We start from the raw sequence: 59979 nt of genomic DNA, 5'->3' as shown, positions 1-59979 counted from the left end.
TCCACTTTAAAACTAACCAGGAGAGGAATGGACATAAGAGAGAAAATTAGATACTTAGTATTTGTCATTTCTGCTTGTAATTCTACACAAGTTAACTAGAAGAGAACACAAACTTGACACATCAGACGTATAAGCTGAAATAAAAGTTTACTGAATAATACAGTTGTGTTTAGTTCACAGTAACAATCCACTTGGAACAAACCATCATGGGGTATTTGCAAAATAAAGTACAGGCAGTAGTGTTTTTCTTTTGTTTTCATAATAAAAGCCCTCATTCGGGGGAATATCAAGTTCACAAGCAACATCAGATGTTTACTCTAGTTTTGAAAAGATTGCGTGATAGATCTGCTGAAGTGGCAAATCACTAAAACATATTTTGGAGTGCAGCAAATACCAAAACACTTAAGGAATAACTCTGTATGAATGTAGCCTATTGATTGTCATGTCTGGCAGTGTTACATCTAAGGCAGGAAGAATGTTTAGTCCACACATAAATATCCCACGGTTCTTCCTCTACAAGACAGACAGACACCACAGTAGCTGCACCAGAATATAATCTAAACAGCTCCAGAGGCAGGGGTGGCCTGCTGAGGCTATCTGAGAGATCACACACTGATCTCCATCACACTCACTGACCTTCTCTCTTTAAGGGAAAGACACAGATTACTACTCGCTCTACGGGAAATGGCTTTATAACATGTCCGTGTACAGTTTGTGTGTCTCACAGATACATAAAGAAAATTGATTGCGTGACGTGAGTGCTTCAAAATTCAATTTCCTTTTTTTTACATTTTTAAAAACAAATTTGGCATCTCAAACATATCCTCACATGTGTGAGCCAAATGTAGTGGCACCAAAATGTAAACTTATCAAATGGGAACATCTCACATCATTGTTACTTCTATTGACTCGTTTCTATTGAAGATTGACCCTTTACATGTATGGACATTACGTTGTTAACAGGTAAATATTACCCTTGTGACTTTGGGAATGGCTACATCAAGTGTGAGGACATTTTAAATATGCAAATTACATCAGAATCAAACATGTAAGTTGACTGGCCATAGCACCAAACAAAGCACGTTGTTTTGTATAAAGGAACCAAAGCAACAATTAAAAATGATATTCATTTTGCTCACTATACAGGCAACTTTATACTGTGGCATGTGCACCAGCATTTCATAAACTCGTGATGGTATGACCTATAATGTTAATGTCACTGCTACATTGCGACCATGGTGATAAATTGCCTCATAAAATACAAAACGTTGATAAAAGCAATATCAAAACACCTTACATTCAGGTACTGTAGATTACATTACAACAAGCCTTTTGCATAAAAATGTGGGACCGAGGTCCTGTACAGTATCTCAAAATATAAAAGCTTCTTTTCACATTTCACAACAAGTGGACGCGGGCCATGCAAGGGATTGCTTGTTATCTACATAAAAAATATCAAGTCAGATCACGCTTCAAAGTCCCTCGGCCCCCTTTATCGTCAAGTATCATAATCTCTTCCCGGCGCTGTTGAAGTCGGTGGCACTCAGAGAATACAAAATATTCAAAGTGGCAGAACTCCCTCTGCTCTTTACGGCAGGAAATGTACTAAAAGGCTGGAAGGCCACTTTTTTTCTCCCTGACAATCAAGAGAGTGAATATCTGATGCTCACTCGTGTTGGTGCAGGATACCGGGGCCCCCCCTTTCAGGCATTAGTGGGTCCCGGTCTATGTCGAGTCTAGGGATTCAGAATGACACTGGTGGCGTCCTCCTTTTCTCTGCGCTGGAAGGTGGCGTGAGCCTGCTCCAGATCCTCTATCACCGCCAACAGGCGAGCGGCAGCGCTCTGACCTGGCTTCATTAGCTGAACATTGCATTCTGCGCCATCTATGGGACAGAAAGTTTACTATCAAACAGAAATAGATAATCATGACGACATACGGCCATACACAAAATAGGAACTCTTCTGCCGAGGCAGAAAATGTACAGTTTGGATGCAGCAGCTGCCGCCTCACCTGGGTGAATGTCAGAGTTGATCTTGACTTTATTGCTGGGCGTCTGATCAGCTTCTGGCATCTCCAGATATTTTTTCCTGCAGTGTCAGTCAGCAACATTAATCACATGATCACTGACTGTTTTGTCTTCTCACAGAGTGACAGTTAAACATGTGATTGTAATGTCAAGAAGCATCAGCAGAAACAGCAGAGCAGTGTACTCCTGTGTTGCAACATAGACCTCTAGTGTCCAGTAAATTAACTGCATCCCGGCTTAGGCTCTTCACAGATCATTCTCTCCACTGACCTGAGTTTGTCTCTGCCCTGAAGAAGCTGCTTGTAAATGGTCTGCGTCTCTACGTCGGGGTCCAGTGGGTCACTCCAGTCACCCAGAGTCACAGCTGAGTGGGTTCTACTGCAGCCTGTGACTGAAAACCAGCCTTTTATTGAACAGTGGTGCTCTACACACAAGCTTCACACAGGTAAACATAACATGTCCTTCAAATTGAAATTTGATGGATGTCTGACCGTACTACAAGTCTGTACATCTTTAGAGCGAATAGCCCCAGTGGCAATCAAACCCCGAATCCTGGCATCACCCAGGGTTTAACCTACTACTCATGTCATATACACAATAACTGACAAAGTGATTTCTGTTGTTCAGGACTGTGAAAAACCACACAAGGAATTTAATGGAGCTTTCAGACAGCGACTTAATGTAATTGGTCAGAGAAAATTACATTAGGAATCTCAGCTCGTTCTCCACTGAGGCAACAAAAACATGGCAGCTACAAATTGAGGGTTTAGTCATTAAATATGGATCGCCAGGAGCTCATTCGCTCTTTGATGCCAGCGAGAAGTTAGTCGACCAGGACTGAAGCATGAAAGTGTAATGCAACTAAACCTGCGTGTTGATGGACAACACTGCTTGTGCTCCGGGATGCTGTTAATTCCTGAGGATCTTTCTGAGGGCGTCTTGGGTGTGATTCAACACATTTGAACTGTAAATCTCAGCTACATTTTTTTCATATGTGCTCACAATCAAAATAAAAATGGGTTAAATAGCTACACCCCATCCTGAGTCCTCGTAGAAGGATCTTCAAAGTTTGTGCAGCATCAGAAGTAATAAAAGCAGGATTACCAGCACGGTCCGCCTGCAGGCAGCAGGTCCACTTGCCACTGCGATGAGCCCCTGGGTGGAAAGAGGGCAGCATGCGCTCATTGTAGATGCTGACTTTCCTGATCGCCGACAGCCACTGGTTCAGCTCATTCACGTTCTGTTCAGACACAAAAACAACGTGAGTTCAGTGGTCTCTTACAGACATCGTGAAGTCAAAGAAGGTGAAAATTCAATCAACTAATCAATTAATAAGCCTTCATTGATAAAGATAAGTGGTAAATCAAATCTTATTTCTTTATGACTGAAGTGAAAACTCCCTCTTAAACTTTCTTTTTTTTTTTTTATCTTAACTCTAATCTAAGAACATTGCAAACTGTCAATAAAATAATGGATCAAAGAAATAATGCTTTGAATGTGCCAAAACCAAGAACAAAAAGGATTTCTGAAAAAGGTAATGAACTTTGTTGGTGACTGGCTGGTGTCAGTACCAATGCACCTTGCACTGGATGTACATGGTGTGCAGCTGCCCGTCGTTGTCCTGGGTGATGACCTGCATTACATTCTGCTGCTGAAAGGCATTTTCATCCACCCTCTCCACGGCACACACACACTGAATAGGGATTGAGGAGCGCACCTGCAACAATTCAGCCACAAACCACAACACCAATTAACACAAGTATGCACGGGCCAGTAACGGTGGATCATGCTTTTTGCCTTAGGCGGTTTAGACTAAGGTTTAAGTGAAATAAAAGTGACATTGGATCACAGAGCAAATTAATGGAGCAGCATCTAACACTGAAATATTTAGGCGAGGAGGAACGGAGTGAGGCAAGGAGGACGCGAAGATGAGATCAGCAAAGGCCACTTTAAAGTGTAAATCAGCCACTTCCAATGGGAGCTCGCTTCACTGAGACTGGAGTGCTCCAACATGGAGGAAAGGGGCCGGGACATTGTCTGCAATCTGATTTGCAATGTTAGCATGAATATCCACAGCCTTCAATTACCCCTCGCCTTTATTCCAGTCACACAAAGCGGAGACTGGCTCAAAGAGAGGGCTTTTTATTGGGCTAGAGAGCTCCCCTCTCCCATCTCTCTCTCTCTCCCTCTCTCTCTCTCTCTCTCGCCCTCTCTCTCTCAGTCACTGGTGAATGAGAGGGGATCATTATCACAAGCTTAGGCACCACATGGTAATAACACTAATGATGTTCTCACAAGGAGATCAACACAAACACAATAAAGCGAGCCGGGGCCGACTAAAATGCTTCCTCTTTTTATGAGCCAAGTTGATAAACATCATTCAAAGGGTGGACACGGTGGCTAATTCACCATCGGGAGGCATATCAGCTTCTAATAATGGATGAGTCACTTTCACATGACTTTGATTCAAAGTTTACTCCTCTATTTTGGTCTTTTATATTTGACAAAGAGGATGAATAAGCAGAGATCTGGCTGACATATTTAAGATCACTACCTAGCTCCTTAGCCAAATGATAAAAACCTGGTAGTAAAGTAGATAAACAATAACATTTTTCGGTGAACTATAAAGCTCTAGCCTACTGGTTCAGTACCAACCTGCCAATCAGGGGTCTTCGCGTAGGACAGCGTCTCACTGGTCAACCAGAAGTAGCGTTTCTTGAAGGCAAAGCGGGACAGCAGCTGGGGTCCCTCTGCCTTGTGTTTATGGAGGTACCCCTCTTTAACTGTGACTGAGGGCATGAATACAGCCCTCTGTGGCACCTCGGACACTGTGGGATCAAGTTGAAAAGAGTTTTAAACGCAGAATGTGGAGACACACTATAATGGCATGTTCATCCATACAGACACAAGGTGGTGCTGTGACAATAAACAAACAGTGAGTGTGTGTGTTTTATTGTTAAACTACGGTGCAAGTCTTCATTTTTCAGCACTTTGCTATTGATGGCACCTCAGCCTCCTTCATCACCACATGAAGGACAGCTTCAAAGAGGCATAACAAGCGTCCACTTCTGTCCAACAAATCCACCTGAAGAGCATTAAATGTCAAACTGGCCTTTAAGAGAAAGGAGTGGGTGTGATGTGCAGAAGGAGGCTGAAACATGATACATCAGAGAGGGAAGAATGTTTCACAACAACAGCCTCACTGACACATGACGGTAAGAAAGCAGCCAAGACATGCTGGGTAACCAGTGTGGCGTGTACAAGCCCCTACAGCTTCTCACCCCAGCTCCCCGCCAGCTCATTAACCATGTCATCTCTTTTCTGGGGTTCCAGCTAGTTATGAATATTTCATCATGGAGCTACAATATTGTTTCGCTTAATCCTGATATCAGCTGGGAGCTGCTACGCTAGCAGCTGTCCTGTGGCTGATTAGCTCAACAGCATGACCTCCTTTCCTTTTGATTGCAAGAGCAGTGGTGCGTTCACTATTTTCAGCCTTACCAATGTCATGATCTATGTCGATCAACTTGTCCAGGAAGTCTTTGACAGAGGCCACACTGCGTAGGATGATGGGATGAAGAGGCGCCATCCACTGCTCCTTTCCGTGACCCAGCTGAAGGCCCAAGTTCCCGACACTTTGCAGCGCCTGGCGATCATAAAGACACAATGTCCGCTCGACACTCACATCTCCAGCACATCAAGTCTCCAGTTACTGACAGAACTCAGTGTGAGTGACTGCATATCTCAAAGTCGGAGATCAAAAGGGTCCCTGAGGCCAAGCATGCTGTGAGGCCCTTTGTCCGGCCCACACCTGGCCTAGGGCGAGGAGGAAGTCCCTCTCTACACCCCTCTCTGATGCTCGGCTTTGAACCACAGTCTGGTCGCAGCACACACAGAGGTAAAAATAGCCTGTTCCCTTTCTCTGTAGAGGACCCATGGCAACAGCGCTTCAGCACCATAGACAGCAACCAGAAGCCACACGTGGGAGAGCAACGAGGTTTCACTTTTCTTCTAATATATGACAGTTACACCCCTATTTTTAATTACTTCGAGGGTGTTCATTTTAGTGACGGTTCGGGGTCACTTCCATTCAAAAGCACAGTGAGCTCTGAGTTATAACCCACTAGACTGCCTTTCTTGTCAGTCACAAGGAAATAGTCTGTCTATGGAGTCTCTCTTTGGTAATTTGATCTATTTCCACTTGAAACAGGATGTTTGAGCAGGGCATAATGTAAGAAGGTATTGTTTTAAGTTTTATGGCAAACAATGGCACTGAAAACCACTACATACCTGTAGTACACCAACTGGTGTAGTTGGTCAAGCAAACCATTGTGTGATCTTGAGTCGTCACAAATTTCTACTTCTACAAAAATAAATGACTTCCAGACTCTAGAACGCCAACAGTGTTTTAAGAAAAAGAATATTATATTTTGAGGGTATTATTGATTGAAATGTTTACATGTTTGTTGTTTACATGTTTATAGTTTACTAATTCAATTTCCAGGAAGTACAGTTTTCATATTGTCATAAAGATAGAAGTTACTCTAAACAGATATTGCTTAACAGCACTATGTAATTACCTAACGAGGTAGAAAAGCAAGGAACAGCTCAGTGCTGTATCTGCTGTTATTGGCTATCACTGCATACGAAAGCGCTGCTGCTTGCACACATAGTATAAACATTGTATGTTGTATTCCTGCTTCATATTTATTTGTTTCACACTTGCAAATTAAATTAAAGCATGTCGCCTCACATCCGGTGCATCCACCTCTGTGCCGTTTGTTTTTTCCACGGTCAAGTGTGACGTCCGGACATGAATCAATTACTCATAGCAGTCTGCATGCATGTCTGTGTTGTGGATCGTACCTTGGCCAGTAGTAGCAGTGTCCTGCTTGTGCGTGTATCGGCGTGCTGATCCCTCAGCTGGAACAGTTTAGGTGTGAGGATTGCAGGAGCGAAAAAACGCAGGAAAAAGAATCCACTGATGGCCAGATACTTCACATCCTGCAAAAAGGGCATTTCAATTTGACGGGAAAGTTAATGAACCCGAGGACCGTCTCTCGGGACAACAGCTGTAGTTGAATATATAATATGTAATTGTAAAGTATAGTGATCAAATCTCAAATACACAAATAAGCCCCACAGATACATTACAATGCATTGAAATGGTGTTTCTGGCTGTTTTTCTTTTCTCCAGACTGACCTCATTCTCAGGTTCAGCAAATTGCTCCTCTACTCTCTTGTGTAGCTGTTTGAAGGCCACTCTCATGACAGGAGGACACTGATCCACTGAGCCCACGATTGATTCAATGATGCTCGTTAAGTAGCTCTGCAGCATCTCCACACTGCTGTCCCGCACCTCTGCCTCTGACACTGCACCCTTAAATGAAATTCGTCTTTGGAGAAAAAGAAAGATATTGTAAATGACCTTGAGACAAAATAGCAGCCGCTTTGTATGTAGATTTGGCTGAATCGTGTTAAGACCATTCTCAATGAAGCAATATACTCAAATTTACAATGCCTCTTATAATATGACTGATAACCTCTCTGTTCCCTGGTTATGTCATTATATGTGAGAGCATGCTGTTTCAGAGATTGGACAGATGAACACAGATATTGATTTCTGAATTGAAGAATGTCCGCAGAGATATATAGACAGGGAGTGGAGACAACAAATTAGGCGGTGGCAGGCAGATCTACTGCAGACGAAGAGCATGTTAGATCCTGGATCTCCCTCCATGTCAGAGATAGACATCTCAGGGGGCTCATAGCAGTTGCCAAGCAACAGCCTTCCCCCTTTTTTTACAGCCATTTTTTTCATTTTCTCATATTGATGTCTTCCTCTCAGAGGTGAATTGTAAAGGAAGTGGGCAGTCTCCTGTGGCAGCTTTTCACCATTTTAACACATAGATTGTGAACTGCACACATGAACCTACAACCCACAATCTCCACTTGTCATTTGTGGCTTAAGACAAGCACCTGTGAAGCAGATGGGGACTATTTTTAGGTCTGAATGATCATGGTTTTGTGAGATCCAGCAGGATATGTTTTACCTTGTGCGGTTCAGGTCGATCTTACAAGGGTCCAGTTCAATATACTTCTTGTCATCGAAGATGCGGTTGATCATGGGCTTCAGCACCTCATGCAGATACAGCATGCCAACAGCCTGGCGGCAAAACAATACTATATGTTGTGAGACACCTCATTTGCATCTATGCTACAGGGATTCTTTTCTAAATATGTAAATCTGCATAGTACAAAGAGTAAACAAGGTACAGTGTGATGCAGCAGGGGACCACAAGGCATATGTCTAATTCAGTGTGCATGTAATAGAGATAAAGAACATACAGGGAGATTATAGCAAAGATTGACCAAAACAGTCACACCGTATTTTCACTCACAGTAGAGACAGAAACAACAATTACAATTCCTGATAAAATAAAACAACAGATATGTCAACGCACCTTCATGAACTGTTCCATGGCTTTAGAGGAAAGTGAGTTGGAGCGAAATAAAGTGTTTGGATCAGCTATGAGAGCAAAACATAAAAGAGATTGATAAGGTTTAAGCAAATAATTAAATAATTTAACATAAAATAAAACATACAATACAGTATTCTAAATTATAACAGGGATGCAGCAGCTTAGATTTTAGCAAACTCTTGTCATGCAACATCTATCACGTCTGTCTGCTCATCATGACGTTTACTCCAACCTTTTTTCGAGTAAGGTAAAGTTTTTCCTCATCTGAATCAAGGAAAAAAAGATAGAGGGAGACATTTCCTGTGCAGATTACAAACTTGTGTTTTACTTGACTAAGTGCTCTCAGTCAGCTTTCTCCCCATAGTTTTAAATTAAAAAAAATGAAGACACTAGCGCTGACCATGAACCACAACATCCCTGGTTTGCCTTTGGCCAGGGACCTTCATTGCATGTCATTCTCCATCTCTCTCTCATCTCTCTACTTTTATCTGTCTAATAAAGGCATGCAATGCCCAGAAAATTAAAAAAAGACACTGAGTTTGATGTAGAAAAAGGAAAAGGATCCCATCACTGTATTAATAGCTCCCAGTGAATGTAATGAAGCAACCTTTAAGCTTTCATGGAGACCCCCATCAGGCACATAATCATGCTTGATGAAAATCTCTGAGACTGAAACATTGCTTCATTAAATGAATTAAAAGCTATTAATACAGAGTGCCGGGTCCTGTTTCTTTCTCAGATCAGGCTTTTGGTCTGGCACAAGTTTTTTGGATGCGCATGCTTTCTATGAGATCTAAAAATGGATCTGCTTTAGAAACGCAGAGCAACATCACTTTAATCCTTCAAGGTGGCGATACTAAAATATCCATGGAAACGGGACTGGGTTGCCAGGTCAGGATATATGGGGAAATGCTGCTCATTAAGAGTACAGTACATTTTCCTTTTCTTTACCCCGTGCCCAACTTTAATGTTTGGCTGCTCGCGCCATCTATTCCTGATCAAGCAGTTACCGTTCAGATCCTGTGGAGTTGCTATGGAAACGTAGGCACTATGCTTATTATCTCAAACTACACCGACAGAACTCAAAGACCAGATCACAAGTCTGTGTGAATTAGCAATGGGGATGTGGAGCGGAGGCAAAAACATGACTAATGGAGACCACAGAGAAGCCATGAAAAGACTGTTGGCTGAGTAAATAATTGGCATTGGGGTAGTAAATATAGTGCTGGGAGACTTACACTGCCCACACACGACCATGAGTTCGGAGACTTAATGTCAATTCAGAGTTAAATACAAGCAGCTCTGAGAAGGTCTCTGGAGAGCAATAACAGCAAACCTGCATGTCCCAAACTCTGACTAATACAAATAGTGACCAGTAGAGATAAATGTCGGTCTTGCGCACGCTGTGTATTATGTAATCACAGTTATAATATGTAAAATGTTTCAAGCTAATATCTGTGGGCATTAATTGTGCAGAAATGTAAATAATACTAGCCATGAAATGCAGACTGTTAAATTCATCTTTGTTTACACAAATTATGAGTCGGCTATCTAAACTACAAGCTAAAGAAAATCCAAATTTTCTGCATATCCGACTGACTAATGGCTCTGACTGACAATGATCTGACATTTGAAACAGTTCTGGTGTTGTTCTGTTAATCCTACTGGTGTGGTTGACCTCCCGGGTGTTAAGGTAATCTAGGAATGGCACCACCAGGCCCTGGCCCAGGTAGATCTTCACCAGGGTCATTGCCACATCCTGCCGGCTCTCAACCGTGGTCACCTCCTCCAGCATGGTCAGAGCACTACTATCCTCCACCTGGAGAGAAGAAGGGCTCAGGTCATGACACGCCGCTGACATGGGCAAAGAGTTTTTCTTAGTGAGTTAATGAACCAGGTGGAGTCTAGATATCTAGTCTAGATTACGTCACAAACATAGAAAACACTGCAGAGAGAGAAGCTGCTTCTTGCCATGATAAAACATCATTTATCAGACAGGTGAGCTAATGAATATCAGCACTGAAGAAAAGTTGTGATGCTGACCTCTGCAGGGGAGATGACTGACTCCACCAGAAGGTGAATGAGGGGCTGATAGCACACAGAAGGCAAGATCCGATCCTCCACCAAACGCACCTTCAGACGCAGCGCTCCCAGCTTGCCACTGACAACAGAGGAAAAAAGAGGAGATATTCTGCACACCTCGATCTTATAGTGAGGTAAGCCCCAATTACAAATATCCTGGAAAAGAAGCAAAAAAAGAGTCCAACAAAACATGAGCTCGAAAGTGAGGACGACCAAAGACACTTGATTTTCTGTGGCTTAATTTAACAATTCCAATAGTTTTTGTGTAGGACTTTGGAAGTGTTTGAAATCCACAGAGAGAAAGAAACTGATTAGACTGTTTTAGCATAACTGCATAATAATTCTAAAATGATCTTACAAGATGTTCTTATATTCTTGTAAGGTGAAACTGATAATGATAATATGATAATATCAAATCAATAAATAGTGACACTGATGGTTTGGTAAATGTCTGGTGTAATATTACACCAGACGTACCAATGGGGGAATGACGTTGGTAAGGAGTTCACACTGTTTTCACACACCAACAGTTGTCCCTGAGGGAATATCTTTTGCAATGACATTACTTCTCTTTTTTTTTACTGTGGTGAAAGTAGGTCTCTAACCAGCTTCTAGCTCGGCAGCGTGCTCCCCTCAATAAAAACCCTTTCACTGTGAGATTCACTTCACTTAGACACTATTCCTTTAGCGGTTCACTCAGTTTCTTTGTTCTAAATTTATCTCGAGGAACAGATGCTGTCAGAGACCTGGCTGTACACCTGTGAATGCTCATATAAATGCATGAAAGGAAAGCACGGAGGGGAACAAACACTTTCCTTGAGTGCATTTTAAAACACTGGATTCTGCTGAGTTTGAGTCCAAGAATTCCAAAACGCAAAATGCTTGTCTCAGTTACACAAACTCACCACATTGTACAAACAAGCACACCCATAATCCTCACCCTGCATCAACCTCATTGTTTCCCAAGGGCAGCAAACGAAACCAGCTCTCTAACAGAGGTGTCTTGTGCAAACAAGCAAAAGGGATTTCCACCTGTGGAAAGAAAGAAAGGATACAACATCAGACAGGAAAAATGATTTATTAATGGTTGGAAATACTGTATTGTACTTTGTAGAACGTGAAATCTATGAAATATGAAATATTATTATGATCATGACATCCTCACCTTTCCCAGAAAGTCATTCTTGCCCACCATGTCCCAGTCCCAGACCTCCACAGTGACAGTTCCCTCCTCACTCAGCTCCTCTGGATCCAACTCCAGCTCCAGAGTCTCTCCCCAGTGAGGGAAACGGGTCTTCTTGATAATCTAAATCACAGCAGGCTGGGGTGTTAGGAAATCCTAAAAACAGATCTCTCTTCACTACACTTCGTCGTCATCTTAGCTCTCTCGTGCGTACAGTAATGCGAAACAAAATGACAGACAATGAGACAAGCAAACAACAATCAATTACAATGAAAGAACATGTACTTCTGGGTCCACTGAAACCAATATGTACTCTTACATGCACGCACATAGAGCTCACCGAGGTCTCTGCACTGTGGTTGTTGAAAATAACTCTTGCAAACGGATCAGAGGTCCCAGAAATGTCTCTTGGAGCCAAGTCTCTGTGGGTATCACCAGACCAAAGACAAGAGAACTGATCAATACACTAAAATGCTTGACAAACTCCTATTACCTGTTAAAACAGCAAAACCACTTATTTTCCACTTGACCTTCGTTCTTCCAAACCTAATTCACATTCACCCGAGCGTGTCGTGAGTAACAGTGTCAAGCCCTGATTGGCATGCTCATTAGTGCCCAGCCTGAGAGGGGGAGACAGTAGCCTGGGATGCACAGATGGGGCAGTGAGTGGTGTGATAGTGGCAGTATGACTCAGGAGGGGAGTGTGGAGGCCTGCGGGGTGATGGTGATAAGACTTCAGCACAGAAACAGTGATGGCACTGCTACAGAAACTCAACTTGTGACTGACGACCAGTTTAATCATCTTAAAACGACATATAAGATTTATACGAGTTTCACCACTTGCAGCTACATTTACTGACTATGCTTTTAGAGTCTACCTTCCCTTCGGGTCACAAGCCGTCTCTAAATGAGCTCATTTTCCTCACATTCTCACACCAGTTGCAGGATTACCTGGCCTCAATGACTTGACATCGCAGGTTGATCTTCTCTGTATCTTTCAGTAGCTCCAGACTCAGATGGATCTCTCCCTGGACTTCATCATCAGGGTCGACCCTCGTCAGGTTCACCCAGCTATCCAGTCCTGACCATACCACACAGAGAGATATTATTTATTAAAACAACACTCCTGTCAACTCTAAAGCGTTAAGCATTAAGGAAGGATAATAAACACCGAAACTAAGCATGCAGATCATAATTTTTCAATTAACTGTTCTCCGTCGATCGACAAATCAATTAATCAACTAATGGTTTCAGCACTAATGTCAAAGTCATATTGTTCTAAACTTAATGAAAAGAGTTGAACAAGAACAATTAGAGATGGGGGAATGGGGGAAAACAACCAAGATGACATCACCCTGGGCTTTGGGCAGTTCTCTACTACATTTTATGGTCTAATTAATTAACTGATAATCTAATTTGTGCAAAAATGTCTATAATGCTGGCAAGTACAAGACAAGGTGAAGGCATGCACAGTCAAAAACAAAACTACAATGTAGTCCTTGATAGTCTGAGCAACGTGTAAATGGTGTGAAATGATTTACATTTCAGTCATGTCAAATAAATTCAATGAATTCTGTTTTATTATTTCAGAAATATCATAAGAACTGTGAGAAGATTCCTGTGAGGGAGTAACTGACTCAGTACCACCACGTAGCAATGAATCACAGGAGTGAAGGCCATGCCAAGTGGCTCTCAAGAGAGAGGCATCGGTATGCAGCAAACATACCCTGTAAACACTTTCAGCAATTTAATAATAAAACTACAACATCATCACGACATACCATATTTTAAATGCCGTATGTCTGGCCAAGACGGTGCAGAAAGTGCGAGCGTTCATGCTGGGGTAAACACTGTGACTAATTTCTTGAATGTGAAAGCGTCTGTAAGAGAGCCAGGCATTAAATGGTTTGAGGCCATTTGAAATGCTTTGGTTGCTCTCCTCATTTTACAGCGCTGTGGGCTTCCACACAAAAGGACGGTTTATAATGCACAATGAAAAACAACCCAGAGTTCATGCAGACAAGCACCAGGAGAGTCATCAGTGTGAATGCTGATTTCAATGCCTGTGTGTTAGAATTAACACAAGAGACTCTCAAAAAAAGCGATTGATTGAATCCAAATCAAATGAAATGTGTGAGAGAACTCTAAGAAACATTCCCAGAGTCTAAAAAAGGAACATCTCCTCAATCAAACTCAGACCTTTGACTCGCTCATGTGAAGCCATGTATGTTTAACCTCTGAGCTTTGGTCCTGTTACAGACTGATGCAGATTTATTCAGTCATACCTTTAGCTTGAGATCCAATGGCATCTTTGCTCAGAGTTATCTTTCCAATAACATCATCGTGGCTGTAGAAAAAGATAAAAGAAGACATTATCAGATAGAAGCCATTGGAAATACTATCAATGTTGTTTGATCGCGCTGGAGTTGACTGAGGTGAATTTGACAGACTGATTAGATTACTGGTGGTCACGATAAGAGGAGGAAGAAAACAACCTTTAACCACTCAATCTGGGCGACCATCTGCCTGATGATGTTTGTTTATTCAAAGCTTGGAGTTTCTTTTCCCAAAACATTTAAACTGTACATGAGGCTTTAACCCAAATATATCAATTCATGAGCCAAGTTAAGCAAACACTCATGGCTTACAGCACTATGAATCAACTGCCGAGCTCCATCAGTCAAGAGTAATGGCTGTATATGGTGTGTTACCCAATCGTGTCCTCGTCTATGACATGAAAGGACAGTGAATGGAACCCCATCGGTAGGTGCAGCGTGTACTCTTCACCCCAGAAAGGATTCAGGTTCTTCCACACTGTGGCAGTCCTGGAAACAGAGGTTTAACACGCTTGCTAACCAGACCTTAACACAGAAACATATCACATGAATGTATGCAACAACAGAAACCAGTAGAGTCAGAAAGCACTGTAAATGTGGCAGCAGTGTAAAGCCTTACTTATCTACTTTGTAAGTGTACCTGAGGGTAGACAGATCACAGGCTTTTTGAGTAATATGCAAAAAATACTAGGGGTTTGGAATCCAATCCAAAGGGGTCACATGATTACCAGCATGGAAAAAAACAATCTGAGAAATCCCTCTGTTCACAAGGTAGTGACATGCGCATGTCACAGGCATTGCTTCATATCATATGATTAAAAAGGTTAGAATTCACTGCTCCACACTAAATTAAAATGTCCTGCTTATATATAGCAGGCTCCAGGTGGGATTTAATAAGCTTTCTGCATATATCATTTTATAAGGGCTCTTAAGGGTTCTGTTAAAGCCGTTCATAACCCACAGTATTGAAAAATGTCAAGTACTGAACGTTGGCACTGAATGCCTGGTCAGATTTGTAGTCTTGCATACTTTGTATTCTTTGATCAGTAGTCCCTGATTTAAATAATTGTTTTGCCAATCTTAGACTTTTATTTATGCAAGTTCTACAATACAATACAATTTTGGTGTCAAAAGATTTCGAAAAATACCCTAGGGACATTTTTTAGAACTCTGTATCGTTATAATAAACAATTCTGTTTCTAAGAGTGTACTGTACCCATTATTTCTCACGACAATCCACCAGCCACATCCATGAACATCACACTCGAGGAGTCAGTTGGCCAGGAACACTACAGATAATTAGTGTGAGTGTCTGCAGTGAGTCATTGTGCCGTTTTCCCTCATGATGCCAAATGGAACAATAGCCAATGAATTCACCCCATGTTCTTGTTGAATCCCACAACAAACCGTTTTTCTAAAGAAATCTGGATTGCTGTCAAACAGCCCCACTTGGAAATAAAATGCTGTGCTGTAAAGATGCTCTTCCTTTTGAATACTTTGGAGGATGAAATCGTCTGTGCTTTTACACTCAAACACCTCTGAACTAGTGTATTCTGCTCCCAGCATTGTCCTTGCTTCCACCAGGAGCTCCCTGTAATAATTGATGCACCCTCTCCATGGTTACCTGCTGGGTGTTTTAAAGGCCAGACCAGTATCAGGTTCTCTGTGTCGGAGAGGACACGCTGTGGGCACCGCCGACCTGATCACACACAAGTCCACCCTGGTTTACATGTGAAGAGTAGCGGGAGCACAGCCAGAAAATAACGTGATGCAAATATCTCAGCGGTGATGACGGACATTCAGATCTGAGCACTTAAGACGAGAGGCAACAGATGTTCTCCAGCTGCAGCTCCACATAAAACAAGATCCCTTTCATGCAGATCTCCATTCATAATCAGAAAGAACTCACCTGGCCACAACTTCATTGTCAACTTTTACAATGCAGTAGGGATCACTGGTTCCGGAGCTTAAGATGACAAGAAAAAGATGACAGCACGAGACACAATAGCATAGTCAATTTGACTGATGGCAGGCTTCATTTCATTTTCGGTCTTCTTTATTTATGCTGAGGTCCATGTGCGTAGATAGACCTGACAATCTCACCTCTAATTCCTTCAATTAACTTACACGAGACAACGTACGAGGAATTGGCGTTTAAAATGTAGGCTAAACTTTTTTCCCCCCCCTGTCTTACTAACCTGATAAGTAGCCTAACTATTAAACAATGTTGAGGCTGCATATATTCCAAGAGCTAAGACTTGAACACAGAAGCTCGTGCCATTTAGAAATTACTTACACGTCTTTGGCCGGGAGGTTCCTGCCCTCGACAATTCTAAAATAAAGAGATGTGTTTTTGGCCATTTTAAGTCGAGGGAGCTATTAATCCGAATTCCTCCTATGTTCCCATACGCGCTCTTATAAATAGTGCCGTTCCCCTCCGCAAGTGAGTTTTCTTCATGTCATGGCACCTTCGGCGCGTGACGGCGCGCAGCCCACCAGTAGCGCGCGACACAGGCGCGCATCCAGCCCAGTCAGTCCAGCGGGTTCAACGCCGTGGGCCACGGCGTGGGGAGCTGAACTGGGTTTTTGGCGTTGTCTTACACCAGCTCTTCTCTCTTTTAAACCGGCCAAATGTATGAACCATCAGATATGTCCATTCTGAAATAAACGTGATCGAACAAGCAACATTGACGACAGCACTAGAGATGATTTGTTTTCATGTCACACATCGTTCACAATCTGTTTGTAATTGACGTTATTGCATTTTTTAGATACGATGTCGTAATAATTTGTATTACCCGAAAATGTATATGGTCATACCTGGTAGGTATCTGGTCCTCAGGAGCGTCCCTACAACAATATGCGCCATCTGGCGAACATATTGAGCTACTGCACGCGCAATTACAGACAGGCATCTTGACAAGCCAGCTACTTGGGGTCCTCTTCGGAGTCAATGGAAGCTAATAAACAATGGACAAAACCCACAGCTAAAAATCACTTTCTTCATGTCAAATTGGTTTAGAAACTTAAACCGCGTTTTGTTGACTTACAGACATCAGTAGATACAGGCTAACCCCCAAGAGATAACCTAGTTATCTTGTTTCGGAGAACTTTAAACTATAAAATAGTTAAATTAGCTCGTACTTTTAGCTAGCTGGATGTGTTGACCAGCGTCCTGTTGCTGTGTTCATCTTTCCAGCAAAGGAGATGGATGGTTATCCCGGAGTCATTGGCGGTGATTCTACAAAACAACAAGAAAGACATTATTACTTGTTATCTGAATTGCAAACCTTAGTCAAAGATTTACCAAGGTAATGTTGCCTTACCTTCAGGGAAGTCCAGTAAAAGTCGGTTTTGGCTGTATGGGCGATTTATGACTGCAACTTGATGATTATTGTTTGTTTGTTTTGTTTTTCTCCGTGGTTAGCTCCTTCCAGCAGCGCCTGTCCTACAACACGCTGAGTGACCTGGCTCTAGCACTCATAGATGGGACGGTGTATGAGATTGTGCAGGGGCTCCTGGATATTCAGCATCTGACAGAGAAAAATCTGTACAATCAGAGGCAAAAGCTGCACGGTGAACACCAAGGTTGGTTCTCTGCTGAACAGAAAACATCGGGGGGGGGGGGGGGGTCTGTTCCAAGGAGCAAGCCCAGGTTTGTTAACATACCTGATAATTGCTTAAAAACCAGGATTCCCCTCAGATCAAGAACGTCATCAGGTACCAAACCTGCTCTTGGAACAGGCCCTCGGTGTGAGGTTGTCATTGCAAGTATCAGTGTGATGCTTGACTGGTTATTCCTTTTATGTGTAGCACTCAAACAAGATCTTGTACGGAAACATAAAGACGCCCTGCAGTCATGCAAGTCTCACAACCTTGCCCTTCTCAAATCAAACCAACAAGCAGAACTAGAGGTAAGGCATTAAAGTCCCAATACCTCTGATTACCAAAAGGGTTATGATTGTTTCCATATGCTTTTTGATGCCTAATTGTTGTGTGCTTTGTTTTCAGGCTCTGGAAATTCGTGTGCGAGAGGAACAAAAAATGATGGATAAGAAGATTGTAGCGGAAATGGATCAGAAAGTGATAGACCAGCAGAACACCCTGGAGAAGGCAGGAGTCCCTGGGTTTTATATCACCACTAATCCTCAGGTTAACATCTACCTGTTTGATCACTGTAGTTAAAATACATACTTAACACCACAAATGGTAGGGTAACATGCACTTTGTGATGCAGACAAATGTCCAGCAGGTGGCAATGTATGTCCTAACTAATTGCTCTTCAACTGGTGTGTGTTATTTCAGGAGCTGACGATGCAGATGAACCTACTTGAATTGATCCTCAAGCTTCAACAGAAGGAGTCACAATCTGGAATCCTTTGATAAAAAGAGGCCTAATTGTGCCAAAGATGGAAAATAAATCATACAATGGCCACAGACAGCATATGCTCACATTCCAGGAACTGTGAGATTCAACATGTGGTATTGTTCTCTTTAACAACATGTTCAGGAAATGTTTATCACTTGTTGTTATGAGTATAATATTATCCATCAAAACCTGCAGGAGATGGCTGGTTCTCAAGTGTACAAGACATTTCCGGTCTTTGAAGAGAGCAGTAGCAGGTTGTGTTGCAAAACCTTTGAAGACACATTATATACATATTAAAGGAGAGTACTGAGACAGCAGGCTCTGCCAGAAATGAAATAGTAGAGGGTCAACATGTTGCTTAAGGACACAGAGAAGGTTGCAACTGGGATTAATGTCCTGACCTTCCTGCAGTGAGATGGTCTCTCCATAAGGGCTTCCTGGTGCCTTTGGAGAAGTCAGCACCATTTTAGGGGGAAAAGGAATATTTTGTTGCTGCATGTGTACACAGAGACCCAACTCTGAGCAGCAATAGTGTACTGCCTTTAAAATTAAAGCTGAAATCTGTAACTTTCCACATATGCCTTCTGCAGTGGTGAAAGTTGCTTTTGAAAGGTTGTGTGAAAGCCTGCTGTTTGTTTAAATTAGCCTCTGACGAGCCACTACCGACCTCAGGATGCTGATTTACAATGTGTAAAATAGAAACAATGTGTGAAATGTCTGTTTTGAATAAACTTAGTTTATTTATTTGAGCAGTATTGTGATACGTTTCCTACACTTTTTCCCCTCATATTTTTCTACTATTGTATATGATGTTTTTTTTTATCTATTTGTTTTAGTTGCATTGGTACTAGAGGTTCAAATTAAGTGTTGCGCTAACCCCTTCACATTTACATTGATCTTTGTAAAATGTCACTGTTGGTTAGTGTTTACTATTCACATAAATAAACAACAATGAACAATTGAATTAATGATATGATGTACATTGTGAACAAAACCAGTGTGGACGGTAGCGTTAAATATTACTATGTCCACTACATGAATATCTGTTTTCATAAAACAAATGTTTTGAAAGTCTCTCAAAATGTCTTTGTGTTTTGTGAAGAATTTTAACAGAATTGAGTTCTGTTAATGTTGATGTAAATCTTCAAATCTCAAAGACATGTTCATTTTATCCCTACCAGACTCTAATGTCCTTTAGTCATACATACACCATAAGTGGTGCAGAATGCTACTGCTAGGCCTCTGACCAGGTCCAACAGCAGGTCTCATATCACATCAATCTTCTTTACACTCGTTACTGAACAAATGTAAGATTTTTATGATCACCTATAAAGGATCCATGGTCATATGCCCGACTACATTGTGATTTACTGCGCCCCCGTGTCTCCGGTTGGCCTCTTGGGTGTCCTGACAGTGTTTTAATGGCTGTCCCTTGGTATAAAAAGTGAAGGTGACCAAGCATGCTTGCCTATGCTTATGGACACTGACAACACTGTTTTCTGTTGTATTTGTGCTGTTTGATTTAGATTTTGTCCATGTCCATAAAATTTTGTCCATTTTGTCACTTGAAATATTGAAATACTGTTTTCAGTGGTGGAAAATAACTAAGTACATTTACTAAGTACTGTACTTAAGAACAATTTTGCGGTACTTGTACTTTACTTAAGTAAATTCAATCAATGTATGTTACTTCTTCTACATTTCAAAGGGAAATATTGTAATTTTCACTTCATTACATTTATTTAACTGCTATAGTTGCTGCAAACAATAAAAAACTTGTGTGCATATATATATATATATATATATGGTCCATAATTTAACACTTTGAAGGGGGGTATTTCAACGTGTTTTACTTTCGATACTTTATTTTCACATGTCAGAATTTCAAATGCAGGACTTGTTTTTTGGGTACTTGTAACAGAGTATTTTGTATGTAGTCTCTCTGGGACCACCGGGCCCGGATAATCTCCTGTTCTGCTGTATTATGGGTGGGGCGCAGCGGGGAAACCCTTCCAGCAGGGCTATAAAGGCGACTGTCCCTTTAAGAAGCAGTCCGGGCAGTGCATGTTGGTTTTATTCCTCGGCGCACCTTCTGCTCCATCACCAGACGGTGCACACCGGCAACTTCTAACAGCACCCGGACCTGCAGCACAGATGAGAGACCCTGAACAACAACGGTAAAGCGATAATTGTATGTATTACGTTATAACAGCCGTACCTCTTTTTTTTTTTTTTTTTGTGCTTAGAAAGGGAATAAATAATCACACCTTCCTCACGAATTAGGAGTGCGATGTCGCTCTGCATATCCACTACATCCAGGAGAGAGGGAGTCTAATGCACTAACGATCCTCCTTCTGCGTCCGTTTCCATTTTGTTATAAATGATTCATTTGGCATTAAAACGACGCTTATTCCAGTCGTCTATTCCCTCCGAGTCACGGCATGTGGTCATGGACATATACTGAAGCTTTACGTGTAAGTGTAAGCGAGTCGTGCAGTTGATGGCCGTGGTTTTATATCTAGAGGGGAATAAAGCGTTACGTAATTATAACGGAGGCATCCTGTTGTTCGCCATATGCTTATCGAGGGCAGGAATCAGATGTTGCGCCGGATGAGTGCCGCTTGTCACGGATGTAAAGCCTGAGCATTTTGTCGGCAGTCAAACAAATTCGAAATACATCATCCACATCTTCTGTCGTTGCTGTAGTTACAGCTTTTATCTTACACTTATCCGCGCACCGGATGCCTTTAAGATGACGTGGACTGGCTTTGTGCTGAGTGATGAAGGCTAGTGTTAAGGCTACATTGCAAAACCCTGATAAGATAGATCAACTTTAAGTGGTAAACAGCTACAGATAGACTACACTTAATAAAGGCTTTCTGAAAGGGGGGGTAGGGATTAATTTGGGATTATTTTTTATTTCTTTGGCATGATTTGCTGCAAGTAAATATGCTGCTGTAAACTTTTTTTTTTTTGTACTTTTAAAGCAAAATGTGACTACTACACTGCATTACAGTCAGACTTAACATCTGGGTCTATTATAATAAAGAATTCAGGAGATCTCATTTAACTAACTTCATTATAATGACACCAAATGCATATTCATTTTGTCATACTGTCTGAATTGAAATATAATATATATAAAATAGTGTTCAACGTAAAGCAGTTGTTTTCATTACACAGACAAAGGCAAAGATGAAGAGATCATTTCCTTAAATATAGAAGCCAAGTCTGTGTCCAAATTGGCTTGTTGGTTCTTCACATGTGGCCTATGTGTCTATCAGCACTGTATAAACTGTTTTGAGCCAAACACCAGACCCCGCCCTGCAGACTTACAACAGTATGTCCAGCTAAACAGCTAAAAGAGTAACAGAAAGTGCATTAAGTTAAACCGTGATTCTGTGTTTCTTGATGTGACCTGAATGTGGAATAGACAGTAGGTTAAACGAGTCCTGTTCTGATGTTTACCTTTTGTATTGCAGGTCAGCTTCATAGAAAGGTAATGGATCCAGTGTGACTGTTTCAACACCCTGCTGCCCAGCTGGCCTGTCTAACTCTGTAGCTATGGCAACTTTTCCAAGAGGCTGCACCCCAGCGGTGCGCCTTTGTCAGAGACTGAACCGACTCAAGACACTGGATGATGACATGATGGCCACGTCGCTGAAACGCTGCCTCTCCACCCTGGACCTGACTCTGTTGGGAGTTGGTGGCATGGTGGGCTCTGGGCTTTATGTCCTGACAGGAACTGTGGCTAAAGACATGGTCGGGCCTGCTGTCATCTTATCCTTCCTTTTTGCAGGTATTGCGTCTCTGCTGGCCGCCTTTTGTTATGCAGAGTTTGGAGCACGCATTCCCAAAACAGGATCCGCCTACATGTTTACCTATGTCTCTGTGGGAGAGATCTGGGCCTTTCTCATCGGCTGGAATGTGATTCTGGAGAACATGATTGGCGGCGCTGCTGTGGCACGTGCCTGGAGTGGCTATCTGGACTCCATTTTTAACCACGCCATCCAGAACTTCACGGAGACGCACATTTTGCAGTGGAACGTGCCCTTCCTTGCCCATTACCCTGACTTCCTTGCAGCAGGAATTCTAGTTGTTGCCTCGTTCTTCATTTCCTTTGGAGTTCAAGTGTCTTCTTACCTCAACCATATCTTTTCCACTATCAGTATGGGTGTCATTGTTTTCATCCTGGTCTTTGGCTTTATGCTGGCTGAACCAGTCAATTGGAGCCAGAAAGAGGGAGGTTTTGCACCTTTTGGATTATCTGGAATACTGGCAGGCTCAGCTACGTGCTTCTACGCATTTGTGGGCTTCGATGTAATTGCTTCCTCAAGCGAGGAGGCAAAGAACCCACAGAAAGCTGTTCCCATTGCCACTGCGATCTCCCTTGCACTGGCAGCAACAGCTTACGTCCTGGTCTCCACAGTGCTCACACTAATGGTACCCTGGCACACACTGGACCCCAACTCGGCTCTGGCAGATGCTTTTTTCCGCCGTGGTTACAGTTGGGCTGGAGTCATTGTGGCCATAGGTTCCATCTGTGGTGAGTGTCAACCTTTAATTGAGAAGTACCATTTAAATGGCTGTTGATAGTGTTGGTAGTGAATTATGTTTAGCAGTAGTTTGACTCATGTTCTGATAATGACTCTCTGTTCCCATTTCCAGCCATGAACACTGTGCTGCTCTGTAATCTCTTCTCCCTCCCTCGTATTGTGTACGCCATGGCAGAAGATGGGTTGTTCTTCTCCATTTTCGCACGGGTCAATCCCGTCACCAAAGTCCCTGTCAATGCTATATTGGTGTTTGGCATCCTCATGGCCACCATGGCTCTCATCTTTGACCTGGAGGCCTTGGTTCAGTTCTTGTCCATCGGTACCCTCCTGGCGTACACCTTTGTGGCAGCGAGTGTTATTGTGCTGCGCTTCCAACCTGATAAAACCAGCAAGGGGAGCACGTCCACATCTCCCAACCCTAATGCTGAGCCTTCACCTGCCCCCTCGGAGTCTCAGACCATAACTGAGGACAGCGGGGAGCTGAAGCAGTACGAGTCCTTCTCTGACAAACTCCAGTTGGTGGAGAGGCAGAAGGAAAGAGAGCGGCGTGGGGTGGGCCAGCTGAAGGCCTACTTGGAACCGTACCTGGGCAGGCTGCTGGGGGACTGTGAGCCGGGCGAGGTGGTGGCCTTCTGCGTGCTGACTCTGATAGTGAGCTCAGTCTCCCTCTGTGTTGTGCTAGAATTTGGAAGCAAACAGCTGCAGCTGCCAGTCTGGAGCATCACAGTGCTGCTGGTGATTTTCAGCTTAGCTTATGTTCTCAGCCTGGTGTTCATATGGATTCACGAGCCACAAACCAACAGCAAAACATTCCAGGTGAGCTCCTTTATGCTTTTCATGACTATTACACGACTCCCTGTGTAACGTGGTGTTTGAACGCTGCTATCTTTCACTTGTAGTTTGGTCCTGGATACATTTATTTGAAGCTAAATGTTATTGTCATGAGTATGATGTTTTATTGTTGTATAGGTACCTTTGGTTCCACTGACTCCAGGTGCCAGTATCCTCATTAATGTATTCCTCATGATGAAGCTCAGCCCTCTAACCTGGATTCGATTCACCGTATGGATCGTTATAGGTAAGAAGGCAGAAAACAAGAGAAACTTATTTCTCAAACACATTCCAGCAAAAGAAACACATTTTTGCTGAACTTAAAAGGTGACAACATGGATTCACTGTGTGCACTGGGTATACAACATCCTCTCTACACAAACACTGCCTTGCATGTTGTTAAGTTGCTATGGTCATTTGGGTTTATTATTATAAAGGCAGACTAATCCACAGTGCACTGTCTGCACACATGAGTCGAAATGAATTTTATCTCTGTAACTAGTTTGAATATACTGTCATAAAACATCTGCCGTCTGTTGCTCATGTACTTAATGTACATAAGTGTTACATCACCAGATTAAACAAACATTTTCTGTACCCTAAGCGAATAGAGAAAGTTCAAACAGCGTTAATGCCCTGTCAGTAAGGGGGAGGATCACTGATTAGCTGCATTAGCTTAAGGCTTCTCTGGACCAGTAAACCATTTAAACACTACTGTCAGACTGAGGCAAGTTAACAAGATGCATACGCATGGAATATTACACTTGACAGGGCCCAAGGCTAGGCTCTTTTCGTTTCCCTAGGGAACAAAACGGCCTTCTAACCTTCCATAATGGCCATTGAAGGAAAAAAGGGTGGGCTTTCTTCATTTGCCATGTAATCAATATTGTCTATAGTAAATGTAAAGCCTTTGACGTATTGAGGGCTTCTGAAATACTTGTCAAGCCATGCTAGTGGCATGCTCGACAGTTAACTGCCGTGCGGCTAACTGTCGACCCTTAGTCTCGTTTAAGGTATAACAAAAAGTCAAATTAAAAATTGTAACATCAACAGTCTGTTTATGGGTTTTTATAACACAAACACGTTGATCTTGCCCCATAGAGGATGAAATATGAAAGCCATCAACCTTTCACAAACCCAAACTTTGTATCCCATGTGGAGACACTTTTCTCACTACTCCCCTGTGTGCAGCGTGCCCTGACTTTAGTTTTGAGTCATCATAGTTACCATAGTTACTACATCATAGTTACAAGTGTTTTATGCCGGCCCTTTCCCAGGTCTCTTTGTGTATTTTGGCTATGGGATCTGGCACAGCAAGGAGGGCATGCGGGATCTGCAGCCCAAAGACATGGCCGCCCGGTACGTGGTGCTACCCAGCGGCAGCCTGGTAGAGACAGTGCAGCCTGTCCAGCCCGAAGGACAAGTGGACTCCTCTGCGCACCACACCAGCCCCTCCGCTGCCTCTGCAGCTGAGGAGTACGCAGGAAAGAGATGATGTGTGACCCATAGTCATTCCCACTGCCTGTTGTCTCCCATTCATGCTTGTATTATTACTTGTGTACTCTCTGTATCTCACTCCCTTTAGCGTGTGACCGGCCTGCCACAGTCTGTACTCATTGCTCTGCAAATGTAAGCACGCCACAGGATGGGATGCACACTCTCTGTCTCGTTGTGAAGCATATTTGTATATCTTGTAATATTCGAATGTACAGTAGAGAGCTTTATGACTGTCCTGTACGCTCCTAGCATCAAAGTTGTGTTATATCCTTTAAGACCTGCTCTTTTCTTGCAACCATGCCAGCTTGTCTAACTCCACGTGGTTATAGGTTATATTCGGTGCTTTCTTTCTGTACTTTTAGTTAGGTACACTCAGTGGATGATTTTATTAAATGTTAACACAAACCTGGAGCTGGAAAATCAACATTCACCAAAACATAAAAAAAAAAAGAATTGTTTCATTGTTGGAAAAGTGGAAGACAACCCACTGCATTTTGGGAAAATATCATTTTGAGCACAGTAAGCATTCATTTGTTGCATGTTTTTTTAGTTAAGCAGAGGAATGCACAGACTTTTTTGAGTTTACGGTTTTGCCTTTTTCTCAAATTCTTCTCCCCAAAGCCTCAGGAGAAACTGCAGGCTCCAGTCATTTAGATCCTCTTAGTCCATCTCCTTCTTTTAGTACTCATAGACTGTCCAAAGTGTAGTGGTTTCTGGCAAATTATTTAATCTCATATTCTAAGATATCTATTTATTTTTCTATCATTATTATTGATATTTCGTTTTTATACAGATTTGCTTCACTTTTCTGAGTTTCCTTTTTCTGCCACTGTGTTATATATGTTTTGCATGTACCTCTATTAGTCTCCATCGGTAATTTGTGTTCACTTTTTAAGTGGCCGAGCAACACTTCAGTGCTTCAGTTAATCTTTTAAATCTCATCCCATGACCCCGTTCTTTTTTGTGTCACTGATCTTACACTTGTGCAGTCTTTTCTCACGCACATTTAGACAGCAGCCCTCTCATCCTTTTCCCCTGTTGGCCTGAGATTATAAATCAAAGCACATAGATTATTGAGCTTTTACTTTGTCATATGACTGATTTCCTGAGAGATAATTTGATTATTGTATTATATGTCAGGCAAGCACAAACCTTTTTCAATGGGAATCTTCACAGACAGGGTAGAATATAGGCAGCAGGCAGGCAGGCAGGCAGGCAGGCAGGCAGGCAGGCAGACATTGGTTATTATGTTAAACCTGGGATGTGCTTCATCTCTCTGAGGCCTCCGTAATCCCAGCAGATTTGCAGCCGTCCCTGTCGCCAGTCCGCAGTTTGACCTAGATTAGATAAAGGCACACATGAGAACACTCATATTAAACAGATAACATTCCCACAGCCTAAACAACAGTGTCAATGAGTGAACATTAGGCTTTATTTTTTATTACATAGACAAATATGCTTAAAAGGATCCCAATGAATTTTATGTTTTTATTCCTTTCAGTTTGTGTTTGCATGTGTTACATAAGAAACCAATGGCCTTAAACATGTTGTAATCAATGCAGACTGATTTCCAAAGTTAAAGTAATCAGTCTTAATGATTTATTTGTTTAATCTATTTGTCTGTTAGGTAAAAACTTACACAGGACGTCATGCTTTCTAATTATTAAACCAAAACACAGACATAGAAGAGAATGTACACTAAGAGGCATTTTGGCATCATTTCAAAAAGAAGAATTTTTTACAACTTTGCACACTGAAAACTATTGTCTGGTAATTTTGTGTCACAGTTATGCTTTTGATGTCGGGGCCAGTGACAGATGTTGATACTGCGGTGCTTTTTTTAAAGCTGAACGTTCTCTCACCTCTTTCTCTGTCTTCTATGTGCCAGGAAGCACCGTTTTCAATTATCCAAATCTTTTCTTACTTCTGAATAGTGTCGTACTCTGTACTTGCACATTAAGTTCTCGAATATTTCTGTTATAGTGTATGTCTGTATAAAATGCAAAAGACTGTGTTATAAATGAAAAATAAATGTTTTGAGACAGCATTTACAAACATCTGTAATAATCTGACTGCAGTATCACCTCAGGGTGTGCATCACTGAGGTCCTACAAGGGTTAGAATACATTAGTTATGAGAATTGTTTCTAGATTGTTTCAGAAAGTCTTATCACCAACAGTTTGAGTTGGTGTGTGTACAAGATGCTAGTCTGTGTCTAGTCCAGAGGGTAGAATAAGAACTATAACACAGCCGACCTAAACAAACCACATATAACACACATTAATTCAACATGCAACCTGGACATACAAATAATGAAATTATATAAACCATACATTTTTACTTAAAGAATGATTATTAAAAAGTGTTTATGAAGTACATTTATTAGTATTAAGTACATCCACACTTCTATCTAAAGGTTTTATAACTGTTAGAATAGATACAGAGTATCTCATATCATCTGGTAAAGTGTTCCAAGTTTTGGCTCCCACACATTGAATATCTATGAATTTTTAACTGCGTCTAGTGTTGTACCTGTGCTGATCTATAGTACACTCTGTACACCTGTAAATAGTCTGATGCCATTTAAGCATTTATACACATGAATTGCTGCTAAATACTGAACCCATAGTAGCAAAGTTTTATTGTATTATTTAGTGTAATCAAAAATGTAGCAGAGGAGCTTATTTTTTGTACAATCTGTAAGCGAGCCTCTTGCTGCTGAGAAAGGCCCTGACAACAGAAATCACATGCATAGTCAATTCTTGATTGTAGAAGAACTGAAATATTTTCTTCTATAAAGTTCTGGACAATTGTTTGAACCAGGTAAATGCTGATCCAGTAACCTAATAATCTAAGTAGGTTACTGAGGTGTACATTTTTTTTATTGCTTAGTACAATAACAATTTAGAAATGATTCATCTCGTATTCAGTCTTGTCTGTTATATAATCAAGAGTGTTGATGCTGATATAATGTTCACTGTGACTCTGTGACACTGGGTCAACCCAATTTAGGGATTAACCCCCAGGTCATGAGCTGTCTTTTAAGTGAATGAAATAATAAATCAGGTGTTCATTCAGGTAGTATCGGTGAGAGATCAGAGTGTGACACTAAGATGACTAGTAATGTTAACCAGGCGTTTGCACATAGTTGGTTATACCTAGTTCTTCCTATCCGTCAGGTTTATGAAAACACAGAGACAAGAACAAATGTAAGATGTGTTTTGACTTTTAACAGCTTTGACACAAGCTAAGTCTCTTGGGATCCCTATTAGACTCAGATTACACAACTGAACTCATGGCATCTCATATTACCACTGCAAGATGAGCCTCATGACGTGTGGTGCAAATACAAAACCGAGAGGTGTTGACGCACAGTGATCTACAGTACGTGTGGTCTTGATCTCGAACATTAATGAGGACTTGCTGACAGATTATTTTGGAGGGACTGATATAAAGGTCCGTAGTGATTCAGCAGAGCATGAATCCTGCGAGCTCTTGCGTTTCCATGGAAACTCCCACTCCCCACCCTTTGTCAGATAGCACTTAGAGGCTATCAACACATCTGCCCCTGTGTCATTGTTATTGTGCGACATCCAAGGTTGTACAAACCGCCCATTTACTCACTCGACCATGTGACTCATCTGCCGTGAGAAGCATATCATATATCCAGAAACCTAATACGCAACAGCCATGAAGTCCTATTTTAATAGCAGACAGTCGTCCTTCTACATATCCACAGTTTATTATATAGATATTCAACTTCACATGTAGTGGTAACAGTGGTAATGTGTACATAAGTGTACATAATGACGATGTAAAATTACAAAAACATTCATGTTAGTGTGGTATAATGTACAATAAGATATCATGGCATAGCAGAGTAGGGAATGTGCCTTTTATGAGCCACTAGTTGTTGGCAAAGATTCCTTATACAAAGCTGTGTTCTTCCTCTGCCTTATGTTTAAGTGCATTTAGCATTCAGGGTTTCATTTTTTCCTCTGATTCAAGCTCCTGGAGTGAGAGAGAAGAGAACCACTGCGTGTTTTTGTGTGGCTCTTAGCAGCGGTGGAGCCTGTGTTGAGGTGGAGGGTTTGAAGGTGAAGCTGTCGGGATGAGGGGGAGGCAGCGGCAGTGGACACGCGATCCTCTGACCCAGCTGACTCCAGACCACTTTCCCCTCGTCTTGCTTCCTTCCCTTCCAGCCGTGTTGCACTGCTGGTGTGGAAACACAACGCGATGATTAATCATTTATAACATGTACGCTTAATGCTACCTGTGTTCTAAAGTAACATTTTTAACAAATCTAACTCACAATGGACTCTTCCGCAACCGTGTCAGGTGATTTTGTTGTTTTTCCACTGGTGTGCTGGGCAGAGAGAGGCTCCATGTCTGCTGAGGTGAGGCTTCCTTTTGAAAAAAATGCATAGATTTAATATCACTTTCAAGCATCTGAATGTAAAAACAAATGTTTCCATCCATCCTACCCTGGTGCCATTATTTTGTGCTCTTTCCCTCAGTTTCACAAGGCTGCTGTGCAGGGCAGTGTTCTCCTGCTCCAGAACTTTTATACGAATGTTATTTGCCTGCAGTTGTTGCTCCATATCCAAAAGCACATTTCCTGTACCTGGAAAATATGCAGTAAACAACATGTAAACACTTAAACATGACTACAGCACTTAAAATGGCTGGATACAAGAGTAACGCTTTATTTTGTTCTGTGTGTATTACAAAGTAGCTTACTATAGCTTATTATATTTGATTATATCAATATTTTAGAGTAATATTAAATAACGGCCTACTCTGTGGTTGGGACAGAGCCAGAGGGCTGAGCTCCGGGAAAGCCACCAGCAGCCTCTCCCTCTCCCTTAAAGCTTGCATGTATTCCTTCAGCTCAGCCACATTGTTCTTTAGCTCGCCGATGTGTGTTTCTAGTGTCTGCTTCTCCTTTTGGAGCTCCAAACACAGGTCCTGTTGAAGAGACGCGTAACAGGATGAGTTACTAGGTTTAAAAGTCATTATTATGAAATGCTGGGTATATGGTACTAAAGAACTCCAATATACCTGCTGCTGAGTGAGCTGAGCCCGCACTTGTTCCTTCCCCTCTGACATCTGTTGCAGCTGATTGTGCAGGTCGATCTGTCTCTCCTCCCTCTCTCCCAACTGCTGCTGCAGCTCTTCACACTCTTCGTAGAGAGCGTCAACTGTCTTTAACAAAGATTTCTGCTTTGCCTGCATTGACTGGGCCCACAACAACAACAACAACAAAAAACACCTGTATAAATCTATTTGAATACTGTTATGTGACTGATTCCGGGTGAGACGGTCATGGTCTCCAGCTGAAAACAAACAAATAATCCAATGTTTGTCATAAGGCTGACCTCTTGCTGGCGACAAGCACTGCGGTACTTGGCATTCTCTTTGTCGAGATGGAGCTGAGTTTCGGAGATTTGACTCTCTAACTGCTGGATCCTCTGCTGTAGTTTACAACAGGCCTCTTCCTCTGTGTGCAAGGTCCTCACTTTCTCCTGCAGCACATTCTTTTCACATTCTACCACAACAATAAAATCATCCATCATACAGCATATCAGCGTATTTCATTAGTATAACTAAGACAAGTGTATTTCATACAGTGCTGCAAAATATGAATATTACAAGAAAGGGGGGCATGATAAACTATATATCCTTACCAAGTGTTTGTAGTGTATCTTGCTGTACTGCTACTTTCTCTTTCAGTGTGGCGTTACTCTCCTCCAAGCACAGAGTTTCTGTTACAAAAATATTAAACATATAGCAGTAAATGTGATCTCAGTGAGTTCCCATCATCATCTATTTGTGAATTTTCTGCACCTCTCTTGAGCTGTTGTTGCTCCTCTTGAAGCCTTAGCTCTGTTTCTTTCATGGATCTCTGTGCTTTCCGCAGTGAAAACTCCAGCTGGACTATGTTCGCTTGGTGTTTTTCCATCTCTTGCTTGAACTCTTTCCGCACTCTTTCCAACTGAGACCTGAATCTCTCCCGCTCTGTCTCTGCTGCCACTAGTCTACCTTGTAGAGGCTGCACTGTACCCCGCACATCTTGAAGATGTTTTGCCAGCCGGCGCATGTCTCTGAGCTGCTCATTGGCCCACTGGGCAGCATCAACTGCTGTCATATGCCCCAGCTCCAGGGTGTCCTTCACAGCTACTGAGAGTGGCTGCAGAGATGAGGGCAGGCCCTCACTCTGAAACAGCTCCACCAAAGCATCTCCTGTTTTTCTCAAAATGGATTGCACTCGACGACATGCGTCGCAGGGAACAAGGGACGATTCAACTGTCTGGCAGCTTACATTGTGGCTTTCAACTTTAGGATAGCGTGGGGTGTTGTGGGCAGAACTGGAGGGTACGTGATTCTGTGGTATAAACTTAAAGGAGCTTGTTGAAGACTGGGAAGATAAGCAACATCTGCAAAAGTCACTCTTTGAGCTCATTTGTGGGGAGACAGATGACACTGTCTCTGTCTCATCACAGTCAAATGTCTTTGCTTTTGTTTGTTTCTTGATGTCTTTGTAAGTCCCCTAAAAGAAAGCATTAAAAAAGTAATGAGATCTATCATTTGGCATTCTTTTTATTCATTTTTTTAAATCTCCACTTAAATTAAGCAATGTACCTACCTTAAGGCTGACAAACTGAACTAAATTACTCCAATAGTTTCTGACTACAAGACCAACTGACAGGCATCCTTTCTGCTGGGTTTGTTCTCTTCTGTGGCCGCACCCAATTTGCTTAACATAAGCACTGAAACTTTGTAGAAGGAGTAATAGCCTTGTTCAGGGGGAGGAGAGAGAAAAGACAAGTCCTGTTTTAGGCTTTAAAAAATGTTTGTTGATGTGATGCAACGTTAGGTTATATATTACCTGTCGATCACCAGCTCCAACAAAACAATGTGGGAGTGCTGATTGAATGCATCCTCCCCATCCACAAAGTCATATTGCTCCAGTAGAACTAACATGTCCAGATCACAGGACAGTTTATCGGGGAACTTCCAGGAGGAATAGCGGACCGGTCCGGTTCTAGAAAAGACGTCCAGAATCGCGCCTTGAAGGTCGACGAGGTCTTTTCGGAGGCTTTCGATACAGTCCTGACGGCCCAAGAACTGACTCATGTTTAAAAGGCTAGCTTATATATTTTTTCTGTTCGACACAGCAATAAGAGCGAGTAGGTGTAGCTTGTTGACTAAGCATCTCCTTGGCAACCTCCCAGAAAAAGTACTGCAAGTTCCATACTGCTTTGCGGCGTGTTTCCGGAAGTAATACGCATCCATTGGGTCAACGAAAGCGCGACGCAGTAAGTGTTGTACTACAGCAAATTTAGGCTTTTAGCTGTCATAGATTGTGTTCCTAACCCAATATGTGGTATAATACGTGTTTTTAAAATACATATACCCTTCTTGTTGGTTGGGTGTTTGCAGGTAACCTCCAGTTTTCCAAAGAAGACGTAGCCATGCCGCCTGGGCCTGTTCAAATTGTTCAGCCGGAGCCCAACAACAAGGTAACGATACCGCTGCAAGTTAGCTAATGTTAGCAGTGTGCTTAACATACCGCTTCTGTGGGGAAACTAATGAACAATTAACTTACACTCGATCTTACTGTGAAACTTCTCTATGAATGTGAATTTTAGACTACCTAACGTCTATTTTAGATTCACCACACGGCGTAAATCGTGTTAGCTTGTTGTTAGCTTTGAGGGTCAGTTCACCCAAGTAACGTCACACTAATTCACAATTTGATATTTTGAGAAAGCTGGTGAGCCACCACTCCAATACAATATTTGGAAAAACTTTTTTCTTCTAGAAACACCGTTTTGGCAACCCAGGATAGCTCGCAGATTTAACTGCAGTTATCACTACTTTCTACCATAAATAGACAATAGCTCCCCATGAGGACTGTTACAGCGAAAATTTGTGGTTTATCCATAGTAACCAGGATGTATTTTTCTAGAAAGGAATATTGTTGTTGGGGTTTTCCCAAATGTTATTGATGCTTTGAGTGTCACATGGTTCCATTAATCTGTATTGTTATGGGGGTAGTGGCAGAAGTATTACCATCAGAAAGCTCAAAACACCTGCAAATTAAACCAAACCCATATCCATGTTACTACAAGGGGTTTGTGATTTGGGTGAACTGACATTTTAATTTAAGTTGAAGCTAATGCATTTGTAGTGGATCAGGAATAATAGATGATGATGTTTCTTATAACATGCTTCTTTAATTTTTGTGCTTGTTTTTTTTTTTAACCTATTTTAAATCTCTCACTGTAACCTAACAAATATAAATGTTGTCAACAGAACGATGCACAAGTTGAAGAAACCCCAGCCACTAAACCCATCGTTGGTATCATATATCCACCTCCTGAGGTCCGAAACATAGTTGACAAGACAGCCAGCTTTGTTGCCAGGTTGGTGACTCCACATGTGTCAATTGTGTTATCTTTTACACAGCTGTGGTCTAAACTGGATTTTTTGTCAATGATGTAACTATTTTCTTGTCATTTCACAGGAATGGGCCTGAGTTTGAAGCAAGAATCCGTCAGAATGAGATCAACAATCCAAAGTTTAATTTTCTCAATCCTAATGACCCCTACCATGCCTATTACCGTCACAAGGTCAATGAATTTAAGGAGGGCAAAGCGCAGGAGCCATCTGCAGCAGTGCCTAAGGTTATGCAGCAGGCCATGCAGCAGGCCCAACAGCTTCCTCAAAAAGTAAGACTTTGCATTTCTTGCATGTCTGCTTTTACTTTGCTGCTTATAATTGGTAGTATTTGTTCATAACAACTAATATTTTCTGTTTGTCAATAGGTGCAATCACAGGTGATTCAAGAGACAGTGGTCCCCAAAGAACCACCTCCTGAGTTTGAGTTCATCGCAGATCCTCCATCAATCTCAGCATTTGATCTAGATGTTGTCAAGCTCACTGCCCAGTTTGTTGCTCGCAATGGCCGCCAGTTTCTCACTCAGCTCATGCAGAAAGAACAGAGGAACTACCAGTTTGACTTCCTGCGGCCGCAGCACAGCCTTTTTAACTACTTCACCAAACTGGTTGAGCAGTACACTAAGGTGACCTGACAAATTGTGCCTCTCTGATATTGTTGTTGTTCTTTGTTTGGGTGGTGATGCTAAACTGCATCTTGGTCTCATCTCTCAACCTGTAGATTCTGATCCCTCCCAAAGGCCTGCTGACCAAACTGAAGAGAGAGGCTGAGAATCCAAGAGAGGTTATGGACCAGGTAATCCCCTTAACTGGTGACTGTTTCACAGAGTAAGCTTTTAATAGCATGTTACCCATGTTAATAAGCTGTCTTACTGCACAACTTTCAGGTGAGGTACCGTGTTGAGTGGGCAAAATTCCAGGAGCGTGAGAGAAAGAAGGAGGAGGAGGAAAGAGAGAAGGAACGAGTGGCATACGCCCAAATCGACTGGCATGACTTTGTGGTGGTTGAGACAGTGGATTTCCAGCCCAACGAACAAGGTAACATGAACACAATTATTGTAATATTTAAACGTGTAAGCCCCGAAATGTAGCCAGAACAATTTATCTTTATTGGCTTCTCTGTTTCGTCAGGCCACTTCCCCCCACCTACCACTCCAGAGGAGCTTGGCGCTCGCATCTTAATCCAGGAGCGCTATGAGAAGTATGGAGAGAGTGAGGAGGTGGAGATGGAGGTGGAGAGTGAGGATGACGATGATGAACGGGATGTTCGGAACGAAGGCCAGCCCTCACAACCTGATCAAGACACACAAGTGCAGGACATGGATGAGGTAATTAATCTGTGCCTTGTAAACTGTCCATCCTTGACTGATTGTAGGCTGTGTTATTGGTTTGTTGCCTCCCTTTTGATGTCTTATTTTCTTTTTCCATCCAACTAAATTTATAGCTTTATGTTTTCTGACCTGCTGCCTGAAAAGAAATAAAATACAGATAAGTGCTGGTAACCACATATCACTCTTCCCCTCCTGCTTTCCTCAGGGATCTGATGAAGAGGATGATGGCATGAAGGCTCCACTGCCACCAGACAACCCTATGCCACCCCCACTGCCACCAACTCCTGACCAGGTTATTATTCGCAAAGACTACGACCCCAAAGGTAACACAAGCTTTCTTAGATGTGGGAACAACAAGTGCATAACAAGCTATTACTATGTACAGTGTGTGTGTGTGTGTGTGTGTTAACCTCATGCTATCTTTTCCTCACAGCTTCCAAGCCTCAGCCCTCGATTGCAGCTCCAGATGAGTACCTCATCTCACCAATTACTGGTGAGAAGATCCCAGCCAGTAAGATGCAAGAGCACATGCGTATTGGTCTGCTGGATCCGCGCTGGCTGGAGCAAAGGGACCGCAGCATCAGAGAGAGGCAGACCGAAGATGAGGTCTATGCTCCTGGTTTGGATATCGAGAGCAGCTTGAAACAACTGGCTGAGAGGCGTACTGATATCTTCGGTGTGGAAGAGACAGCCATCGGTAAGAAGATCGGTGAAGAGGAAATCCAGAAGCCAGAGGAGAAGGTGAGTACAGTTATGGGGTTTTCCCAAATGGAATGGGAGAATTCCTGACTTGAATGAAACTGAGTCAGTGCAGTTTTGATCTTAAAAGTTTTGTGTTACCAGGTTACTTGGGATGGCCACTCGGGAAGCATGGCTCGTACCCAGCAGGCAGCTCAGGCCAACATCACCCTGCAAGAGCAGATCGAAGCCATTCATAAGGCCAAAGGACTTGTGGGAGAGGATGATTCTAAGGAGAAAATTGGCCCAAGCAAGCCCAGTGAGATTCATCACCAGCCTCCCATGCCCTCATCTGCAGCCATGTTGCCTAAGCCCAACCCTCCACTCGCAACCATGCCTCGCCTACCCTCCTCTGTGAGTTACTTAAAAAGCAGTTCATTGTTAACATTAAATAATTCATTTTTAACTAATAACCCAATAATTTGTTCTTTGTTAACAGGTGGGACCTCCAGTGCGCACCACTCTCCTGTCTGCTGTACCTGTAATTCCAAGACCACCTGTGGCTCCTGTGGTGCGCCTTGCATCAGGACAAGTTTTAACATCAATGCCTCCCATGATTCCTGCTCCCCGCATCAATGTGGTCTCCATGCCGCCATCAGCACCTCACATTATGGCTCCCAGACCACCTCCCATGGTTGTTCCAGCTGGTAAGATGGTTTCCAAACATCACTGACATTCAAAATAAACATGCATTGTAATACTTCTTTCTCACTCATTTTAAATTCAAATAACTGCTTCTTCTTCCAGCATTTGTCCCTGCTCCTCCGGTACCACAGCCCCCAAGCTCTGCTCCTGCACCGCCAGCCCACCCACCCCCACCTCATGACGATGAGCCTGTCAACAAGAAGATGAAGACCGAGGACAACCTTATTCCAGAGGAAGAGTTCCTTCGTAGAAATAAGGTTTGTGAGAGCAGCGAAATCTCATTGGTTTATTTTCAACAGTTAATGGCACAATCTACAATCTGCATGCAGACAAAATTCAAAATACATCATTAAAACTTTTTAGTACATCTAAATGTATTTGCAGGTCTTGAAATATACAGACTAAGAGAATACAACAACTAAAATAAGGTGTAACCTAGGGTTATATATTTTCAGTGGTGATGGCTGAGAAACACCGTAATATATGTAGATTTAGCTGTAATAAATATGGTCAAATAACTGATTGGGCCTGTAACACCTGAGTTAATCATTCTCTCTTTCTGTAAGTTGCTCTGTCTCAACTTGAGTCATGATTTTCTTCTTCCCCCTCCAGGGTCCTGTGGCAGTTAAAGTACAGGTCCCCAACATGCAGGACAAGACCGAATGGAAGCTGAATGGCCAAGTGCTGAATTTCACTGTTCCACTAACAGATCAGGTATGCAAATGTTGGCTTATTGTTTCCCTCTTTTTACTGAGTGTATGCCAGTGCAAATTCTTATGGATGTGCAAATGTAATGTCTCCACAGGTGTCTGTTATTAAAGTCAAAATCCATGAAGCTACCGGCATGCCAGCAGGGAAGCAGAAGTTACAGTATGAGGTAAACTTTTCTTTTAACCTCCTTTTAACATTGACCTTCCGTTACCCTTTGAACCTGACTGAGTGCATTTGTTTGTTCCTTTTTAGGGCATTTTCATTAAGGATTCCAACTCCCTGGCTTATTACAACATGAGCAACGGTTCAGTCATTCACTTGGCACTGAAGGAGAGGGGCGGAAGAAAGAAGTGAGCCATGCAGCAAGAAGGAAACGATTTTACTTCTGGATGTTTTGTCACTCCCTCCTATCATGTCATTTTAGTTTAATGTGCTTAATTGGCATATTGTGCTTTTCACACAGTTTTGTGTGAACAGTATGTTTTGTTTTTTCTTAAATGTTAACTCTAACTAAGAATGCCTGATGAATTAGACCGTACCCTGGCTGGCAGACGTGGCTTCACACTGTTGGTTCAACTCTTGATTTGTTCATGTTGATATACAGTATTTGTTAACTTGTAAGAATATATAGAGCCCCATAATGTTCATCCATTTAAATAAAGGAATTAAAAAAAACAAAATCTGCATTTGTTGCTTCATGGTGATGTGTAAGGTTAGAAACTGGTTAATAATAATGTGATGATTAACTAACACATCTGATGCACAGACTGCAAAAAAAGCTCAGGATTAGTGATGTAGACTATACAACCGATCTGCTCTGCAAGTAGTGCATTTTTTCCATATAACGCTATAAGATTCACTTCCTAAGGCAGCCACTAGGGGTAACCGTGACATTAAGACAGTGAAAGCAACCCAGCTGCAGGTCGAGACAAAATCTGTCCAGCACACTCGGGATGACAGGACAGCGAACCAAGACGCCGTTGGCTGAGAACATAATAAACTAGTCTGGTAACCAGCTAACATAGTTTATGAATAACTATGAAAAATAAGCTGATAATAACGCGTTAGTTTGTTGAAGGTAGGATCAATATAGAAATAGTTCTGGGTCGTGTTGGCACGAGCAATTGAGGCTAACTTCAACTTCGTTAGCAACACACCACTGGCTAGCTAATGTTAAATCCGAATAAGCAATCAAGTTAACCTAGCTAGCTAACGTTACGCACAACCTGACAGTTGTAGCGTCACGTTAGACAACATTTACATAGAGAACAGCAGCTGGAAAGTTAAACTCACGTCGAGAAATCATGGCGTCGATGCCGTTTGATTCGACAACATATACAGAGGAACAGTTTTGACTTTGGGCTGTCAACAAGCTCGCTGACGTTAGCTATCCTGGCTAGCCAGCTAGCTTTCTTGCTACCATGGCCAAAATAGAGAACGGCCGTCAATCGGTGGACACAAGGAGTATCCGGACTATTAGCAGCAGTCACATTGACGATGAAAGCTCATTGGGATCAGACTCAGAGATCAACGGCTTCACCAGCGACAGACAGACCGATAAATATGGATTTATTGGAGGGGCACAGCAGCATACGGAGGCATCGTAAGTTTGTTTCAACTGTGCTAGTGATTCATTGCCATTGACTTCACCTGTGTTGTGTTTCCAGTGCAGTCTCGGCTAACTAAAGTATTGGCAGTACATTGTTTTTAATCTACTTCAGCCGAAGTTGAGAGCAGGGTTGAGAGTGTAGCAGTTAATCTAGTTATGAAGACATAGTTGTGTTAGTGGTGTCTTGGTGCCTCTGCACAACAGAGCTCCTAACCAGCTTGCGTGGCACAATGTGGTTTTTTTTTTTATATCCAGCGTTTGCCTCATGCAATATGGCAAATATAAAAGCTAGAGGAAAGCAGATGGGATTTATAACATGAAGCACAATTCTTCTTCATTCCGTCATGTAAACCATTTTGTCATGTAGATATTACTTACTACATAGGTCTTTTGTGGGAAAAGCTGAAAAAACAATTCACACTGACTTGTTTGTTACGTTTCCATTTGAATAAATGTATTCATAGCGTTTTAGGCAAGTTGCAGTGTTTTTTCTAAGAAGGCCTTTCTGTCTTCCCTTTTTTCTACTGGGGGCCTGAAGCCTACATCACAGCACTGAAATAGTGGAAGGAGTGAGTGAAAGTCGTGCCAAGCACTGGCTGGCTGGGAGCTTCCTGTTTTCTGGAGTTTTGGCAGACTTGGAGCCACAGCTCTGGTGCCCCGTTACTAGAGGGCCTCTTTTGGCTCTCAGTTTTATAGGTGGTCACAAACCGGGGTTTAACTCACACTATTTGGCAGTGATTGAAAGTAACTCATCATTGCTTAAGGTATATAGAAGCTGAAGCTGGAGTTGAACATATTGTTGTACTGATCCCCAACATATAACCTACAACTTTTTTTAACTGAAAGAGGGTTGTCCCAAGTAAAAAAAAAAAAAGCGCTATTTGAAGTTGTTTGAACCCTACAATTACAGGCTTGTGCTGATGAGATAATTGCATACCTTAGTAAAGCATCAGACCTCATTCATAATGTAGGTTAGACTTGCCTACATTTTCTTTTTTCTGTCGGAGAACAGTATGTGCAGTCCCTCATTTTTCTTGCCTGTAAACGTTTTGAAATTAAATTACATCACAAGACAGACAAATCCTCGCTGCAGCTCTTTGAGGTCAAACAGGCTTTGGCATTAAATGTGCTAAATCTGAGTTAGTGTCCTTTATAGTCTCCTCAAAACAAGGTTAGTAGTTATTTTTGACTCATTGCGCAGTATACTGACTGCATATGAGTAATGGCCACACACGCAGATTCTTGTTTTTTGTTACACCCTCCCAACATAAAAGAGCCAGCTGCTAACAGCTGCCAACAACTTTTTTTATGTTTGTCCAATTAAGAGGTTTATTTCAGACTGACCTTATTGGAAAATATTCAAACTTTTTTTCACCTGGCCCATGCTTGCTCTCGAAAAATAAGAATAGATTACATGTTGTCCAGTCTCATTTGGTTTAATATTGATTTAATGTGCAAAATAATAATTTATCTCTCCCATCTTTTCTTCTTTGTGTCCCCAGAGCTCAGGATTTGCCTCCAGAGGTGCTCAGGCAAAGGGAGGTGAAGTGGCTGGACATGCTCAGCCACTGGGACAAGTGGATGATTAAGAGATTCAATAAGGTCAGCAAGTGTTAACTCATTAATACAAAATGTCAAGTGGCTTGTCTGTATGTCTTGTATGGTGCTAGCCATGTGGATAGGCCAGATATGGATTGGTTCTGTTTTTCTAAAAGGTTTCTAAAGCGGGTATCTCAGCTTTACCTCCATTGGCTCCAGGCAGATTTCACTCCTGAGTAGTTTTGTACACATGATCAGACAAGGCAAATTTAATTGCTCAAGTATTTGGTTGCACAAGGACAAGACTTTTGTGCACACATTGTCTACAGCTTCACTTGTCTAGCTGGTTCTGTGTGAAACACTCAGCAATTCAGCACAGAGCTGCAACTTCACCTTGTTTCCATGAGTCAGCAGCAGGGCAGGACACAACCCATCCCTTTATCGCCGCATGCGCCATGTGACAAATTGACAGTCTCAGATTCAGGGTGGGGCTGTATTGACTTCCTGTGAAACAACCATGTAATAAAGGTCCTGTAAATATAAACTATAGCTGGACTCAAGTGTAAGACAGCTTTTCAGAGTGGGAAGCACCTCACGAGAAGCAGAAACTGTGTATTTGAGCTGCAAGTTTTCATTTGCCTGTTGTATGGGTAGGCTCAAGAGTTGGGCAGTTAAGGTCAGGGTTTCTGATCCTTTATTGTGCTCCTTTGGGTCACAATAACTTTACAGCAGACATTCTACTCTCCTTGGGGCAGTGTGCCAGCTTCATATCAAAAACAAACAAACAAAAGATAAATAGTAAGAAATGGTAATGCAGGTCAAACCAACATCAGTGTCAGTGGCTTATTGGAACACTAGGATAAAATTTGTTTTTTACATCAACTGTTGTGTCAAGAGTGGCTTGTAGCTCTGTATGAAAGATTTTAGCTGCACCTCCACTTGGACACCCTGCTCGAGTTAGGTGACATGTAGTTGCATGCCATTGTGCACAGTCACTACATACAGTTTGGGTCCATTAAGGCCACTATATTCCTCTTCCATTCAGATTCAATACCATGCAAATAAGCGATTTTCTTGAAAAAGCATCTCTGTAGGATTTCATAAATTGTAGTGTATACATAAAAGATGCAGTCAATGCCCAGGTATCTGTGGTCAAAACCATTTCCCTCCTAACTACTGCAGTATATTTGAAGTCCTACCTCACCTTACCTGTGAGGCCCTTCCTGGGTAAAGTTCTTATTGAGGACAAACAAGGGATGTTGTATAACCTGAACTGTGTTATTGGTCAATGTATTAGAGTGGAATTAAACTAAAACAAAATACAGCACCAAAGTATATCACATGACTCTACTGATTTGTAGTAATATGTACAATTGAGGCCTTTAGAGTATCTCAAATAACAATGTTAATATTCCTGGAATCTTGTTACAGATGTAACAGGTCTTTGATGAAATAGTCGCCACATAGTATAAGTCAAATACATTTCCAGTTAACCTTGGTATTATTATTAATTTCACACTTGTCTATAAGACATTTTGCATGAACTTTGTAGTGATGGTTACCTACTATGACATGCGTATGGATGTTAGAGGTGTTACTGGTTTGAACAGATAACCGCATTTCACATGTATTCAGGAAAAGGAACCAATACCAAGTGGCAGGTGCTTTGACCACTGACTGTATATACTTTACCAGCTCGCATTATGCCTTACTTGGCTTGTGGCAAGTCAGTGTCACACATGTTCCCTTTGTGTCTTGCTTTATTTGGTGAACCCTTGTTCCTCTGTGGCTCAGGTGAGGCTGCGGTGCCAGAAAGGAATCCCTCCTGCCCTCCGAGGCCGTGCGTGGCTCTACCTGTCAGGGGGGAAGATGAAGAAAGAGCAGAACCAAGGAAAGTTTCAGGTCAGAAAGCTTTCTCTTTCACTTCCTCCTCACAGCTTTGTTTTTGCTGTATTTTGGGCTCATTTCATTTTTAAATTTCATTTGAAATTGTTACTGAAACTGTGGCCATGCTACCAGTGTTACTTGTTTGGTTGATAAACCTGATGTATTCTAAACATGGCTAGAGCCAGTTCCTGTATAGTTCAGGAAGATGTTTAAGAGCTGATAATACAGATGTAATTCTTATTCAGGATAGGGAAATAAAATCTTTTAAAGCAAGAAGTATTTCTGAATTGTTTCGATTTGAAAGCACATTGGCCTCAATGCTGTTAAAGACATCTCACAGTCTCCTCCATGTGGTTTGCCAGGAGCTGGATAGCCAGCCGGGGGAACCCAAATGGCTAGATGTGATTGAGAAAGATCTCCATCGACAGTTTCCTTTCCATGAGATGTTCGTGTCACGTGGAGGACATGGGTAAGCTGTCTGACATGATTATACACTGGAATGGATGACAAAGTTTGTCTGTCTAACTGTTTTGTGTATTGGTGTTTTGACCCTCTGCAGGCAGCAGGACCTGTTCCGTGTTCTTAAGGCCTACACTCTGTACAGACCAGAGGAGGGATACTGCCAGGCTCAGGCTCCCATTGCTGCTGTGTTGCTTATGCACATGCCTGCTGAGGTACGTCTTCCCTCCACCACAAACACCGTATAAACTGCCTTGTTGGGATGTGAGTGTACTGTCACCATACGTTGGTAGGCTTTGTGATTCTGTAATGGCTGTGGAGTTATTGGTTGTCTGAACCAGTGCTAAATATCTGAAGGCTTGTTGTTGGTGAAATCCAACTTAAAATAGATATCATACATGCTTTTTTTAAATATTTTACAGCTCTGTTTTGATTTGTGAACTTCAACAAGTCTATTTTTAAGATGAACAGTTCAGAGACGGACTGTACAGATGATGTCATCTGGAGATAAATCCTGGAGCTGCTCCAGAGACTGAGTAATGGCTCATAACTCAGAACATTATGACAGCAGCCAAGGTGACTTTTTTGGGGTGCAGATGTAGATTCCAATAAAACCAGTAATGCCTGTAGCAAAATTCCCAAAAAACCCATGGAGTAAGTGACTAATTGTGTGTCAATGGATCATTTCCAAGAAGTGTCATCTGATGCTATCATCAGTTCAAGTCTTAATGCTCATTTCAATTCAACAGTCCCAGCGTAGTTGTTTGGGCTTGTAAATATCATCTACTGATATCTGGCAATTATCATTTTGGTATGTGAGTTTTTGAAGTAGCATGAGAAAACTAACAGAGCTCTCAAGAGGCAAGTTTATTTGGCTTAAGGGGAAAGTTTTCTGAAATCTTGTTAATCATGCAAACAAACTGCATCAATCAAGAACATCAGCAAGAGTTAAAATGAACCAACTGGCATATGATGAACGCCAACAGAATGTAGAGGACCGAGACTGCCTTCCTCAAAAAGTCAACATTTCCGGTATTAACCTGCCCTCTGTGTGAACACACAGAAGTGTCCTGTAAAAGGAGCCGTTCCACCTAGTCCCCTGACATCATCTGTGTGTGTTTCCACAGGATGCCTTCTGGGGGCTGGTCCAAATTTGTGAGAAGTATCTTCCTGGCTACTACAGTCCTGGCCTGGTGAGACTGAGACACGCAACACAAGCATGCATGATGACATCACCAGGTGTTGGAAATGCGGAGAGAATATAACTGTGTCTGACTTTGCTGTCACAAGAACTATAATCCAGATTAATTGAGCGGGCTTTCGCGTGATCACAGTAAACCTGGAATGTGCTGTTGTTGCTGCAGAGCGCAGAGTGTGACACAAGACTTCTGACGTTCTCACTTGCTGATGAAACCAGTGGGGCGTTGTCAGACCATAATTTATTATTGGATCATTTACTTTCACAACAACATGAGTGAACTATCTTGTGTAATTCATATTGCCTGCTGTTTTGTGTTCGACATTATTGTGTTGGTGTTGTATACTTCATTTTAAATGGAAACGAGACTTACTTATGAAGTGTTTGCTCATGAAAACATCGCATGGAGCTACGTATCAGGTTTCAGCCCTGACAATGCAGAGCACAATGGCTTTTGTTTCCTCTGTTAATGCTTTCCTACCTGTGCCTCTTTCAGGAAGCGATACAGTTAGATGGAGAGATCCTGTTCGCTCTGCTGCGACGCGTCTCCCCACTAGCCTTCCGCCATCTGGAGAAACACAAGATCGACCCCATCCTCTACATGACAGAATGGTTTATGTGTGCCTTCTCCAGGACGCTGCCCTGGGCCTCTGTGCTGCGCGTCTGGGACATGTTCCTCTGTGACGGTAACGATGGCTTACAGCACTGTAGTTGCAGCGGTACCAGATGTTGTAGACGAGCAGTACGTTAGAGCTTCTTCACACCGATGCTTAATCACCTGGCTTTTCTCCCCCTCTCCCAGGAGTGAAGATAATCTTCCGTGTCGGTTTGGTGCTGCTGAAGTGCATGCTGGGAACCCGGGAGAAGCTGAAGGCCTGCCAGGGCCAGTATGAAACCATGGAGCTTCTCAGGGCCATAGAGCCTCGATACATGCAGGAGGGTTTCCTCGTCCGAGAGGTAACAGCATAGAAGCACCAGCATGATGTAGTGACCAGGGAGACAATCCATTAACCAGAATGCGTATGTTGAAGTTAGTTGAAAGTTTCCAAAAAACTCAAAGGTTTATGTCACACAAGGGCTCGGCCATATAGAAAAACATGCATTATAATTCAGATAATTTCCTATTTCCTCCTCATGGTATTTTTTCCTTTTGCTTATCTAAGGCTGGAATGCCAGCTGATGAAAACCACAACCTAAATTGCATTCCTCTGTTGCAGGTTTTTCATTGACTGACTTTTCCCACATACCTTTGTTATATATTTAGTATGTTTTTTCCAGTTGTTGGGTGAGGAGGTAGCGTGGATCATGCAGTTTGTGTTGTTTTCGATTCTGTTTAGAAAATGCAACAAAAAACAAAACATTAATACCAAATTGTTTTGGAAGATATTTTGCTTTACATAGGCCCATTTTTGTGTACATCTTTCTGCACAGCCTGTCCAATCACAACTAGCCAGAGACAAGGTGATCTGTGGGGTGTGTTTGAGTTGAATCCAGCTGTTAGAAATAGATATAAAAAAGTAAAGTTATGCATATATCCCACATTTTTTCAACATGAATATCATTACATATGACAGATGTACAAAAGCATTTACTAAGGTTTGGTTAAGACATGGACAGTCTTTGTGAATGGCAAGAAGTCATATTGCACTGGCATAAGCCTTTAATAATGTAGTGGAGTGTTGTGTCACTCGTGAACAATGGGTGTTCAGAAATGCAACCGAGGAAACGGTCAAGGAGACTCTGAGAATTAAAGTGATACAGAGACCAATTGAGCAGAGTGCTGGCTGGTCAGTGTCTGGTTCCTGTGCCAAGTTTTGAGTGAGTCTCTGTCCAGGCTAACAATACCACCTCTTATATGAAGGGTTGTCTTGACTGTGGGTCACCATGCATCCACATCAGCCCTGAGGCCCTTTGGCATTTACTGACAAAGTTCACGTCTTTAACACAATGGTCAAACATGAAAGAAACATACTGTATTTTCCAGCAGGGGCTGGTCTTTTTTCCACATATTTCCTTTGAAAATGATCTATGTGTCAATGACTCCAGCTGTGAGCTGACTGTGTCTCTTCCTATTGCAGATTCTGGAGGTGCCGGTGACAGCGCGAGATGTGGAAAGGGAGAATCACACCCAGCTGAAGCGCTGGAAGAAGAACCGCGGGGAGCTGAATTTCAAATCGCCCCCGAGGATGCACGGCGCTCGGCTCATCATGCTGGCTGAGCCGCCGACACGCCAGGACCTGCTGCAGAACCCCACCATTGTACTTGAGGTGCCACAGCCTCTCCCACAGCTGAAGAAGGGCAAGGAGGAAAAGAAAAGCAAGAAGAAGAAGAGCAGCATGAAGAAACCGCTGCCCATCGAGGAGATCCCTAACCCTTACTCTCTCCCCAGTGACCATCCACCTCCACCCTCAGATCCACCAGCCCCACCTCCAACCAGCAGCGAGATACCAGAGACTGTGCCACTCACTGTGCCACTCAGTGTGCCACTCAGTGTGCCACTCACTGTGCCACTCACTGTGCCACTCAGTGTGCCACTCACTGCGCCACTCACTGTGCCACAGACTGAAACAGACTCACCTCACCAGCAGCAAGAGCCTCCTACAGACCTTCCCCCTGCCAAAGAATCTCCTCTTCAGCGATCCACACAAAGCCTTAGCAGCACAGAGCAGGATACATACCTGTAGCTCTAACAGCATTCAGTATGTGCGTGGGTGTGTGTGGACGAAGCACCAGCACCCTTCAGCCAACAACCAGCCAAGCTTTTGCCAAGGTCTCTGATTGGCCAGCCACAATTATTCAAGTGTTGGACTGTTTTGTATTCATCTATTCATTTCAGACACCGTTTTGCCTATGACATTATTGGTATCACTGCTAACGTGTAAAACTACTTTGATGCTTTCGCCATTTTTCCACGTGAAGCTGATGTTACCTCCTCTTGATGTTCTTATTCAGACCGTAAGTCTTAGTATCCTGTTTGCAAAGGAGACATGTTACTGCATTATTGGGAGCAAAGTCATTTCTTCTGAGCGGTGCGGTTCAAGGTTTAACTGGGACTTAAGGAACAATAAGGTGCCACAGCTTATGCAGTTTTTCTATACATTTCCACTCAAACACTATTGAGTTAATTAGTAATACTGTGCAGCAGTGGATACAAACTCTGCGCTTTTCTTAAGTCAGTATATTTCATTTGGGGTTTTGTTCAGTAGAGGGCAGCCTCGCAGAGGTTTCAGCTGTGGTTTCCTGTTGCATTCCCTTTCAGTGAAGCTGGTCACAGCAGGGATGGGATTTCTTTAAGGATGCACTAAGTTTGGGAGGTATTATTCTGAGATTAAGGTTAATCTTTTTTTCCACTAGGGAAACTTCTGCATTTCATGTTTTATATTCTTAATCATCTTCCTGATCGAAGAACACACCACATTGTGTTCAAGTCTTTTTCTACAAGCTATTGTAGCTATTTCTATTTATTTAAAGAACAGTTAAAACATGACATTTGTTGTTTGTGCATGCCCTGCTAGTGCACAAATGGTCACATTTTTTCAGCGTTGTTGAATTGATGTGGTTTAACTCTGTATAGACTCCAATATTCACTGTGCCAGGCACTTCCAGCCACTTTAGAGCACCAGTGATTCATGTTACTTTGGCAGCAGAGAGGAGAACACTGGACATTCCTCACTGTTTGACACATTCCTGCCTTGTTAAAAGATAATAGGTCTAAAAGCTGACTCTTGCCAAATGCAAATCTGTATAATGTGTGTATGTGTGACATCTTGGACAGTAAGATTGAAAATCACCTAATGGTGCTGACTTCCTCTTGGCGTTGGAGCCAAGAAGATGTTGTGGTGTCTGTTTTTCTTTATATAATTTGCTAGAATTTCCAAAGCAGATCAAGACTGCATTGTTTTGAGATGACCTACGGCCGCTACCTGTGATCAGGCTTATTCTGTTAGTACAGTCAAGAAGGCGTCATGTAATTTCAAGATTATTATGGGATATTTGTATCATTTCTCCTTTGAAAACCTGGCTCTTTCTCTGGGAAATAAGGAGACATGCAGGGGCTGTTAGGCTTTTTTTTTTTTCCCAAAACATATTGGACAATCCTTTCTGACGGTCCAAGTCCGTTTTCTAACTTTCATCACAGTGACAGAAAGGTAAAGGGAGTTTTGACAAGCATAAGCACACATGTAACATGTGTTTGTGTATATAATTAATATAAAAAAAAAGTCTGCTAAAAAATGCATGTGTTGGTCAGTTATAAAAAGCAAAGGGGTTTAAAAGGATAACATGTTTTCTAGCTGCCTCTCGCCTGTATGCAATAGTTTCCTAGTTGCTTATATTACACACCTCACATTTTGCTAATGTTATATTTTAATTTAATGCTCATTATGTAGATATGACATGTAAAATAACAATTTGTTTTGTAATGAAATCTATTTTTCAATCTATAATGCTATATTTTATTGAGCGGTTATGGAAACTGCAGAGGGGACATTTCTAAATCATTTGAAGTGCAGGACAGCATGTGTTAAATCAACATTTGTAACACTAGAAAAAAAGAGTTCATCTGAAATTTGGGGGTAACATTTGCAAGTGAAAATGTTTGTCTTACTCTGAAGACGGATTGGTATTATTTTACCGTTCACGTTAGGGTTATAAAAGAGATGTTTAACAACCATGGGGCAGTATGCATCATCATGAGTTAAAATTTTACAAATAAATCTTTGTTTAAAGCCAACTTAAAACCTTTTTTTGTTGCATGTTTTATTGATAACTATAATGTGGGTAAATTAGTTTTCTGGCTGTGTTGTCCCTGTTGTACATTGCATCTTGTTTTCACCACCAGATGGAGCTCCAGAGTCATCACTATGAAATGAATCGGTGGTTCCTAAAATGGGTATTTGCATGGTGCTGTGGCACCCTGGGGCGTCTTGTTGAAGGGCCAAAGGTGTCCCAAGATGTGTTGACTTCCATTTTTACTCTACATTTCTGATCATGTTTCACCACAAAAATCAGCTACAGTATTGTATTACATTTTCAAACATAAGATTAAAGCAATGGCTATCAAAATCGCTGTTTTAAAAACCCTGTTAAATGTGCAGCAAGGCGACAGCTGACATTGATGACGTGACACCTCTACTTTTGAACAAAATTATTTTTTTTATTATTTTTTATCAATTTTTTTGTTACAACCATACAACATAGGTTAAATTAAGGTAAGGTTAAAACTGTTGATTTATTTCTGAGAATAACTTCACATTAGTTCAGACATGGTAAAGGGACTGCATTCATACAGCACTTGTATCCAACACTTCACACACAATGCAAGGTGCTGGCCGGACTTTAGGGAGCAAGGACACCTGACGTGTGGACAGGAGGAGGGAGGGATCGAATCACCAACCTCACAACTGTGACTCTACCTTCTGAGTCACAGTTTTAGTGTTATTTATGTCAATGTTAGTTTAATTCTTACAACACACATGCAGTGTTGCACCCGTGTGTGTGTTGGTGTTGCCACGGTTAAAAGGTTAAAAAAATAGTTTGACATTTTGGAAATTGCGCTTATTTGTTAGATTAGAATATTAATACCCAAGTGGTATCAATCTATAACTCAGCAAAAAAGTGAATATTTCCCCAAGATGCGGAAGTTTTCCTTTAAAGACGTTTGGGACCACTGTACTAAGGTGTGGCACAGCAGTGGTTACCAAAGTGGGGTCTGAGATTTAAGAGCCTCCTAAATAAAGTACATTTTCTCTTATCACTGTTAGTTTAATGACTTTAGACTCTACAGTGATCAATTGTCTTTTCCTCCTGTGCGTAATTCCACACTGTCAAATCTATCACCTCAGATGGGACTACATGGTACAAAATCTTATCAAATGAGAGTCCATGGTCTGGTGTATATCTGTCTGGGCATTCTGCGAATGAAAAAAAGATTGTGAAGCCACTGTAGGAGTGTATCCAGTCATGACACAAATATGTGACCTTTCTCCTCTAAGGCTTTCTCTTCAGCTCGAACAACTCCCCCCCCCAAAGAGGTCATTCCTGGTCTCTCTCCTCGTTTAGACTAATAACGGGTTGCTATTCTTTTCTTAATTCACTGTTTGACCTGCCAAATGCCTCTTTTCTCCACCTCAAGGTGTGGGATATTGGAGGTTTTTGCCTGAGGCTATAAAGAGTTCATTGCAAATTGCTACCTTGATGACCTGCTAACTCACTTCTAATCGTCCAGCAAGGCGTGAGCTGCAGCTGTTGACCTCTGGTCATCAGGGGATCAGAGTAGCGATTACAACAGAAGGCAGCAAGTTGCCTGTGATTTGGGAATTGTCTTTGTCTTTGCAATTACTGTTCGATACGTTTGATATTATCAGTCTTACTGCAGGTAGGCTAAGTGTGTGTAGATATGATTGATATCTTACTTGAAAGAGAGTACCTGTCGATATCTATTAATCATACTTACCCAGTGTGTCATTCCACCAAGGCCATTATGGACCATTATGGGATCTTTTGATGTTTGCCCACATGAGGCACAGCAACAGTTAATGGTCTAGGTCCCTGAGGAATGCATGCACCGTCACGCTTTCCCTCTTTGCATCGGACACCTGGCCCTCTTTCAGTGCCACCGTGCCATTTACATCTCAAAGGGGGACGACCAAGAAGGCTCTCTCTGTGCTCCCTTCCTTACTCTAGAAATGATCTGATTTATCTCTTCATCAACGGAAATATATGCCTTTAGAGGGCCATCCCAGCCTCTCTCATCCCCAGCTAGTAGAGATGGGAGAGGGAGCAGTAAAAGGAGAGACTTGTGATCCTCCGTGTGATCCCAGACCCAACGGACCCCTGTCACAGTGCTTGATTCATGTGATGCGGGTGACTTTCTCTCTGCTCCCAGGCTCGATGTGTTAAGGCACAGGGGTGGAGGGGTGGCATAACGCAAAGCAAAGGCGCCTGTGTTCCTGAGGTATCCGATTCCCACGTTTGATGGAGCATGACAGGTTGGCTCAGGTCAAATTAAAAGGCCGCAGTAACAAATATGAGGGCAGACATTGTGATCGTCTGTGCAGGTGAACTTTCCATGGCAGCGGGAATGAAAAGTTATTTATTGCACCGAGGGAAAACATTAGTCTTTGTGGCATTAAGAGGGGGGGATCCCTGTTCGAGGGCCTGGGTGGATAATTGAATCATCCCTCTGTTGTTCTTTTAGTGTGGACCCCTTAAGTTCATCTGCCAGAGGAAAAGCCTTCACTTTTATTTCCCTCCCTTAACATGACTGTATTCTTTTCCACATCAGACCTTTAACTGCCCTTTATTTACTACAGCTTTGTAGTATGTGCGTCATGAATACTACTTGTCTCCAGTCTCTGGCCCTGCAGGTTTCTTCTTGAAGACATTTCCAGACATTTGTAAATATTCTCCATCCTCTGGCTCCTGTCAGCTGTGTCTGACCACCCTAAACAAAGACTACTCTTAGATAATGTTAATAATAATGTTATAAATGCCTGCCAAGTGTGGAGCAGTGCCTGCAGGCTCAACTATTCCATCATGTGATATACGAGGCTCTGTGTACCTTTGAAATGTAGTATTGGCACCTATTCTGTTTCCACTGTATAATTCTGCTTCCATTTACGGTCTACAAATGGCTATATAAACGGTTAATACTTAGCTGGGAAATTCAACGTGGAATAACAACCAAAAATTCTCATGGGGGCATTTAGCAAAGTACTTTAAATGTCATCACAGTTCTTATTCCAGCTACTCCCAGTGGACACACCGCCCTACATTAGGGACTGTATGGAAATTATTTGGGTGGGGGGGGGGGCTGAACCTTATGTTTGATTCTGACCCTCCTCAGGGTTATTATTATTATGTGGTTTAGCCCCCCCCCCCCCTAATTTCTCAACTCAACCCCTGACTTTCAGTTTAATATGCTAATGGGACAATCATTTTCAGAGCCCAATTTGCACATCAGGTGTGGAATTAGCAAAAATAACAAATGCTGCGACGAAATGAACAGTTATTACCACTCTCACTGAATAACAGGGCACAGGCTGAGGGGCCTCAGCACAGTCACATTTTCACCTCACCCAATAGTAGAACAAGTTGGGTTGTGTCAAACATGCATAATGCTATATGGTATATTTCATTTTACCGTAGTTCCGTTACAATGCTAAATAAAGTGAAGGCTAATGAGAAAATGGCGCCTTCAGATAATGTTCGATCCCTTCTAACTATAAAGATTTGGCATATTGGTCTTACTAGCAACTAGAAAATAAAGCCCTGATACAGAGACATGGTTGTTGTCCTCTGCGTGCGGCAAAACACACCTTTACCATCCATGGTGCACACAAAAGGCATGTTTTCCCGCTAACTATTTTTATGTAACTATTCAACCTTTTTTTTTACATTATATCTCACAAGGAAAGGATGAAATAAAACACAAATCTGGGGCATGGAAAAACTAAAAAACCCTCAGCGCTCTTCCGAATAATTTTCATACAGTCCCTTGGCAGATGTAAAAAAAAAACCAAAAAAAAAAAAACCCAGAAGCATTTAGTGGTTTTAAGGGGTTCAAATCACATGAAGCAACAAGGCTGTCTCTGTCAAGTGAGACTCAAACATGCGGGTGAGTGGTAAAAAGGTAAGTGAGGCATAGTAATTGTGTCTGCTAATCACCTGCTGCCACGCCTACAGGATATTTTAGCTCCAAACGATGGGTGTGTGGGGGTTATGTGGGGGTAAGTGCTGCACACCTGCGTGGCTGTCATACTCCTTGAGGAGTTTTAGGTGTTTCATTTAATCTCCATCAGTTGTCCCCCTCCCTGCACCCATCCTCCTGACCTCTTAGCCCTCTACATCCCCTGGCTCAGTAGTGCCAGAGGCATGCGCAATTACGGCTGTGAAGTCTTGTCAAGTAAATGACGCGTAAGCAGCAGCTACATTTTTCCTGACACTCCTGAAGTCTGTTGACGTGACTCGGTCTTCATTCCCTGCTGGTGGCAATTAAACTTGTCATAATAGTTTTTTCCACATCCCTGTGTTCTGATTGAGCTATTTTACTGTTTTGTTCAATGTAGAGTCCCTCCATAATGAGGACAATGAAACAACCTGAAGTTACTGGGCCCCTATTCACAGTTGGCTCCCCATTATCCCCTCTTACCTCTCTCCTCTGCTTTTTGGGTGGCTCTGATAATCAGTAATTATCAGAGCCAGGTAGAGAATAAGCTGTTAAATGGCTTTCTCTGGGTGTTTGTTTACTAGTGTGTGCGCCTGCTGAGGCTCCTGGCCGGTGGGTGATGAGTTACAGACACAGATGGTGGGCATCAGCAGGCTGGCTGGGGGCAGATTAGCAGCCTCCCATGTCTGAGCAGCCCCGTCCCAGCCTGCTCCCACTCCCACTGAGCCCCAGAGGAGTGCCTGTCTGTAACTCTACTCGCTTTGGCAAGCCTCATGTGTTGATGGAGGCCGACCATGGGCTTATCTCGTCTCATTCCACCATCAGTGGGCCTAGCAGGCTCGGGGCTCCCAGAGAGAAGGGGCGGGGGTGTGTGTGTGTGTGTGTGTGTGTGTGTTGGGGGGGGGGCGTCTGATGGGGGATGTCTGTGTGAAAACAGCCTTGTTTTGAAAAGGTAATGCTGTTGCCTTTGAGTGGCACAGATTTTGTAATTAGAGGTAACTTTACACCACTAAATGGAGCCTTATCTAAACGCATTTGCACTTTTATAGCATGGCGTCTAGGTGTTGAACCTCCCTTCATTACCTCCTAAGCCTCTGTGACTTTTTTGATTCATAATCAAAGGTCTGGGCTGTAACCCTCTATATGCTCATGTGTGGGATGGCGGCTGCCACATGTGCCACCTCCATGGGGATGAGTTGGTAATCCCCTCTTCCGCTGCATGAAAAATGCCTACAGTGCAGATTTTGCCATGATGCCATATGTATGTTGCACTGGACAGGAAGCACAGTTCAAACAGTCCAGGTCAAAGGCCAGCCAGATGTAATGTTGAGGGTGCAGGAGGGGGGAAACTGGGCAGCCTGTAGGTTAGTGTTCGGGGGCCTGTTTATTTTATAAACAGTGGGAGCAGATTAGTATTGGAGCCAGGCTCCCTCAGCCATATGGAGAGGATGTCCTCTGTGTTCAGAGGCTCTTAACAAACCATTGTGTTCATAGCTAGAGACACACAGTCACTGGCATCATTTCTGGTCACCACTAATGATGAGATGATGTTGTTGCCAATACACACGTGTGGACCCAAGGATGCATGGTCTGAACTACTTCCATTCTGGGCATAATAGAGTATTGAATGATTGTGTTAGAGGCGGCTCACAAGTTTTGAGTCATTAGCGGTGTTGGCACACGCAGGCCCTTGTCACCGCTTAGCTGGAAGGTAAAAACAGGAAATGGATGGACCCCCCCCCCCAACCTCAGCACCAGTCTAGCGAGTCCTGCTTGAAGATGTTTGTGTGTGGCTCATCTCCTGAAGACTCACAGCCCCTTCCTGCCATTGTTTGGGCTTTTTGTGAGATGCAGTAGCAGTAAAGTCTCTTTGATGACTCCAACTGTCATCGCTCGGCTGGACTGATGAGTCTCTCTCCACACTTAAGGATTTACACAAACACACTGTTGTTTGATGGTTTAAATGTTCTCATCCAAAGCACCTTACTGTACCATGAATACATATGCTTTTGGATTGAAGGCCCCAGTTGGAAATCAAACCCGTGGTCACCTTAGATTTGTGCATACCCATCGACCCCCCCCCCCCCCCCCCCCCCCGCACCACTGCCTTTCAATTAAAATCTAAGTAAAAGCAACAAATTGAAATGCTGAAATTCAACACACCATTATCAGAGTTTGTAAACCTTCCAACCCAGAAAGGTTTTCTTGGCTGGTTGCAAACTGCTCCCGACAGTGACGCTGTGAGCCAGATTAACTATTTAACCGTGCCAGGACACTGCAGTGCTGCTGACAAGCCTGCTGAAGGGAAACATAGCTAGTGTACATAATCTACCGTAGTAACAGTGTCATTAAAACTCCTTGCTGAAGCATCAGTGGTACGTCAGACCTTTATTGTCTGACGTACCCCCTGACAGTCCTCTCATATGAGCTCAAGTACCCCTCTCATTGACGCCACTATATAAAATGATTAAAATGGTTTATCCATTACTTTTTGCTAACTGTATCAACTTCTCTTCTAGCTTGCTAACTAGTTTACATGCACTCTCAAACACAAAACATTGTTTCTTAACTGACTCATGTTGGTGGCAGGTATGTACTGAGCATTAGCAGTAAGCTTAACCATAGTTGGTAGCTTACTGGTTATTGTCTAAAGACTAGCATTACACCCCTTAACACAAATATGTGGATGTACAGTGTATATATATTTTTCTTCTCTTTTTTCAATGAGCTTCCCACATATCCATATATCAAGTGTAGGTGTAGGTCTCCCCTGGTTGGGAATTACTGATTTAAATGAATGGTCTACACGATAACATGATTTTCTGGAGATGATGATGATGGTGGTGGTGGGAGGCTCTGTTAAGTGAAATGTTCTTGTTTATCCACCAAAGCTCTTTTCCTGAAATAAGCCAGAGGTCAGACAGGTGAGCACTCCTGGAGTTGGTAATTAAGTGTCTCTCTGAATGCTCCTGTTGGGGGATTTAATGATCGGAAGGAATCAGTAATCAGCAGTGACTGATGCTACGTGTAGAGAAGTGTTGTAATAGTGGAGTCTTGGAGCCACTCGTTGGTTTCTCCTAAATCAGACAGTACAGATTCCCCAAGTCGGAGCAGAGGACACCCCCTCATAGCTTGTGTGATATGTAGACCAGATGAGGAGAAACCTGAGCGTTACAGAGCAGGAACCATAAACCTAACCAATAATTTTGATGTTCAGCTATGTAGATGGGGCCCCTCTAAAAGAACTGGCCCTGGAGTCCAGTACTGTTAGGAAGACAGGCGTGTGCAGTACTTCAGCAGGGTAGATATACACACACTGAAGGATCACAAAGCAGGTTTGTTTCCCATGGAAAGAGCTTGAGTTTGGCTTTTCTGTTATTTACAATGAGCTGTGGGGATGAAACAGCAGCTCATGTATCAGCACAGAGGGTGTTGTGTCTTCAGAGCTGCATGGACAAAGCCCCTTCATCTCCGGACCGGGGTATGATCGAGGAGGATCAGGGCACAGCGGTGGGACTTGTTAACACTGCTGGCCACAGGTTTCAGTTGTAGCCAGCGGGCTGGATCTGGTGGCAAAACATTGTTGCTTTATGCTGGATTACAACTCACAAGGATTGATTGTTGATTAATTCTGTTGTGTCAGCTCATTTTCTATGTACATAAAGGCATTAGCGGAGGGTTCAGCTGCAGGACAATTCCCAAGTCTTTAAACTCGTAATCCTAAATATATGCACAAGTCTTATAGATGCACGCTTAATGCAACACAGGTTTCTTTATGTTGCACGTGATGGTGGTTCAGAGAAGGATGAGGCTGAAAGGCAATAATTACAGGGACATTTAGCGATAGTAAATGCACCAACAGTCAGTTCACCCTCACTTTTATTTATCAAGTAGTTGTTCTGTCTCTTATGTTGACATAAATCTATACATTGTAAATTTGTAGCACATCATGTTAAGCAGTCAACACTATACACTAATATAAAAGGTTACGTCAAGATGCATTATATACAGGAAAACAACAATTAATATTGATAGGTTAATGATGACTAATTATTTAATCAGCGAAACTTTGTGTAGTTAGAATGTTTGAGTCCCCCTTGATACAGTAATTCCTGACTGGAGGTCATAGTTTACTCGTGTTTTAATTGAATTTTAATGCACTACATCAGTGACTTTTGAACTTTAATGTAATGAAAATAAACCGCCCCTCCGCAGGACAGAATATCTTGATTGTAACTGGAGTCAGTGAAGCCACATAAGAGCACATCTGGAGTTTGAGCTTCATGTATTAATATGAACTCATTATGCCATATCATAAATCTTGCTGTGGTGCATGATTTCATATGCTGTTGTTACCTAAAGTCAACCCCAGGCTTACATCTGCTCCAGGCCTCAGATCATGATAGATGTAAGAACATGATTGCTGCAGATGAGAGGAAAGCACTAATTCTTAATCACTGAGAAACACATGGACAGATGAGTGAGTCAGAGATGCTTTATTGCTTTCCATTTAACTTCAATTATAAGGAGCCCTAAGAAGTAGATAAAGTGCGTTGCTTTCGTTAACTAGCAACTGAATCTGCTATCTGTGCTTTTGAATGAATTGCAAGGTTATATGAGGAGATTGGCCTTGGAGGAAGGTGGTGCATGAGGGAGTGGGGCCCTGAGAAAGAGGAGTTATGCCGGGATGGCGTGCAGGCAGCGCCGGCCATGGAGATTAGAAAAGAGAGGAGAGAGCAAGCAGGCGCTGCCAGCGATAACAGCAGGAAAGATAATAAAGGAGAAGGTGTTTCCTGTGAGTGTTCCCTCAGGAAAAGTCCTCCTCCATCCACTGCTATAGGTTTATTGTGGCCAAATGCATGCTAAGGGCTTGGTTGCCATCTTGAACTGATTTGTTGTAAGCTTGCAAATCAAATACAACTTTATTTGCTATCACAGGAAGGGAGGGCATTGCAGTCCATTTAAAGGACACACTGTACATTCAGATGGACATGCATGCCGCATACACATCTAAGCTCTCAAGATCCTATTGTGTTTGCTATCCTTCACTTCAGTCAAGACAAACAATGCCTTTGGCTCGTAACACATGGCCTCACTGACTCCGATGGTCGCTGCCCCTCTCGTGATGCTATTAGCTATTGTCCTGATTTTCCGCTCCTCTTGCTCTGAAGATGAACTCGTGTGATCCGGCTTTGGCCTCTCCAGATGTCACAGGTGCTCTCAATTTCGTCACAAATTAGATGCTCAATCACATTTCTTCTCAACTTCCGCGGACCCCCCACTCATAGAGAAACGTCCCCACCACAAATTTCAGCCAGAACCGGAGCGTGCTGAAGTGAGCTTTGTTTGGCTGCGCTGTGTTTCCAAGCTGTTGGTTCCAGTTGAAAGAGCCGCTAGGAACCAGGGCATACCCCAGCTGACTTTTTTAATCACGCTCACCCAGGCATTGGCTCAGTCACTGAGAGTAGTAGGCCTGTAATTAGATGACAATGGGCCCCTCTCTGGTGCACATATTGATGGCTGACGGGTGGCCACAGAGTTATTGATCAAAGACATCGGCACAGGAAGAGTAGGGGGAGCAACAGGCCCGGTATAGATGTTTGGCTGTGTGAACAACAGGTGACAGACATCTTACAGGCTCAAATCTAGCTCTGCCCTGCTGTGAATAATTACATCTAAGAGAGAATTTGCCACCCATGACAAGCTACGATGGAAGAAAGAAGTCTAATGGCGAAGGTCCTTTGAGATTAGATGAAGCACAACTAGCCATCATTACCCAGTTGTAATGGAACTGATGGTACAGAGCCAGTACTAAAAGTAAGCTGTTAATACTGGATAGTATACCCTGAATGGACCATTTGTGAAGCCCCGTCCCCCATCATTACTACCAGTCAAGCTTCTTTCTTGCATGGCACATAATTCAGTTTACAATGAAACAGTGGCAGATTTAACATTCAAAATCCTTAGTAATTCTTGAGACAATTATGGGTCCTTGTTTTCAGACATAGGTGGACAAAAGCGGGCTTTTGAATTGTAGCCAGCAACAATTGGTTAGCATAATTATAGCCAGCTGAAATGATGTTAGCAGGTTTTATCAGCTGTAGCTAGCTAGCTAGCTGACTTTATAACGTCTCTAGCTCCATTACGTTACCCATCACTCTCATATAGTAGCATCCCAGGCCCATTTCCACTGAGTTGGGAAATACAACATAGCGGAGGTGCTAGTCATGAACGGGGCTTCTATTTTTTAAAGTAATCTGTGACCCCACGAAATAATCAATATGTGAGTATTGGAAATACATGTATTGTAAATAAGGGTGGGTTAGAATATCAATTCGTTTTGGGATGGCTAATAGAGGACGGCACCCTCCAAACTCTTTGTATCTTACTACGGCCTCATACACATCAATTCTGCATGTGGAGAAATCCAAATCTTGAGTTCCTTCTTTCAAATGATTAAGTGCAGGGAGAAAAAAGCAATAACATTTAGCTGTATGTTATCTGATACTTGAAGGGATTTACTAAATTGGCCATAGTTGAGTATCCTTTAACTATTATAAATCCCACTTAGAGTTACATCAACATGAACTCTGACCTTCCTAGCAAAATCTCATCAGTTACCACTTGTTCCACAGTCATACATGGGCCAGAATGTGTAAAATACAGTAGCTCATTCAAGTATGAATAATCCCCAGTGTTGGTTGAATGGATCCAGGGGCGGCTGCAGTACACGCGTGTTAGTGCTGTGTGACGACGCCCGGGCCCTGGCGAGGTGGAGGTGGTCCAGCTGGGGCTCCACGTCTCTCCTCCCCTGGCCCGCCTGCCTCAGATGTCACTCTTATGTCATGGGAGAGGCAGCGTTGGTCTGAAACCAGGAGGCCCTCCTCACCTCTGAGTGGGGGTGAAAATGTCACAGGTTGCAGATAGTTGAGTGGGGGAGAAAAAGTAATCTCAGGCTCTGTCTCTCAGCCCCGCTTCTTGCGGGACCCAGGTTGCAAAACTGTAATATTTTTTTCTCTGTTTCTCTTTTGCATTCCCCTGAATCGTTCTGTTACATTCCCTCAGGTTGTTTCAAGAGAGCGGTGTGTAAAAGATGTCTTTACATGAATTGCATCATATGGGAAATTATACAGATACGTAGCTGAGCTCCCATGGCTGAAAGTGTAATAATGACTGGTTGTATGCCATACAGCTCTGGTCTAAAGAGCCAGGGGCCCCTCAGGAAGTCATAGGAACCGGGAATCCACTCGGTGTGACGACAGGAGCAGCCCGTCCGGCCGCTCACACTGCACTCTGCTGATTGGAGCTTCAGTTTACAGTAGTGAAAACAGTAAAGACTTTTCTCAAGGTCCAGGAAGAGACTATA

At 42.6% G+C, this 59979-nt stretch overlaps 6 protein-coding genes across 6 annotated transcripts; 4 read left to right on the top strand and 2 right to left on the bottom strand.

The window, feature by feature from the left end:
• Positions 1 to 1736: 1736 nt before the first annotated feature.
• LOC139284172 (rasGAP-activating-like protein 1) lies at positions 1737 to 16473 on the bottom strand. Its single transcript, XM_070904361.1, has 21 exons — positions 16409 to 16473; positions 16022 to 16078; positions 14488 to 14601; positions 14062 to 14123; positions 12728 to 12857; positions 12117 to 12198; positions 11759 to 11899; positions 11534 to 11625; positions 10555 to 10672; positions 10177 to 10330; positions 8494 to 8558; positions 8083 to 8195; positions 7233 to 7425; positions 6896 to 7033; positions 5531 to 5675; positions 4685 to 4857; positions 3609 to 3746; positions 3134 to 3269; positions 2300 to 2420; positions 2014 to 2090; positions 1737 to 1885 (listed from the first exon to the last, which is right to left on the bottom strand). The coding sequence occupies exons 1-21, from the start codon at positions 16471 to 16473 to the stop codon at positions 1737 to 1739; spliced, it is 2463 nt and encodes an 820-aa protein (XP_070760462.1).
• Positions 16474 to 17074: 601 nt separating this feature from the next.
• On the top strand, positions 17075 to 19278 carry dgcr6 (DiGeorge syndrome critical region gene 6). Its single transcript, XM_070904796.1, has 5 exons — positions 17075 to 17423; positions 17540 to 17700; positions 17926 to 18026; positions 18124 to 18264; positions 18418 to 19278. Exons 1-5 carry the CDS (start codon positions 17320 to 17322, stop codon positions 18493 to 18495), a joined length of 585 nt encoding a protein of 194 aa, XP_070760897.1. The 5' UTR covers positions 17075 to 17319; the 3' UTR covers positions 18496 to 19278.
• Positions 19279 to 22045: 2767 nt separating this feature from the next.
• On the top strand, positions 22046 to 25363 carry slc7a4 (solute carrier family 7 member 4). Its single transcript, XM_070904407.1, has 4 exons — positions 22046 to 23027; positions 23150 to 23853; positions 24007 to 24115; positions 25146 to 25363. Exons 1-4 carry the CDS (start codon positions 22046 to 22048, stop codon positions 25361 to 25363), a joined length of 2013 nt encoding a protein of 670 aa, XP_070760508.1.
• A 6887-nt stretch (positions 25364 to 32250) lies between these two features.
• Positions 32251 to 32502, bottom strand: ccdc157 (coiled-coil domain containing 157). Its single transcript, XM_070905084.1, has one exon. It carries the CDS (start codon positions 32500 to 32502, stop codon positions 32251 to 32253), a length of 252 nt encoding a protein of 83 aa, XP_070761185.1.
• A 166-nt stretch (positions 32503 to 32668) lies between these two features.
• Positions 32669 to 37909, top strand: sf3a1 (splicing factor 3a, subunit 1). The gene is made up of 16 exons (XM_070904021.1): positions 32669 to 32684; positions 32809 to 32888; positions 33685 to 33794; positions 33896 to 34100; positions 34197 to 34454; positions 34550 to 34624; positions 34716 to 34866; positions 34960 to 35156; positions 35365 to 35482; positions 35593 to 35900; positions 36003 to 36251; positions 36337 to 36544; positions 36645 to 36799; positions 37155 to 37256; positions 37348 to 37419; positions 37506 to 37909. The coding sequence occupies exons 2-16, from the start codon at positions 32841 to 32843 to the stop codon at positions 37605 to 37607; spliced, it is 2358 nt and encodes a 785-aa protein (XP_070760122.1). The 5' UTR covers positions 32669 to 32684; positions 32809 to 32840; the 3' UTR covers positions 37608 to 37909.
• A 312-nt stretch (positions 37910 to 38221) lies between these two features.
• On the top strand, positions 38222 to 48671 carry LOC139283924 (TBC1 domain family member 10A-like). Its single transcript, XM_070904022.1, has 9 exons — positions 38222 to 38856; positions 40365 to 40464; positions 42196 to 42303; positions 42651 to 42757; positions 42848 to 42962; positions 43875 to 43940; positions 44442 to 44631; positions 44748 to 44902; positions 46024 to 48671. The coding sequence occupies exons 1-9, from the start codon at positions 38675 to 38677 to the stop codon at positions 46627 to 46629; spliced, it is 1629 nt and encodes a 542-aa protein (XP_070760123.1). The 5' UTR covers positions 38222 to 38674; the 3' UTR covers positions 46630 to 48671.
• Positions 48672 to 59979: the final 11308 nt, after the last annotated feature.

Source organism: Enoplosus armatus, chromosome 4 (assembly GCF_043641665.1).
Source record: "Enoplosus armatus isolate fEnoArm2 chromosome 4, fEnoArm2.hap1, whole genome shotgun sequence".
Lineage (NCBI taxonomy): Eukaryota > Metazoa > Chordata > Actinopteri > Centrarchiformes > Enoplosidae > Enoplosus > Enoplosus armatus.
This window is presented reverse-complemented; position numbering and strand designations above follow the sequence as displayed.

Coding starts and splice junctions, on each gene's coding strand:
- LOC139284172 (XM_070904361.1), bottom strand. CDS start 16,473: ATGGCCAAAAACACATCTCTTTATTTTAGAATTGTCGAGGGCAGGAAC. Junction 7,034..7,232: donor TTGCTGAACCTGAGAATGAG/GTCAGTCTGGAG, acceptor CCCTTTTTGCAG/GATGTGAAGTATCTGGCCAT. Junction 4,858..5,530: donor CGACATAGATCATGACATTG/GTAAGGCTGAAA, acceptor TTGATCCCACAG/TGTCCGAGGTGCCACAGAGG.
- dgcr6 (XM_070904796.1), top strand. CDS start 17,320: ATGGATGGTTATCCCGGAGTCATTGGCGGTGATTCTACAAAACAACAA. Junction 17,424..17,539: donor TTAGTCAAAGATTTACCAAG/GTAATGTTGCCT, acceptor CTCCGTGGTTAG/CTCCTTCCAGCAGCGCCTGT. Junction 18,265..18,417: donor ATATCACCACTAATCCTCAG/GTTAACATCTAC, acceptor GTGTTATTTCAG/GAGCTGACGATGCAGATGAA.
- slc7a4 (XM_070904407.1), top strand. CDS start 22,046: ATGGCAACTTTTCCAAGAGGCTGCACCCCAGCGGTGCGCCTTTGTCAG. Junction 23,028..23,149: donor GGCCATAGGTTCCATCTGTG/GTGAGTGTCAAC, acceptor TCCCATTTCCAG/CCATGAACACTGTGCTGCTC. Junction 24,116..25,145: donor CACCGTATGGATCGTTATAG/GTAAGAAGGCAG, acceptor GCCCTTTCCCAG/GTCTCTTTGTGTATTTTGGC.
- ccdc157 (XM_070905084.1), bottom strand. CDS start 32,502: ATGAGTCAGTTCTTGGGCCGTCAGGACTGTATCGAAAGCCTCCGAAAA.
- sf3a1 (XM_070904021.1), top strand. CDS start 32,841: ATGCCGCCTGGGCCTGTTCAAATTGTTCAGCCGGAGCCCAACAACAAG. Junction 34,455..34,549: donor TGGTTGAGCAGTACACTAAG/GTGACCTGACAA, acceptor CTCAACCTGTAG/ATTCTGATCCCTCCCAAAGG. Junction 36,545..36,644: donor TCCCATGGTTGTTCCAGCTG/GTAAGATGGTTT, acceptor TTCTTCTTCCAG/CATTTGTCCCTGCTCCTCCG.
- LOC139283924 (XM_070904022.1), top strand. CDS start 38,675: ATGGCCAAAATAGAGAACGGCCGTCAATCGGTGGACACAAGGAGTATC. Junction 40,465..42,195: donor TGATTAAGAGATTCAATAAG/GTCAGCAAGTGT, acceptor TCTGTGGCTCAG/GTGAGGCTGCGGTGCCAGAA. Junction 42,758..42,847: donor GTGTCACGTGGAGGACATGG/GTAAGCTGTCTG, acceptor GACCCTCTGCAG/GCAGCAGGACCTGTTCCGTG.